The following is a 72,089-nucleotide window of genomic DNA, read 5'->3' on the forward strand; positions in this document are numbered from 1 at the left end:
TTGTTACTGTTTCTTCTACCACAGATTTAACTTGCATGAAGGACAGACTTTCAACCAGCTTCTGCCAGACACTAAAATCCATGAAGAAGTGTTCTGTGCCCTCAGTGAGAGCTCAATGTTGCCTCTCCTGTCCACAAGCACAGAGCATCCACACCCAAAGGCAACAAGAACAGCAGTTACTCCACAAGCACGACACCCTCTAGCTTCAGAAAGAAGGCATCACCAACGACCTCACAGCCTGCTGCCAACGAACATGGTCCAGAAGGTCACATCACTGATATTTCACCTTGCACATTCTAGGTTCAACATTGGGTCATAACAAACAAAAAAGCAATGTGTGTGTCAATGTTCTGCACAGGATGCTTGGGGCTAGCTACTCCCTGATAGGAAGACAATGTATTTGAGAGAATTCTGAAGCAGCCAAGATGAGTTCCTGGGGAAAGTGCCAGGTTAGACAAGTCTGTGAAAAGATGTCTTTTCCCCCCTTTAAAGATAAAAACAGAGAACAGGTTGTTTCCAAACTACCTCAAGAGCATCAAGAAACAGAGCCACACATATGGAGGGAATAGATAATCTTTTAAATTTGTCTTCATGGGTAGATCTTCGTTGGCTGCCTTGGATGGCCACAGTTTCAAAGTCGTGGGGCAATTTTTAGGACCGTCTGTCTACCCAGTAGTCAATAAGGACAGGAAGAAAATGCTAACTGTGGCCCTCAGCTTACCCTGCATCCCTGAAGGACTTCACAACTGGAAACCTAGACTCTTGGGACAAACCATGGAAATTCGAGATTAAGGAAAAGAAAGCATCAAATACAACAGGAAGGGCGTGCCGGGCAGGGGGAGGGGTAAATCAGTGATCTAGAACCCAGGTTTGACTTAAGCTTAGTTTCTGTTAAAAAGTCCTAAAAATGCAAATGAACATCAGCCAACCTCATGTTAGCATAAGAAAGAAAATGTAAGGTTTGTTCTTAGAACTTCCCTAGCTTTGTCAGCTCCTTCCCTGAACAAAGGAGTGTTCCTGTCATGTCCTGTCCTGTCCTGTCCCTATCTGGGTCATGACCTCAGGTCCTCTCCTCATCCCAGTAGAGAAGGGTTATACACAAAAATTATACTCACCCCTTCTTTCTCCTGAGAGAAATGGTAAAGTTACAGGTTCAAAGAATCAGGTAAATTGTATGAAGTCTAGAAATTTAAATCTTTTGCCTCTAGAGATGTAGCCCTTGGGTAGAAGGTCTACTTAACACATGCAAGGTTGTAGGTTTGATCTCTAGCAACTCACATGCATGCACATACATACACATAACACACAGAATCAGACAGAAAAGCTAAGTTACCTTGTGGAGAGCAGGCAAGTCGAGAGTGTCCAGAACCCTGAAACACAAGTTCGAATGCTTCCTACTGAAGTCAGAGGAGGCTGTGATCGCAAACTCAAAGCAAACTTCCAGGTGAACCTATGGACCAAAGCAAGAGGGAAAGGATGGGTATGTGGAGACACACAAGGCCTGGTGAAAAACCTCAGAACCAGCTCTCGACAGGCTAGGAGGCGATGTATGCCTTCCTGTGATGGATCACAGAGTTTTGGGCTTATGCATCAATATACATCATCTTCACTCTGGAGTACAGTACCCCACATCTCCCTGTGGTTACCTATCCATTCATTAGGATGGTGCTATTGAACCTGGTGCTAATACCTACACGATGGCAGAACTAATAGAAACATGAACAAGTAGTCCTGTGAATGGCTAAGTGTCTATGAACGCCCAGATAGACATCTGCTTTGTGTGATGTGGTGTTGCTGGCCAATGCCAGTTTTATTTGCTCTGAGACCATGAACATAACATTATATAGTACGTGATTTTAAACTCTTTCAAGCCACAATATGTATTATTCTGATCGATTCCTGTGGAAAATAAAAAACACTGGGCTTTGCATAAAATTCAAGGTATACCAGAAATAGGAGAAATATTTGCTGAAGCCATGGAAATTGTGTGTAGTTAAGCATACATTCTTGCATTCTGTCTTTACATATAAACATTGCTGGCCAATGACAATCTCTGGTGAAATTGCAATTTTAGAGAAATTCTTACATTATTGTCTTAGTGGCATAAGTGGAGAAATGGAGAACTTGACTTTTTCTGATGAGATATTTTTTAATTAGTAGCATAAGCTTTCAGAGGGATTAATTTAGTAAACCATGTGTAGTCAACTTAACCTGGTACTGTTCTAGCACAGGGTAAAGTGCATCCAAGTCCTGGGTGTGACCAGGCTTTCAAAACTCAGGAACAAACCTGGATTTCTACTGATCAACAAACTAACGTAGGCCAGATTTCCCAATGCAAAAAAAAAAAAAAATAGACCATGCCATTTGGGGCCCATGTGGTGGAGAACATTATAAGCCTGTGAGGAGAGTCTGGCCAGGTGCTCCATTCTATATCTTTCTCCAGTTTCTCAACTATAAGAAATCGACCTCTGGTCATGCACCATGGACATCCCCCTACTCCACCATGGTGAGACTGTCCTGCAGCATATGTCCTTTGTGTTTGCCGTAAGAGTCATCAGTCAGCTGCTTACCTATGGAGTATCAGTGTTTCCACTGAACTTTGACACTTGAGATGCTAATAGATGCTTGAATGATTCTAACAGAAAGAACTGGATAGTGTCTTCACAGGATCAAATATGAAGCCTTGGTTTGTTTCATCCACGAACTCCTTCATTAACACCATGAAGGCGTGCACAAGAAGTTCAGCAAGAGACACTGAATATACACTTACCATGAGCCAGAGAGGTCTGCCATAGGGCTTTGTGCCTAAATACATCATGTTGGGTTTACATTGCTTTTCAAAGTGATAGAATTAGCTCTTCTCCAAAAAGTTATAGGCTATTTGAGAATAATATTCCTTGTAACTTCATAGTGAATCCTTCGTTCAAGTCATGAATCATGTCTTATAACAAAGGGTTGTTTTCCTCTATAGGAATAACTGGTTAGTGATAAGTTTTCCTAAATAAGAACACACACACACACACACACACACACACACACACACACACACACACACACACACACCTCCTTCTGGTCTCCTGAGACAGCCATGTCTTCATTGGCATCCAATACAATGCTTTCAGAGAGTCTGTTTTGAACAACCTCCATCAAGAAGCTGAAACACAGTTTGAGGGATTACATTATTTCATACCCTAACTTCCTGAAGTTCTCTGAAAGCTACTCAGTGATAACCTAGAAGGTACAAGTCTCAGCTTTCTCCTTTCTCACTGCAAGATGAAGCTCTGGGACAGCCTATCTGGTGCTCAATCCATAGCAATCCACTTTCCCAGGGAAATACTACATTCTGAGCTGCCTGGTGCTATAATATCCAATCTATTTAATGCCACTCTTCCTGCTAATTTGAGTATTTTGTAATTCAGGTATTTTTATTTTAAGCTAAAAGTAATGTGGTGGGGGAAATGTATTTCTACCTATCTTTGCCATCCAAGATGGTGGCATGGCACACATGGCTAAGTCATTGTCTCCCTGTCTTTCTTTGCTGCTTCATCAGTTGACTCCCCCACTCTTTGTGTACCTGATGAGTACCTTGATATTAAAATCAAATTATAACCATAGTCTGTCTTTGTATGGCATCAATAAATAGCCAGACTCATTGATGTTTCCTTGTGATTCATTTACTCCTACTGCGAGACGTTCACCACCCACCATAGTGTTATCATGGAGCTTAGCAACTGGAAGGAGTTACTATCAATTTCTTCCTCCTGCACTCCTCCCAGATTCCATGCTCCTCAATACCTAGACAAGTTCATTACCCCATGAATCATTCCCCAGGTGAGTAGAACTTAAGTGTATTCCTACCAATGTGCAATGTCTTAGGGTTTCTATTGTTGTGAAGAGACACCATGAACACAACAACTCTCATAAAAAGAAAACATTTCATTGGGGCTGGCTTACAGTTCAGAGGTTTAGTCCATTATCATCATGGTGGGAAGCATGGCAGCATGCAGGCAGACGTGGTACTGGAGAGGGAGCTGGGAGTTCTGCACCTGGATTGGCAGGTGGCAGGAAGAGAGAGTGATGACACTGGGCCTGGCTTGAGCACATGAAACCTCAAAGTCCACCCCCAGTGACACACTTTCTTCAGTGAGGCCACACCTCCTCCAACAGGGCACACCTCCTAATAGTGCCACTCCCCTAAGGGCCTGTGGAGGCCCTTTTCATTCAAATCACCACCTTCAACAACAGGGGAAAAAAGACATATGATAATCTAAAGTGCTGCTGAAAATATCTTACAATACTGAATCCAGTGTAGTCAGGCCCTCAGTTTACAGTATGATGCTTAAAAGAAAGTAACACACATCTAGAGGAGCTTGCATGAGGAAGCTAACCCTTTCTTAAAGACAGTGCAGGCCTAGATTTAGGCAGCAAAGGTTATAATTGTTCATGTAGAGAAGGATCCACTAATCATATAAGCAAAAGCATTGAAAAGGAGCCAACTTAGCCTGGCATGGTGGCACACACCTTTAATCCCAGCACTCGGAAGGCAGAGGCAGGCAGATCACTGTGAGTTCAAGGCCAGCCTGGTCTACAAAGTGAGTCTAGGACAGCAAAGGCTACACAGAGAAACCCTGTCTCAAAAAATCAAAAACAAAAAAGAAAAAGAAAAAGAAAGAAAAGAAAGAAAGAAAGAAAGAAAGAAAGAAAGAAAGAAAGAAAAGGAGCCAACTGGACCACGTAGGTGACCCCTAGGACTTTTGAGAATGTATTTTCGATGGTAGGAAGTAGGAGTTTGGCCAATGTGGCATCACAGAGGACTATGGACACCTTCCTGCTTGTGTGTTAAAAGCTATTCTTGATCACCAAGAAACTCTTTCTTACCCTTCAAATTTCAGGCCAAATGTCTCTGACCTTAGGAAGTCTACTCTGGCCCTGTTAGGGAGAGTAAGACATGCATCTGCTCCTGCTGTGTCCTGCACAGTTTACATAGTTTGCAGTCATAATCCAGGGAGATTTTCTTCCTCAGGAGACTGTGGCAGTGTCTGGAATGTTTTGCATTTTCACAAGTGCGAGTAGAGGGATGCTACCATCATCAGTGGAGGCTAACAACGCTGCTGGGTGTTCTACAGGATGGCTGCCTCCCTTTTGGTCTGGCTAAAAATACCCAATGTTCTAGAGTTGAAAGAAAAAAACTGCACTAAGACAATCATCACCTGGGAATTAGTAACAGGGCTTGGAGTTAAATAAAAATCAGCTTACTGTAAAATTTAGACTCCAGGAAAGGATTGATAAGATAGATCAAAAAAGACCTCTCAAAACAAACAAAGAAACTGTGTATGGATTCAAAGTACTTTGGATGGATGTGAAGCACATGGGAATTGCAAACTGGAACCAGAGGTTTATGTGCTAAAAATAAATAAATAGGCTAGGAAGTTGGGATAGACAAGAAGTGGGAGGGAGATCTGGAAGGAGGAGTCAGGCACGAATATAATCAAAATACATTGTGCTTATGTTTAAAATTCTCAAAAAAAAAAAGAGTAAAAATCATATTTTTAAAAGAAAAGAACATCTTGACAATGGAAGGGACTTGTAATCATGGGCTAGCCTTGGACCTCATGAGCCAGTCTGGGGAGTGAGCTATCCCAGTTTTAAACTCAGAGCAATAAGCTAAAAGAAAAAAAAGTGGAGCAGTGATATGCTATGGGTCTGAATTAATCATCCTCTCCCAACTGAAGTCTCTAATCAAACAGAAAGTACACGTAATTAGAAAATACCAGCTTCACTAATGGGAACATTGGCCTGAGGAACATGTGTGGGTTACTGGTGGAAAAAGGGTTCCTACCTTTTATATCTCCAGTGTCCACAGGAAGCAGCAGGATAGCTATAGGAAAGGTTTCCCTGTAGAGGCGCTAAGCTGAGGAAGGGGAGGAGGAAAAGTAGGGTGTATCACTCACTGACCTCAGCCAACCAACATAGCTTATATTTCTGAGCCTAGGCTCCTTGATAAAACTGTAGAAGGATGACATTAAGGGAGATAAGATTATAGGTAAAACCAGAACAGAAAGGAAGGATACTGGAGAAAGAGAGGATTAAGCAGGCAATGTTGTGGGAGTATGGGGGAAATTGAAGGAGTGGGAGGGGCTAATGTAAAGGAAGGGTATATAGAAGCAAGATGGAAATCTGCCACTTTACAACTCAATTAAAAGTGTATACTAGAGAGATAGTAGAGTACACAGATATGAAAGAAGTGTGAGGTTGGGGGTGAAGGTATTGAACATGGTCAGGGTAGAGAAGGTTACCCCATCCTTGGCTTAAATGAAACCAAGGATGTATATAAAACTCTTATGGAGACTCTCTAGTTAGTGATCTAATTCCAAAATATAACTTTAAACAAGAGTTCAAACAAAATTACCCTGTGTGGATGGACAAGGTCGCTTCCAGAAGACAAGGATTATTGACTGTAAACATCAGGGAGAGCCTCAGGGTTTCTCCTTATGGGCCTTTGCTGGGGCAGCTCCAGAGAGAGCAAACTGGAGGTGAAAATCTACTCTTGAAGCCCAGTGTCATACTTCCTCCAACAAGTTGGCACCGTCAAAGCCTCCCCAAACAGCACCACCACCTGGGGACTAAGTGTTCAAATGCCCAAGCCTGCCAGAGGACATGTCTGATTCAAAGCACCAAACCAATCAGAATTTCCATCATCAATGAGGAGTTGCTCCCCAGGCCCCTTACTGAGGAGCTGCTGGTAGGTGATAGCTGTGGAGGAAGGGAGAGTCACTCTTTGTTTTTCTTTTCTTTTCTTTTCTTTTCTTTTCTTTTCTTTACTGGTGTATTTCTTGTGCTCTGGTGGATGGCCCTACAACTTGCACATATATAAGAGGCACTAATTGGAACTTGGTGAGTTTTTTTTTTAAAGAAGAAAAGAAAATATGATGTTGAGGCGGGGACATGCTGGAAAGAAATATAGGGAGACTTGGATGAGCAAAGCAGGTTTTTATACTCTCATGTTGTAAATATGCATAAAAATTTCAAGAGTAAAGAAATATTATAATAAAACATGGTAGTTAGATAATTAATACCAACGAAGAAACAGGAAAAGCAGATGACCTTGTTTTAGCAAGTGACAGTATTTTGGAAGCTAAACTTATGAGCTACTCAGACCCAAAACATAGAGCTAAACTCCCATTACAGCTAGCACAATTTGTTGCAGGTTCCAGAAATATCCACACAACCTTCAGGAACCATTATTATTATTTGGGAACCAAATGTCCCAGTAAGATGCCCACTCACACAGGAGCTGTCAGATAAGCCCAAAGAGCTATGTTTCCACTTGGCTAATGTCTGTTACTGATCTTTTTCCTGAGTTCTTTCCTGTGCTTGAAGGAGATGTGCAGTTCTGGGGAAGGGAATGGTCTATCTAGTCTAACCTGGAAGCAGAGAAATGGTCAGTGGCCTCCATTCTACCACAGAAAACTATGGAGTTTGGGCAAATCTACAATAAAGATTTGCTTCTTTGTTTTTAATCCCATGCCTGGCGTGGAGAGGATGCCTAGAGGACAAATGGAGGTAGGATAAGTCTACTCAGCAAGCAAGGCTGCTGGACGAAGGCCAGCTCTGCGGAGCCTGAGGCAGGAAGATCCCCATGAAGTCCAAGCAAGTTTACACTATAGTGTGAGACCCTGGAAGAAGAACGAAGGAGGAGGAGAAGGAAGGGGGGAGGAGGAGCAGGAAAAAGAGGAGGAGGAAGAGGAAGAAAGAGAAGGAGAAGGAGGAGGAAGAGAAGGAGGAGGAGGAGGACAGCTGCATCCAAACCTCTGCATGGCTCATTATAATCAAACACAGAAGTGCCTTCTAGCAGCCTAAGCAAGTATACACCCCATGTACCCCAATTAGGGGTGCTAGGGAACCTACTACTTATTCTAAAGAACAGTTAGCATAGACCCTTTTCTCAGAGTATTTACTGAAAACTTAGAACTATACATTTTTGCCTCTGGGAGTAATATTTACCTTCTATAACCCAGGGGTCTCAAGGACCTGAAAGTCATTTCTTTTCACCTGAGGGTGGGGTTAGGGCCCTCATCCTTCACTGCCACTGAGAGCCCATACCTTGCCAGTCAGCCAGCACACAGCGATTCATCCGGAACACCTCTCCACCTGCTTATTGTAATGTTTCCTCTTTCTTAATTCTTGGAAGTCCACACATATTACACTCGTCCTGTTACCCCTCTTAAAACCCTCTATAAGTTCTACACAAAGCAAAGTTGAATGCCCATCACAGCAGAGCCTCTTACAGTCTTTAATACCTGTTTCTACATTCTTTGTTAGTGACCAGTTTCCCTGGTCTTTGATCATGTTTGACTCTCTGCCAGCTGAAATCATCTGTTGGTCCTTTTACTTACGCCTTCTGGTATCTGAGCTGGGAATGTCAACTAGACCACTTACCTATGGTTTCTATGTGGGGCCTCTTCTGGTTTTTGCTTGATGTGCACTTTCAGCAAATTACCCAGTGCTGCCTGGCTCTATCAAAGTCACAGTCTTGGTTAGGAACTTGGACCTGACTATTCATGGACTGCACCCAGGTGGCCACCTTGAAGAGGAGATAAGCTGTTCTCTTGCAGACCAAAGCTGGCATTTCTCATTTAAAATCAGCATCAGAGCCTCAATAGGAAAAGAAGCCCTTGTGAGAAAGAATTCAAGTGGTGAACAATGGCAGCGCTGAACACCTAATGGGGAGGAGCACCTCTCTCTGGCTTGGTGGGGATAACTGTAAATCAAGTCGAATAGATGGAGCTTGTGTGACCCAGCAGAAAACAAAGGCTGCATCCATCGCAGGGCAATTTGTCCTCAGCTGACTGTCCTGCATATGCTTTGGATTACAGACAATAAATACATGAGCTAATGAATCATGAGATTAAATTAGCTCTCCTTAGCCCATGCGCATTGGAAAACGGATATGGTATGCAGCCTGAGGGATCAGTGGCTCCTTTATTGCAACATTTTGAGGACATTTTGATGAATATAACATTAAGAAAATTGTTCTTACTTTTGTCTGATTGCAGCTTTAATGGGCACTGAACCTCAGAAAAGGTAGGGGGCTGAAATAAGATGACAAGCATCTTAGCATTTTGTGTGTGTGTGTGTGTGTGTGTGTGTGTGTGTGTGTTGTGTTTTGTTAGTACTGAGAATCAAATGTAGAATCTTACACATGCTAAGCACACATGCCAATGCTATGTTCAAATAATGTGCTACATCCATGGTGTCTTCTCCTTCTTAAGGGAGTCCTAACTCTGGAATAAAGAAAACTTTAAAACCATTCAAACTAAATTTTCAGATTCCTGGGAGCAGAAGAATCTGAAACGAAGCTGATATAATTGTATGCCTCCCCTGTGCAGATTTTATTTCCCTAGATGAATATCAAAATTTTTTTAAAAACTGCTACGAATTTGTGCAGTCCAGTCCTATGCTTATGTTTCTGTATTTTCACAGCACAGTTCCAAGGTCATTTCAAGATCGCTTCTTAGGTCATTCCTTGCGGCAGCTGATATCTCAAATAGGAGGAGACTTTAACTGCAGTCAATTAAACAGAGATGGAGGGAGGGGGCTTCATAATGCACTAGGACATGCTAAAGGCAAGGTAAATGTGAGAATGTAAGAGAGCAGCCCATCTGTGACAGAAGATGCGATTGTAGAAATATTAGTAGTGATAGAATGTAAAGAGTGAAGTTTTGGAGCAAAGTACCAGAGCTGTGGACGAGTACGGTTTCAGTGTCCTGCTGCACCCAGCCACCAACACGAGAGACTGAGGATGTGGGAGCTTCACATGGGCACTTCTACCCTGATTTGGCAGTAGTTTGATCCATGCTCTTATCTTGCAGATCCCAGCTTTCTGCAGCCTAAAGAGTCAAGGAAGGAATGTTTCAGCCTTTTCTAAAGCTGCTCACTGTGCCTTCAGGAGATCAATAGGCCCCTGCCTATTCTGAGTCCTGAGCAATGCTTGCTTTGGCATTTGGAGGCAAAAGGTAAGAGGGTATGAATAGGTCCATACATGTTGAGATGTGTAAAAAAAATAAAAAAATAAAAAAAATCATAAAAACAACCTAGGTCCTACACCTAGCCCCTATTCCTGTCCGGCATCCCCTACATCTTCCCCCCATAACATACCCTTGTGATTAATGGGCTAAGCAAGCCAGATCAGTCCACAAGAAGCTAGGGGACAGACTCAGCATGTCTGTGTGGTGACTAGAGCCAGTTGTATGATGAAAGTTTACTTAGCTGGGCTCCCCAGGGAGTTGGCTCCAAACCTCACTTTTCTAATTCATAATTTACTATGGTTCTTAAACTCCTCCAGAATGATATCACATGGTGTGTTAGGTTCTGCAGATGAGTGAAACCAACCCATAGAATTAATATAAACTCAAAAGGAATTAATTAGATTGGCTTATACAGTATGGTCTGAATAGTACAACAATGCTTGCCTTCACTGTGGAGAGGCTGAGGGCCAATAGCAGCTCAGTCCATGAAGCCAGATGCTTCAGCACTTCCATTATGATGCTGAAAGTTTGGAAGAGTCCTACAGAGCCACGGGTCTTCAGTCCATATTGGAAACCTGATGAATCTAGGTTATGATGTTGAAAGATGACAGCAGTAGTAGTGGAGGCAGTAACAGCAGATGCAGTTACACCAGTGAGGTACAAATGCAATCAGGCAAAATGTAAAAGCTTTCCCCCCTTGGCTTCTTCATATTTGAACCACCAGTGCAAGGTGCTGCTCATATTTAGGGTGAAATTTCATACTTCAGTGAACCTAGTCATTGCCCACAGCAAGATGGAGACCTATGTCAAGGTAGGCTCCAGGGAGGATATGATGGGACTGTAGCTGAGACTCCTAGTAGCAGGGGTCATGGAGGCCAAAAACGACACCCTCTAACTAGACACAACTCCTGGTAGAAGGATGAGACTACCACCCCACCCATGGGAACTTTGACCCATGACTTGCCCTGCCTACAAGATGTGCAGGGACTGGGATGGACCAGAGACTGAGGAAATGTCCAGCCAGTTCCTAGCCCAACCTGTGACCTACCCATGGGAGACATTCAATCTCTGGCACTATTGAGGATACTCTGCTATGCTTGCAGATGGGAGCCTAGCATGGCTGCCCTCTGAGTGGCTCCACCCAGCAGCTCATGGAAGCACATGCCAACCATAGGGTGGAGTGCAAGGAGTCTTAGAGAAGAGTGAGGGAAGGATGGAGGACTCAGAGGGGACAGGAGCTCCATGGGAAGATGGACAGAGCCAACTAACCAGGGCCCAAGGGGGCCTAGGGAGACTGGAGCTCCAGCCAGGGACCACACATGGACTGGACCTGGGTCCCCTGCACAGATGTAGTTGATGGGCAACTCGGTCATTATGTGGGTACCCTAGTGAGGGAAGTGAGGGCTAGCTCTGACATGGACTCTGCTGCCTGCTGGGTTTTTGTTTTGGTTTTTGTTTTTTTTGTTGTTGTTGTTGTTGTTTGGTTTTTTTGTTTTTTGTTTTTTGTTTTTTGTTTTTTGGTTTTTTTTTTTGGTCACTTTTCCCTGGCGGGGCTGCCTTCCTGGACCACAGGGGAAGGGGGTTTCCTGAGTCCTGATGCAACTTGATATGCTGGGGTGGATAGGTAAGTGGGGTTCCCTTCTCTAAGGATTAGGGGAGGGGGGAAGGGGAAACAGGGAGGGAGGGAGGAGCCAGTGGAGAGAGGAGGAAAGTGGCTATGACCAGTGAATAATTAAATTAAAGAAAGAAAGAAAGAAAGAAAGAAAGAAAGAAAGAAAGGGGGTTGAGGAAATGGCTCAGTGGTTAAGGGCACCGCCTGCTCTTTCCAGAGGTCCTGAGTTCAATTCCCATCAACCACATGGTGGCTTACAACCATCTACAATGTTATCTGATGCCCTCTTCTGCAGATAAAGCACTCATATACAATAAATAAATCTTTAAAAAAGAAAGAAAGAAAGAAAGGAAAAGAAATTGTTCACAGAACAACTATGTCCAGACATCTATTTCTTAGTCGATTCTGTCTCCAAATAACCAATTGAAATCAGTCATCACATTGAAGCAGAATGGAGGAAGGAAAACAGTTATCCTGGAATCTGGTGTGACAGGCCCCTCAGAGACCTTTAAGGGACACTTTCTCTGGTTTCCTAGGACCCACTTTTCTGCACTGCGCTTACATGCTCTCAACCACACCCTTCACTATCCTGAGGAGCCAAGTGTGCATCCCCCACTCCAGTTATTCTTGCTTAGTCAGTTGACTATGAAGCTCTCACTTGACCACAGGCAGCGCTTGTATTTCCATGTTCCTGACAAGCCAGTCCTTCTAAAATAGATACAGAGCAGAGGCCTCACTTGCCTCCGTTTGTTCTCAGGACGAGCACAGATCATGAGAACTTCCAACCAGGAGCAGATAGTCTTGTAGGAGGGGAAACCTGTAGTCAAGTGGGACCCAGGCTCATCTTAAATGTGAGCTAGATGAACGCCTGGGAAATGGTGCCTCAATAAAAATGGCATGCTTCAGCCGGGGGCTTTCAGAAGGACATCCAGGAAGATAAGTTACAAAGCCATGGGTGGGACAGGCTCTATGAGATCAGCAAAAAAAGACCAATGTATGTTGAACTCAAACACTGACATGTGTTCTCAACCTACCACATGGCCCTCAGCCTCCATTCCCACCTACCAGCTCTGCCTACCGCCAAGAATGTGACTCACAGGAATCCCAGAAGCAAAAGATGTAGGCCAAGATCATATGTGGGAAAGCCTATTTCAAAGCACCAATTATCTCTCCCCTGCCCTCAGACAAAGAAGCTAATTCTCATCCCAATTACAGGTCATCCTGAATCATTTACTCAGAAATAACTTTCACATTTCACTACAGGAAGCCAAACTCAATCGGTAGCTCCTTATCAAGTCATCAAGCATAATGTGCAGAGTTGAGGATTAAAAATCAGTAGAACCGTACCATGTGGGAGTTTGCTGTGTCCTCTTGCCATCTGAAGGGTTACCAAGGATGGGAGGCCAAGGAAGGCACTCAGAAACAGGGCCCATGGGCATCTGTTATCTATGTCTCAATTGGTAAGATGGTGATGAAAATATTTGGCCTCCATGGGAGCCTCTTTATATTTATTTATTTATTTATTTATTTATTTAGGTTTTTCGAGACAGGGTTTCTCTGTGTAGCCTTGGCTGTCCTGGACTCACTTTGTAGACCAGGCTGGCCTCAAACTCAGTGATCCTCCTGCCTCTGCCTCCCGATGGGATTAAAGATATGAGCCACTACCGCCTGGCTATTTCTATACAAACTGATATATTTAAAAAGGTCCTGGGAGCTCCTCTGTGTATATATTATAGCTATTAGCTTAGTATGTTTATGGAACTCCTAAGTGTGAGAACAAATGGGTCTCTAACTCTTATTCCTGCTCTTGGGACTCTTTTCCTCTGGCTGGATTGCTATGTCTAACTTCCAAATGATTAGTTTTGTTTTACTTTTTTTGTCTTAACATATTTTATTTTGTCATGTTTGGTTGTTATCTCTTTAGAAGAGTTAACGACAGACAGAGAGTGGATCCAGAGGGCAGGAGAATTGGGGAGGAACTGAGAAGACTAGAAGGAAGAGTAACTATAATCAGTATATATTGTATGAGAAAAAGAATCTATTTTCAATAAAAAAGAAAAAAAAGGAAAAGGCCTGATGAAGATGCTTGGCACAAAGCATTGTACCTACTACCACAGGAGGCTGGCTCCTCCAGAGCTGTGCTGTCTACCTAAAGTCTCTCATCAACTATCTCAGTCATGTTGAGTAACAAAACTAAAGACACTTTTGTATTCTCCCACTATAATCAACACTTTTAGCTCCTGACCCAGTCTTCATTCTATGGACAAAGTTGAGACCAATTAAATGAAAATAAAAACAAAACAGCCAATTTTCTTTTTAAAACCTTTTTATTCTTTGTGAATTTCACATCATGTACCCCATTCTACTCCTCTCCCCTTCCCCTCACACCTGTCCTGCACCCTACAAGCTCCCCTGCCAACATCTCGTTGTGGAAGCTGTAGAATGTGAGTGTGTCCCACAGTACTCCTTTTTGTCCACATTTCTTTGCTTACAAATGTTCACTTCAATGATTCGTTGGTCTGATAGGAGGCCTCTGGCTTCTGCCACTCTATCAATACTGGAACTTCACTGCACTCCAGAAGTTCATAGAAGGGTAGATGTTGGTATAGGCCAGCCCTGGACCTGGGTCTAGGAGATATCTCTGAGCTAGTTATCCCACTGGCTCTCCCTGTTCTCACACCCTCAGGTCCAGCTCACTGTCAACCCCAGAAACCAGGGCCCACTCCACCCTGCTGCCCAGGCTAGGAAGTGCTGTAGCAGGTGAGAGGCAGGGATGGCTCTCTTGCTCCCACAGCTCAGGACCAGCTCTCCTACCTGTCTTCATCCATGCTGCCACACTGTAGAGAAGAAGGTGAAGAGCCAACTCTCCCATGCTCACAACCTGCCCCTTTCCCCCCAAACTCCTTCAGGGTATGGGGCCATCTCAGGGGTGCTATGTGGGGCTCTTGCATTATGGCACTAGGCAGGAGTCATGGCTGGGTCTACACCCCCACCCACCCACACAGGGCCTGCATGACACCAGACTGGTGGTCTCAAGCTCACTTTTTTTTTTCAGAGAATACTAGGCTACTAATCATTCAGATGTTCATTCATAGGTCAGAACACTGTGTAGACACTCTTTCCTCTCTGCCACCTACTGACGCACACGTAGCACAGCAGCCACACCTGCCATGCCTCTGGGGGACTGACAGTGTATTTATTTTATTTTAACTTTCTGCAATCTTGACCTAATGATTTCATGGAGTGTTTGCTCTAGATAAGGGTTTGGTCTTCTCTTCCAGTTGCCAGAGACTGTGGATCAAAGTCACATTGTGTGCACTGTCCTATTGTGTAGTTAGACTTGGTTTTGTTACTGGTCCTACAGTTTTCCTCAGAGAGGGCTTAATGATGCAAACTTCCAGTCCTAGGCTCCCAAGGGTGAATTTGCATAAGTCACATGGGGAGACTTGTATAAATTGCAGGGTTTTGGTTTGAGGTTTTGTTTTTTCGGTTTTTTTCCCCCCAACCTTCAGGAATATGAATCAGAAGATCTGGAGAACACATCAGACATTGAAGGAAAAATAAAAGCCGCTTCAGCTGTTCTAAGGATCACAGAGACATATTCTCAACCCCCAAACTCTTGACCCAGTAAGTTGATTGATCTGAATCCTCTCAGAAGCCTGAAATAGAACAAGGGTATTTGTCATTTTAGAAAATACTATTATGTTTAAAAGAAAGGAAGGAAGGAAGCTGGGTGCGAATGGGTTCTTGCATTCCTGGCACTGGAGAGGCTAAGCTGGGAGGACATTAAGCCAATTTCAGCTTCAGAGTGAGTTTGAGGTCAGCCTCGTGAAACAGGGCGTCAGGGAAATGGTTCATGGTGTGAGGGTGCCTGCCACCAAGCCCGATGAGTTTGATCCTTGAACCCACAGGGTACAAAAAGAAAACTAATTCCTGCCAGCTGTCCTCTGACCTCCACATGTTTGCCATGGCATGTACATGCACCTTCACACATATGTGTCGATATTAGTTAGTAATAGAGCTATTTATCAATTAATATTGGAATACAAGAACCTGTATGTGATTATGTAGGAAAGTGGGACTATCTGCCAAATTGCTGCCATTGAGGACTTATTGTTATCCGGTAAATTCTGGAAAGACACAGATGTGTTTTGCTGTGTTTCTGACACAGCAAAAACAAACAATCAGACCAACCCGAGGCCTTGGCAAGTTTGACGTCCTGTGCCAGTTGCCATTGACAGTTTGTATGCATGATCGTGGCTCTAGCACCATAGCTGGCAAGTGACATAGACAGAAAAATTAAGATATTAGACACAGCTGCTCTGTGACTTCACCATCACCTGCTCCTGTTTGTGTTGCACTCTCCTAACCAATTATATTGAACTGATAGTTGGCCTGAAGTTAAAGCCACACTCCCATCAGCAGGTGTGTCCCCGATGTCCGTGTAATCAAAAACACAAGGAAAGAAACCATCCAGCATAAACTGTAGGGCAGCAGCAGGGAGCAATTCCAGTGGAGGCACTACTGCAACCCTTAGAGGTGTAAGGGTTCCCAGACTTCTCTGTTCCTAACGCTTAGCTCTCCCTCCACTTCACCCACCTAGGTAACCATCACCAAAGCCCATTTATTGACAAGGGTCCTATACGAGTTCCCTACACACTGTGTGGGAGAGATTCGGTGGCTAAAACTCTTTCAGAAAAGCAAAGGTAAAGATGAGAGCTGGCATGTATCAGATCTTTCCTCTGAGGCACACAGAGGTGCTAGTGTCAAAACCTTTTTTGTTTTTGTTTTGTTGTTGTTGTTGTTTGCTTTTCTGTTTGTTTTGCTGCTTATGCCCTATGAAGTGGCAGCTACTTTTAGAAGTAAAAGAAAATCATGCTTCATATTGATAATTTTGTATGGATGAATCTTATATTCCAGGCACTGAGAAATAGATATCTTATCATGGAAACATCTGCTGAACTGTTTTTCATTACTACTATCAAATACTTGAGGCTGGATAACTGATGACAAGGAAAAGTTTGTTCTGGCTTATGGTTCTAGAGATCCAATGGCTAGGAGCTTCAAGTGATGGCCTTACTCCTGGCAAAGATCAGGTGGCACAGAGCATCACATGACAAGATGCTGAGACCTGTGATGAGTCTAACCATCTTCTTTCTTCCTTTACAGCCACCAGGGGCAGCATATGCCAATGACTATATTCCTAAGAAGTATATATATCTATCTAAACACCAGAGTCAAATTGAATTTCCACCCTCTTCATACAACCTGCAGGGAGGATTTCAACCTACAAAACCCTGGGAGCTATATTTTAAACGTATCCAAACTGTAACCAGAGCTAAGAGACAGAAATGGTCCAAACTCCAAAGGGCACATTCAAATAGTGGCCCTGTTCATAGGCAGCAGGCTAAAAAGTTATGCAAACAGTTCTTGATGATCAATGCATCGTTGCAAGCTCTGCTCCCTCTTCCAGGAAAGATATTTATCCAGGCATGCACATAATGGCTACTCTTGGCTCCTTCTCATTTTTATTCCCTTTGATTTTATTTTACCTTTGCAGTGAGGTGTCTTTCACTACCTTACTGTAAGCTGTACCAATCTCTAAGAATCCTGTAAATCTTTCCTGCTGTATTTTTTTCATAGCATTTATTCTTATCTGCTTATCAATTCTCCCCACTGGAATGAATGGAGACTATGAATGACAATGGGACTGTTTCCTCTCTCTCTCTCTCTCTCTCTCTCTCTCTCTCTCTCTCTCTCTCTCTCTCTCTGTGTGGTGTGTGTGTGTGTGTGTGTGTGGTGTGTGTCTGTCTGTCTGTCTGTCTCTCTCTCTGTCTGTCTGTCTGTCTCTGTCTCTCTCTGTGTGTCTCTCTCTGTCTCTCTCTCTCTCTTTCTCTGTGTCTCTCTGTCTCTCTCTTTCTCTCTGTGTCTCTCTGTCTCCCCCGTCTCTCTCTCTGTCTCTCTCTGTCCTCTGTCTCTCTCTCTGTCTCTCTCTGTCCTCTGTCTCTGTCTCTGTCTCTCTCTCTCTCTCTCTCTCTCTCTCTCTCTCTCTCTCTCTCTCTCTCTCTCATCCTCAGGGCATAGAATGCTTCCCAGCATATATTAAACATCTCTTGAATTAATTAACAAATGAACAGCTTGTAAGAGCCTGATCTCTTCTTCTCGGTTGGTTTTGAGCAGAGAAGTAAATGACAGCAGTGACAGGCTTCTCAGTGACATGATTATTACCATCACTTCAGGTGAACAGAACCAGCCCTGTGTGATCTCCTCCTGACTGCTACAGAGAGCTGTCATCGTTGGGTCTCTAGGAGGAGGGCATAGCTCTCCAGCATCCCTCTGAGAAGGGAAGATGCAGCTGCAGAGAAGTTGGGACCACACAGCTATTTAACAAGAGAAGGGTTTGAGGGGGCGACTGGAACCATGCCGCAGGGAGGGGAGCTCTGTGTTGATTGGTGATTTGGGGAGGCTAGTCTCTGCTGGGACATCAGTGTGGAGGGGATCAAAAACCTTTGCCACTGGTACTCTCTGGGCCCATGTCAAGGCCTCTTTTTGTTGCTGGTGATAAAGGGCAGTGCATGGCCTATTGTCAGAACATATCCTTACTGCTTTCATCTGACCATCTTCCAAACCTGTGCTCAGTTACCACCCGTCCATAGTCAGTCTAGATGATTCATTTCAAGTCAGGGCCCCAGGCCTCATGCCCATGCTGTAAAGTTTGAAAGGAAACCATAGTAAGTAAATGCAAATGGCCGCACCTGCCTGCTAGTGCGCTGAGATATAATGCAGGCATCCTGATGTGAGCCACTTTACAGTTCTAATTAGGAGAACTTCTCATGGTAACTCTCCCACTCTGTACTAGAAAGAAGAGACAACATAATGATTTTGGCATGCAGTCACATGATGGACAAGCTAACAGCTGGTGTCGGAGCTACAAAAAAGAAAGGAAAAGCAAAAAAAAAAATCTTGCTGGCTTTCCTGTTTGAGGTGGTTTTAAATTGCTTCACTGTATTCGTGTGAGCGTGTGTGTGTATGTGTGCATGCGTGTGTGTGTATGTGTGCATGCGTGTGTGTGTGTGTATGTGTGTGCACGTGTGTGTGCGTGTAGGGGGGTGTTGGGCAAAAGACAATTGTTAAGCGTCTTCCTTGATCACGGTTTCCTTCTGATTTCTGAATCAGGGCCTTTCACTTACTCTGGAGTTTGCTGACTCAGCTAGACTGGCCAGAACAGCTGGCGAGTGAGACCCTGAGATGGGCTCAAACTCAGTTTTCATGTGTGCACTTCACTGACTGAGCTACCCCCTAGCTCCTGAGCTGAAATTTTCTATAACAAACTCAGACATGCTGGATGTCACAAAACAGCACATTTGTTTTCTTCTGGTGCTGTAGGTCTTATTAGATTAACACCAATGCCCTAGTGTAGGCCTGTGTTTCTTTCAGAAGCTCTATGTAAATTTCTGCCCCTTCTTACCATTTTTAGAATCTGCCTTGGCTCGGGGTACCCTTTCTCACATCACCATTTTGTTCTGTTTTGCCTTTCTCTGGGGCCTTTAATGTAGCAGCTGTTTTTAATGAGCTCACCCAGATAAGCCAGAGTAATCTTCTCTTGAATTATTGTCAGCCAGTTAACAGCTGGGCACATAACCTAACATATTCAAAGACTGCTTTAAGTAATAGAACATGGATGTATTTAAGTGGCCAACATTCTGGTTAGCATACCAGTGACGTTACAGAGACACCCTTGATATTCTTTTAAAAGAGATTTTACTTCAGCCTAAAGAAAGCTGAGACAAGTGGGTGACATAATCATGCAATGCGTCATGCCAAAGGGCTGTAGCCTTTCTCTCTTTAGCTTGATGCATGAACTCAGTGCTGCCCATGGATATCAGCTCCTGAAGGAACTCCTGTCTAGAAAACAGAGGAGTGGGCGTTGTAGGCGCAACGCCTGAAGCTCAGTTCTCAGAACTCTATTTGTCAAAGTCTAGATGTAGCATTTCAAAAGTCAAAAGTGACAAGGCCATACTGTCAGCCAACTCCCAGTCACCTCTACCTCAGCAGGGAGCCAAGGTGGGTTGGAAGAGTTTGTGAGAAAGTCAGAGAGCTACCTTCCTGGCCTAGTGGGTCTTTCGTTATTGTAACAAATGTCTGAGATAATCAATTTAATAAAGAAAAATGGCCTAGTTTGGCTCACAGTTTTGGAGGTTCCAAATCATTTCAATTAAGCCCATTGCTTTAGCAGCTCTAGCTCAGCAGTACCGCACAGTAGGAGCTCGTGATGGAAGAAGCTGCTTACTTCCCCATGATGTCATCATTTAAAGGCCCTACCATGGAGACAAGCATTCGGCACATAGGCTGGGAGTGATAATTCAGATCCGAGCCATGCTGCATATTATTGCGGGGCTATGCACTCTTACCCAGCATCCCTTCTGCCCCCTTGCTTTTACAGAAACAGCTTTGGTGACTTGCTGCTTCTAAGCCAGGGTCCATTTGCTGAGAAGCTTAAAGAAACCTCCCCATACCTCCACCTCTCTTTACCTGCTTTGTCACCGGCAGTCAATTGTCCAGATCCTTAAGACCTTATTGATTTAAGTCACAAGGATAAGCTAGAGTATTAAAGGAATATGTTATTTCCTTCTCATTGAACACTTCACTTTAAAGGAGGAATTTTCTAGAAATAAAGGCTAACTAGAATCCAAGAGTGTCTTCTAAATGACAAAATCAGGAAGCTGGAGCATTGAAAGCATCTTTGTCCACTGTGTTTTGTTAATTAGCCTCATCGGTTTTGCCAGCTACAGTAGTTAACTATCCACACCACAGATGCTGCTACAGAGTCTTTACAGAACAAATGGCAGTCTTCTGAGTGTTTTCCTTGCATCTCTGGGTTAAATGTTATAAGATTCCTATTCCTATTAACCAAAGTGGAGTTGCAGGTCTCAAGAAGCCACCATCCTTCGTGTATATGCTTGGTTCTTTGTGTTTGCTCAGGTCTTCCATTGGCTCTGAACGGCATCGGCCACCTGTGTTCACCCATATTTGGTCATTATCTACCCCCAGCTCACTCAGCCTGTAGCAGTTTCCATTGCCCAGCGATCATTAACATCCTCCATTTCCACACTGGAATTCCAGGAAAGGATAGAGAACATTGGCTATAACTGGGCCAAAGGTACCCAAAAGTTACGTTCCCAAATTCTGATATCCTTGATTGTTTTCACTAATTGTAAACTAATACCATCATTCTTATTATTTATTTATGTGCACATGTGTATCTGTCTGTATATGCACATGTGCCTGAGGTTAGAGGCATCCCCTGGATCTAGAGTTACAAGCAGTTGTGAGATGCCTGATGTGGGTTCCGGAAATTGAACTTGGGTCCTTTGCAAGAGCTAAAATACATGTTCTTAACCACTGAGCCATTTCTCCAGCCCGATATGTTATAAATGGACCAAAAGTACCCAAAAGCTCCCAACATCTGCTCTTCTTGATTGCTTTCACTAATTGTAGACTAATACCATTTTTGTAGAATTATCAATTTTAAGTTGGCTAACACATGCAAAGCACAGAGAATTGTCCCACCTGTTTGAAGTGCATCTTATGAACCAACACAATCCACAAAAGACAAATGACAGTCTACCATCTACAGACTGACAGTATGATTGTAAGACCACCTTCTCATATCTATGAGCACTTGACTATGAGAGTTGAGGTAAGTCTAGCGCCTCTTCCCAATCCAGCTGAGCAGAGAGAGACTCCACTGCCCTTCTCAGAGCAGCTCAGTTTCTCTCACCTAAGCATTGCCGTCAGCCTGTGAGCATAGATATGTGGTCTAAGCATCTCTATAGAAGAGGTGTAAGTTTCTCCATCCTCACCAGTTATTGGGACACACCTTTCAGGCATTTGTTCTTCCTGACATGTATGACATTTGGCTTTCAGACTAACACACAGCCCCGAAGTACTTAAAAATCTTAAAACATGCTGACTTTTGTCAAGCTTCAGGAGCTAATAGGTGCTTTTGCATTTGTTTGGGTTATAAGAGAAATATGAGCGTTACCAGAATCAATGTGGAGACATCTTCGTCAACTCTCACAAAGAGAAGCCAACAAAGCAGGGTACTGTGTAGAAGGGTTCTTCTGTATTGCTGCCTGATAATACCTATCACAGTGTAAGGGCAAAATTCATGCCATTATCTATGTGTAATGTATATTCTGCAATTAATGATGGTCTGTATGAGAACTTGTCCCCTACGTGACCCTTCTCCCTGCATTCTGGGAATGACACCTGCCAGCAGTCCCCAGAAACTCCACTGGAGTGATGACATACAATCAGCTCCCAATGTCCCTGTGAGATAAAAAGACTTCCCCTCCAGACTCAGCCTCCACCCAACCTGCCTAAAGATCAACATTCCTGGGACCCGCAACCCCTGCTCCCCCCCCCTTTTTTTAAAGATTTATTTATTATTATGTATACAGTGTTGTCTGCATGTACACCTGCAGGCCAGAAGAGGGCATCAGATTACATTACAGATGGTTGTGAGCCACCATGTGGTTACTGGGAATTGAACTCAGGACTTTTAGAAAAGCAGGTGGTGCTCTTAACCACTGAGCCATCTCTCCAGCCCATTGCCCTTGAAGCTGAGCGTCACTCTCATATCCTGCTGCATCAGGAAGGATTGTGATCTAAAACTCTGAGCCCATAATACAGGACCCTGTGTTTGTTGCATTGGTGTCGAGTCCTGGTGGTCTTTTTTGAGGGTCTCACGATCTGGGGGATCTCGGTATTACAAATTCAGAAAATAAGAAAGAATAATCAGACACATCACCAGAGAGTAAGCCATGTGGCTTGAAAAGCTACCGATGTTAGTTCCCTCGGATGTCAATTACGCCAAGAGAGCTTGGGCATGATGCAGGGTGTAGGGCTGGCTCTGAGGTAGCTTGAGATAATGTTTTCTAAGAAAACAATAATTTAGGATTGTAAGTATGAAATGAGACAGCAGGCTGAGGCTGTCGCTCAGCAATGCAGTGCTGTCCTGGCATGAGCAACTCTGTGTTGAAGCCCCACACCTCAAGTGGAAATAAAACAGGAGTGAGTGAGCGAGCTACCAAGATGCCACCAGAGAAACAGCTCTGAAGCATAATGTGTTCTGGCTTCAGCCCATGCACTTGGGTCCATGAAGAACTCTGGTTCTCACCAAAGTCTGCACAGAGCCTCGAAGGCTCCATCAGCCTAGGGACAACCCTCAATAGGCTGCCGGCTCTGGGTCTGCACAGCTCCCAGAGAGCTTTACCTGCCATCTTGGGAGACTTGGTCTTCATGGGGAGCCAACCACAGGGGAGAATAGGCGCTGTTCATTCTATTGGATGGCATGCCCCTTGCATCACCACCTTCTCCATGAAAAGAGGCCAAGTGACCATGATACAGTGGAAGGCAGAGCTCCTGCACTCTGCCTCCTCAGCAGACCAACCTCACTGATCTCCAGTTTCTTTATATGGACCCGCAACACTGCCTTCCTCACACTCTGCCTTCCTCACACTGTTGTCAAGAAGAAGCACAAGCACCAAACTCTAAAGCCTTATATAAATTTTGGTGTGATTTCACTCTCCTTAGCAGGCCCTGTCTGTGAAGGAACAATGACAGCACGTGTGATGGCTACCCTTGGTGGTCAGTTTGACTACACCTGGAATTAACTACAATTCAAAAATGGAGGGCACATCAGAGAGGGATTTTTGCTTGTTATTTTTTCTTTAACTTTTACTGATATGTCTATGATTTACACATCATGCACTAAAATCCCTCTCCTCCCCCAGCCCCAGTAAAATAAAACAAACAAACAGAAAATCTTGTCACAGAAGGTGTAGTGTATCACACAGTACAGCCTTTTGTCCACATATGTTGACTTTCAAATGTTCATTTGGTTGGAGGCCTACCCTATCATTACCGGATCCTCACGGGGACTGCTGTCGGATATCCTGTTGTTGCTGTGTGTCAAGGAGATCCTTAATCTTTGAATCTGCAAGTCCAGCCCCTTCATGTGTTCCAGCAGGTCATACATGGGGTAGATGGTGGGGTGAGGTCCACTCAGAGCCCTGGATCAGTTTTAAGTAGGAAGATCCATTTCTAATCCAGATCCTGAAGCAGGAAGACACAGGACTTTAATCTGGGCCACACCTTTTGCTGGAATCCTATGTAAGTACTTGGAAGAAGGAAGCCTGCTCATTGCCTGCTTGCCAACGCCTTGCTAGCAAGTCCATCAACTCCTGCCCCACCCCATTCCCAGCATTAAAGCCTACATCTTTGGGATTCCAGTGTATACTGAAGACCAGCTGAGGCATTCAGTCTCGTGAACTGAGCAACCACTGGATTCTTGGGCTTTCCAGTCACAGCCACCCATTGTTGGGTTAGCTGGGAGTCATTCTAATAAACCCCCCTTCCATGTGTTTCTGCAGAGGTTTAGCTCTAAGCCTGTTTCTTTAGAGAGCCCTGGCTAATGCAGCGAGCCAGTGGGCATCTGGAAAGAGGAACAGACATTGCATCATCTCCCCAGCTCAGCTGATGCAGCTGTACTTTCTGGATTTCTGTCCATCTGGATGCAACACTCTGATTACCGTGATGAGTCTGCATTCTTTAAGGGCCCGAGACTAATTCATTCCAATCTCTTTTACCAAATTAAATTGTCCTCACCATGATCACAGTGGAAGGATAATCACAACTTGAGGAGCTGGGACAGTCCAGGCAGACAATGAAGGATGCTTCCTGCAGCACCATCCACTGGGGAAGAAAGTGAGATTGAGATATCTAACCCAGACCAGAGCTCTAGATTAGTGGCCTTTGCAAGATCCTGGTATTCAATAAACTTTAAGAAAAGCTGTTTCTAAAGATGTCCTAGTGGGGAAAAGTTGATGGCGAACTTTCCTTGAAGGAGGGGGACTTTTAAATTTCAAGAAAAAAAAGTGCAATAGATAAATGACCCCAAGGTCCCACCCATACTGAAGAGCTGTTGGCAGTAAGTAGTTGTTGGGGAAGAGAGAATCGTTCTTTATTGAGGGCATGGACAGTGTGAGGGTTTTCATACTTTATTGTAGAAGTGTGAGTATTTGTACGCCCCATGTGAAGTAATAGCTTTTTGTTTTGTTTTGTATCTTTGTTTTTTGCTTCATAGGTGGAAGAAGTCATGTAAGGACTTTGTTAAAATATATTTTTCAGAATTCTTTCCCAGATAGTAATTTGAACAAGAATTTGAACAAGAATATATGGTGATTTAGATTTAGAAATGGTGATTTAAAGGGCCAACATTTGAAAAACATTTAAAGAGAGCCTAGGCTAATAGTTTGTGAATTAAACTGTGATAAAACCGTAGAATAGAACTTCATGCAGCTATTTTTGTTAAACCCAGGACTATATCCATTAACCTGAGAGTGCTGCCCTTCTGCTGCCCCATTATGAAAGCAGTGCCTGTAGTGAGCCCGAGTTCAGTTTCAATCAATCACCTACAGCTTCTGGGGATGCTGAGAACAATGATTTTGGAAGTCCAGTGTGATGTGTAAGTATGGCCCCCTGCAACCTGGGAAGAGCCCGAGGCAGGATGATCACAAGTTTAAGACCTGCCTAGGGATAGAATGAGCTCAAGGCCACCTCTGCAAGTTAATACGACTCTACCTCACTGTGGAAAGTAAAGACAGGGCTGGAAAATAGCTCGCTGGTATATGTGTAGTGTGTAAAATGCCCTCGCTTCAAGCCAATCCAACCCCCAAAAGGTGTCAGTGTGTATGTGTGTGTGTGTGTGTGTGTGTGTGTGTGTGTGTGTGTGTGTGTGTGTGTGTGTGTGTGTTGAAGAGTCACTGGGCTGTTTATTCTAGTGGAGATGGAGACATCTGTGTTTGTCATCCAACTGCCTCATTGTGTAGGGTTCTATGTTTCTGCAGCAACCTGCATTGCAAGTGATCTGTTGGACAGGATCCTGGTAATATACTGTTGGTACCCACAGACCTCCGTGCTGGACTATTTTCAAGTTGAAAGAGAAAGCATTCTTCTTGGGATCCTTCCTCTTGATAGGTAGGCTTCACAGTTAACTGTTGCATCTCCGTATTTTGTGACAGCAAAACATGGATTTATTCTGCATAAGTAAGCATTCGCTTCTCTACTTGCAAATGAGCCGTCACTCGCGGTCTCCCTGGACCTCTGCCACACCACTCTCCTTCATCCACAGGGCATCAGAAGTGACAGGGACAGTCCCAATGTGCCTACCTGTCTCTTCGTTGCTCTTTGTGTACTTTCCGCTGTTGGTTATGGTGAGAGGCCACTGAGAATGACCCGGGAAATCTGGGATTCAAGGTATAAACATGATTCAGTGATGCTCCTGGAGTTTATTACTCAACCCCAGTGAGTGGACAGCGCAGTTGAAGTTAGTTCAAGCTAAAGCTAAGGTAATTTTAAACTGACTGCTCCAACCTTGTTTGATGCCTGCATCTGTCTGCATAAAGAAGGCAAGACTGCCCTCTGCTGTCTGAAAGTAAGCTTTACATGGATTTAGTTTTATTTTTCATACCTAGCCATCCTCAGGGTTCAGACTTCACCAGAGTAAATAATTAAAAATTAAAGCTTAGCGTTGCTGTAGATACAAAACGCACTTGGGGAAGTTGAATCTTTCAAAATCATTCCTTAGGAAGCCAGCTTTGGCGAAGCCTCCGGTAAACGACTTCCTGTTTCTAAAATCAGCACGCATTCAGTCCCTTGGGAATCTGATCTAAACTGCAACTTCTCTTTTTCACTAGACCCCATGTCCTTTTGCTCACTCTGGCCTCCCATTAGGCCCACTGTTGCTTCCCTTCCAGGCACAGCTCCTTTGGACACGTCTTCCATCAGTCCACGTCTTCCATCAGTCCACGTCTTCCGCTTTCCGCAGCCGACCCCTCAGAACTCTGCAGCCTCGGTGCTCCCACCAGAGCTTTGAGGACCATAATCCTAGGTACACAAACTGGTTCTAGTTACTTCCTTGCTTCAGACTCAAACCTGGAAACTAGATGAAGCTTTTATGTAGATTTAGTTAATACTCTGTACAACTACTAGTATCATGACAGAAAGTGTATATATACATAATAATATTATAGATTTTAGGATAATATACCTTAAAAATTAGGGAGTAAAATGAAAGCCAAAAGATTATAAAATCAGGGGCAATAGAGAAACCCCTCCTTTTTTGTTCACCTTTGTCCCACACCAGGTGTCTCCTCTAAAAGGAGACGAAGATTTTGTATTTTCCTTTAACAAGCACGCATAGATTAAGAGAGGGAGAGAGCCATGCTCCAACATCAAAGCCAGCTTTAACATAAAGACCATTTGGCACTTATGTCTGTAGCAGGCAGAAAGACAAGACGGAGACGGAAAATACCACTCGGACAATTTACTTTTTCTTGTCACATTTTCTCTTGATAATTTGTCCCTTTTCTTCAGATGTTTCATTTGTCAAGTGGTCTCCGGATTCCTTAATTAGATAGATGTTTTTATTCTCCTGGAAAGATAAAAACAAAACCCTACCCCAAACTCAACTCTGGAGAGGTTTCTTTTTTGGCGGGTTATATCTTTCCTAGGGCAAAATGATTTGGGGGGTTTTGTTTGTTTTTATTTTTGGGGGGGTGGTGGCAATAAAAAAAAAGCATTATCCCTCAGTTGAAGTTTTTTAAAAGTTCTTTTTGAAAAATTGAAATGAAATAAACCCTTAAGTACATTTATTTTTGGATTATAAAGGACATTCATTTTAAATTTCAGCCTGCCTTTACCAAGTGCCGTTTGAAACTAAATCACTGTAATTCCTATGTGCCTCTGTCTGTCAGGTGCTGGGATCAAAGGCGTGAACCACCACACCTGGATCTACGTTTTTCTCTACTTGCAACTTGGTCTGTATCAGGCTGGCCTTGAACCCAGAGATCTGCATGCTTCTGTCTCCAGAGTGTTGGGATTAAAGACATATGGCTCCTAAATGCTAGGATTAAAGTTGTGAACCACCACAATCCTACTCATTTTAACTGTAGGATTTAGAAAGCAGCTAATTTATAGGGATGTGCCTCCTGTGTCTGCTAGGATTAAAGACACGGACATTTTTTTTTTTTTTTTAAATCTTAGTTCCAACTACTCTGAACTTGTAGCGATTTAGAAAACTAGTTTGAACTGTAACAAGCCCTTTAAAGTTACTTAAAACATTTCAAATCTCCCTCCCTGTGTAGCCTTGGCTGTACTGGATTCGGCTGCCTGAGCTCATAGAGATCCTCTTGCCTCTGCCTCTCCAAGTATATTTCAAATCTCTTAACTGTGTTTTTAATAACAAACAATAGAACATCCTTTTTATTTCAAAAAAAAAAAAAAAAGCTTTAGTCTTATATGTTACTTTGAACTGAATGACCAAGCTGTCTGGTGAACTATTACCTCTCTTTAGGAGACCTCTCGTTTGAATCTAATTCTTATGAATTTTGATGTTATCCACAGCTTTTCTCCTCCTGTGGAAACAAAGGCAAAGCCTCTTCCCCAGCATAACACAGATCCTGGTTTCCATTCTGAGGTCAGCACATCTTTACAATATACAGGCTGATTTAATACAGCAGGGTGTCCCCCTTCCCCCCTTATCCAATGTCTCTCTGCAGCTGCTGTTCCTTTCTCATTAGCATTTTAGAAATTTAACATTGTAATCTATCTCTGGGGGTCTCTATTACCCCTTTCTGTTCATTAAGCATATCTCTTAAAGTGTGATTAGATCTTTCTACAACTGTAGGATTGTGTGGTGTACCTGTAATATGCTGTATGTTGTAATTTGAGAAAAAGTTTCATTTTACTAGAGACATTTGCTGGAGCACTGTCAGTCTTAATTTGTACAGGTATCCCCATAATAGTCGTAACTTCTAAACACATGTGTTAATTAGAGAATCAGCCTTTCCAGAACTTAAAGCAATTGCCCACTGAAATCTTGAATAAGTATCTATAGCATGGTGTCCATACACATTGTCTCACTAGAGACACTAAGGTCCACAGAGAAACCCTGAGAGCATAGAGAAATTAAATGTCATCAGTTCTATTAGTAAAAATGTATTCTCTTGACAAGAGTTAAATTGTGCCAACACAGCATACAAAAATAAGAAACGTGATTCATTTTAAAAAGGTCTACACAGGGGCTTTTACTTCCATCCAAGTGGCCGGATCTATCTACTGTGTTCCTCAGGGTATCAGCTTCTTCACTAAAACAGAAGTTGATTGTGTGGGAGCTTCTGACCCACCCGAGTTGTAACTCAAGGTCGGAGCATTAAAAGACCCACAGGTACTAATGACTAGTGAAACTGTGTGTCAGAAGGCCGTCACGGCGTGCAGTGCACACTGGCCTAGGGGTGTGACTCACTGGTAGAGCATGTGCCTAGCATGCTGCGGCCTTGGCATTCAGCCTCATTCCTTCAACTTTTTAATAGATCAAACAAACGACAATAAATGGATCGGAAAATGAAGACATGACAGGATACAAAACCTGTTTTAAATTTTAAGATTTGTCAAGATGTAGCAGTCAATTGCAAGCCTACCAAAGTGTAAGCAACTCTTAAGACACTTGGATGTGTGGCATATCACGTTTCAAAAGCCAAAACCAGGAATAAAGATAGTATACCCCTTATTAGAGGATTAATCTATATTGTATAAAATAGCTCCTCTTTGAGTGAACCACTGCCAACAAACTTGGGGTTACTATAGACCTCACAAGATGCCGACTTCTAAAAATGACTAGAAAAATGACACAAAAAAATCCCTTTATGTCATTCTGCATGAAATGATTTGCTGGTACAAAAATCTGGAAAGTATTCACCACAGTAGATAGTAACACAGAAGTCTTCCCTGCACAGCTACTTATTTAAACGCACAGCCTTAAAAGTGTATGCACCATTGGTTTATTTATTTTTTTGCATTTTATTATAATTTATTCAGATTACATCCCAAACATTATCCCCTCATTTGTATCTTTCCATCCCCACCTTCCCTCCCTGGTTTAAGTTATCTTAATGCTGTCTTCTCCAAAGGAAATAAAAGTGTCACTTCAAAAAAAAAAAAAAAAAAAAAAAAAAAAGAATAGTTGGCCTTCCCACTGACAAGCAGCACCCAGCTCTCCTCCCAGCTGGGGTCAGCACAGGCTATGCCCTCAGATGGATACTGAGGTGCACACTCGCACTCCATGCTTCTGCATAAATGTGAGCTCAGAGAGATCGTGATATCTGCAGCCAGCAAACACTAATTTTTAACACCATGATTCAATTTTGTTTTTTCTTTAGGCACATTTTTAAAATGTTTTATTTTTTAATTGAATCAATTCATACAAAATAACCCTGTTACATTAAAACATCCCCCATGATTTTCCAATGTGGAAGCATTCAATGAACAAAGTAACTGTAATAGTTCATTAACCCCCATCTAAACATATTCTCTAAGACTTGTCCAGATCACGAAAGCTGATTCAGGCAGGCTCTGCATAACTACTCCACACTTGTTATAAAGCACGTACAAGGTCATATGACGGAGCACTGGCCTTCCTCGTGCTGAGCCGGTGCCGGCCACACTGCTGTTAAAACTCCTCCTCTGCCTGCTTGCTGCGCGAGTGCTTGAGCTGCTGCAGCCGCTCCACAGTTGCCTCCACAGTGCGCTCTCCATGGACCTTATTGTCTCTGGTGCGGATGTTCACAGTACCACTGGCTTTCTCTTTTTCACCAACAACTGGAAGAGACAACACAAAGCTCTGTGAGACTTAAACTGACAGACCTTGAAGGACTTCTCCTGAACAGCAAAAATTATCCCAATGGACCCAGACTTCCCTGTAATTTAAGATGCACTGAGATGAACAGGGGACCATCTACACTCAGGCTTACAAAATCTATTTATTTTTTAAAAGGACCTACTTAAAGTAACTAAAACTTTCATCCAGAGTCACATAAGCCAGTGAACTTAATACAAAATTATCATATAAAAGCAATCCCATGTAGGGAGACATCAAACTGCCCTTCAGCATTTTCATTTTTGTTTCTATCCTCGCATTGCCCTGCCATGCAAACCCAGGACACTGAATATTTATAATCATGCTTACAGGAACCCAGCAAGTGCAATCACTGGACCCAATCAGCGGGACTGCAGAAAAGTAAGAAAAACACACGAGGGAGCTGTGTGGTTTGAGTGAGGACAGCACCCATAGGCTCATGTTTAAATGCTTGGTCCCCAGTTAGTGGAACTGTTTAGGAAGGAGAACAAGGCGTGACCTTGTTGGAGGAGGTGTGTCACTTGGGGCCCGCATCAAGCCCAGGCTCAGTGTGTCTGTCTGTCCTCCCTCATGGCAAGGGCTTGTGGGTCAGATGTAAGCTCTCAGCTCCAGCTCCAGTGCCATGCGTGCCTGCCCGCTGTGTGCTGCCCTTGATGGTCATGGACTAACCCTCTGAAACTGTAACCAAGGCCCAGTGAAACGCTTTCTTTTCTAAGTTGCCCTGGTCATGGTGTCTCCTCACAGTAGTGACTACAAACAGGAACTATAACAGGAACTGGGTAGATTCATGACCTACACTAAATGAGCTTAAATCTCAAGATTTCAGCAGCTTTCCTACAAGGCCTGAAACCTTTGCATCTTACCCAGGATGAAGTTGTACTGAGCTAACTGTGCGTTTCTGATCTTCTTATTCAAGGTACAGCCTGGATCCAGGTCAATGTCCGCCATGAAGTGAGCTTCATGGAACTGCTGCCGAACCTAGTAACAGGGCAGCAGGGTTAAAAGAGAATTGCAGATCATTTTGTTACAGAATTTAACACAGTTTATGACTTTAATTATGCAACCGCTAAAAATAAATGCTAACACACATGCCGCAGCTGGTAACACGAAACTGTGACTTGGGTTCACATTGTGAGAGCTAATGACCACATTTTGGGAGCTGAGGTTGTGGTGCCCAACGTGTAAGAGCTTGATGCCCAGCACTTGAACAAAATGGTAGAGTTTTCTCTTGTGAGATATATATTTTAGAAATATTTACAAATTCTTTTTAACCCTTATGGGTTCCAGGGATTGAACTCAGGTCCGGGCTGGGTGGCCGGCATTCTTATCTGTGAGCCTCCTTGCTGGCCACTTCTACAGGATCTCTTGTTTCTGACAGTCTGTGTCCTCCAGACGACAGAGGCCTGTGAGCTTGCAGGCAAGTCTCTTGTCTGAGCCTTTCATCTCGCTATAGGAGCACTGGGGCTGCATGGCCTTTTAATGTGCATTCCAGGGATCACCTTCATATTGTTAGGCTTGCTCAGCAAGTACTTTTAACTCGGTGAGCCATCTTGCCACTGTCTACCCCACCTACCCTTTTTATATGGTTGTCTGTGCTGGCTGCAAACGTGTGCACTCCTCCTATTTGACCCACCCAGCTACTGGGATCAGGCTTGCTGCCGTGCTCAGCCCTCCTCACAACCGACTGCTGAGCATCTGTAATTGTTTATGGAGTAATCACTAAAGCAGACAGATTATTCTCATCTTTAAGGTGCAAAGTTCACACAATTGTTTGCACATTTGCTAGAGGGGCACACACCGCCCCGCCCTGCCACAACAGAAAGATGAAAAGAATTTCCAATAACAAATTACTAAATAAACAACTATCAGGCAGCTCAGTGTGATGTGCAATTCTGATGTAGCAATACAGTTTAGGCTATATTTGCTGATTTATTTTTTTATGACCCCAAACATTAAAATACACAAGTTTATCTGAAGCACTAAGTGTCTACATGGGTCACATTCAGGCCTATTAGACATAGAAAAACCACATGCTTTGATGCAGTGAGCCTTTGATCTGACAACAATATATAGCACATCAATCTAACAGCTTACAAGCAGCCACTGGATGGGTGTGGGTGCATGCTGACAACCGCAGATATTCAGGAGACTAAGACAGGAAGGAGAGTCCAAAGCCATCTGGACTACACAATAAGACTCCCATTGCAAAAAGCTTAAGAGCAGATTTAAACTATAAGCAAACGCCTACTTAAGGGTTACCTTTTGGGCATATTCATCGCATGTTGGTCCCACTGGAACCACCATCACCTGACGAGGAGAGAGCCAGAAAGGCCTAAGAAAGGAATTAACAACAGTGAGCGTGGGCTTGGGCACTGTCTGCTGCTGCTGAAATGTGTAAGTTGCTTTCAGGCCTTGATAACTTAGCTTTTAAAAGAAAAAAATATCAAAGACAAGGGAGGATGGATTGGAAGAAGAAAGCTAGCTGTATGTAAGATCTGTAATAAGTTCTGTGCTGCCTAGCGGATGTAAAGCAAACTGATAGCAATGGGCCTCCCTCCTGAACTCCGGTATCACACAGCTGCAAGCTAGGACAGCTGGAACAGGCAATAAATTCGACATTACATGTGGGTTCTCCCAATTTATCCTGAGTCTGGATTAAAAATGAGCGTGCAGAGAATGTGTGCCAGGGTTCTACTTGATTTTGTTGACAGCTATTTAAACTACAATTATCTGACCAGGGCAAATCAATTACTGAATGACAGTAACCCACAACATTACTTTCCAAAAGTTTCAATCCTGCTAGCTCCTATGGAAGGCTGCACCAAGGATGCCGATAACCGTGGGCTCATTTTAACTGCACAGTAGGTTTAGATGAAACAACTGAGAACTGTCTCTGGCTCAGCACGTTTTCTTTACTTCGTTTTCAAAAAAATATGGCAAAACATTTGCTTATTCTTATCAGCAAAAGTAAGCAGATAATTCAAAAACCTATCCATTCATTCAGGGAAAAAAAACCACAAAGCCAAGAAAGCAAACAAAAGAAATTATGTATGACTCTTACTAAACAGTAATTATTACTGCCAAGTTTTACATACTGTTTTTTTTTTTATTTTTAAAAATTAATTTTATGTGTATGAGTGTTTTGTATATGCGTTCTATGTGTGCCTGGTGCATGTGCAGGTCAGAAGGTGGTATTGACCTCCTCTAACTATAGCTATTTTATTGGGCTAGGAACTGAACCCAGGTCTTCTGCAAGAACAGCCAGTGCTCTTAATTGCTAAGCTGTCTCTATAGCCCCTTATGTAAAATTCAAACAAATCAAGTTTTGAAATAAAAAAAAAATTACTAATAACAAGTGCTGCAGGGTGTGTGTGCTGAGGATTAACATGGGGTCCAACTTGGAGCTACCAGACCCCCCAACCCCAACAAGTAATCTTAATACTGAACGTCAGGCTGCAGTCTGACTTTCTCCTCGTTGATTAGAAGTGACCGAGCAGAACCACCTCCCTTCCCACTCCATAAGCATGTGTTAGGGGGCCATCCCTTCTGGACAACCTAACAGAAGGGAAGACAAACAGAAGGGCCTTACCATTTGCCGCCATAGTTCTCAGTGAGGATGGCGATCATTCTCTCCACTGAGCCCAGGATGGCTCGGTGAACAATCACTGGCCTTTTCTTATCATCACCATCATGGCTACGGAAGAAGAGGAATTTGTTTATCTTATTACACACACTCTCCCGTGTACAGCCTGAGGATGCTCAGCGCAGACAGCAGAAGCTCACCTTACGTAAGTAAGATTAAACCTGATGGGCAACTGGAAGTCCAGCTGGATGGTCGCACACTGGTGGTAGCGGCCAATCGCGTCTTTGATCTGAATGTCAATCTGCAAGGCAAACATGGGGTTCTGATAAGATGCTCTTAACTTTCTCTTACTTTCCAATTTGAAGTAACGTTTTTATATCCACAACAAAATTCACATTACCCAAATAGTCTAGGGTACTGACCTTGGGACCATAGAAGGCTCCATCACCTGGATTTAGTTCCCACTTTTCACCGAATTCATTCAAACTGTTTTCAAGTTGCTACAGACAGAGCAGAAACAATCTGAACTTTTGTTCATCTGCAATGTTCCCGCCTAATCTGGATATAAAGTCTCCTGGTGTTTTCCTGAGCCCTACTGTCTGCTGTGTAAGTCTGTCTGCGGAAGGGCATCCTCCTGACCAACCAAAGCCTGCTTTAGAGGAACTGACCAAGTATGAAAGCGTCCAGTCAACCCTGAGGCACCGAGAGCTTGGGGAAGACAGTGGCCACTCAACACCAGAAACGCCACCCTTGCCTTTTGCCTGGACCACCAGGGAAGACTCCCTGGCACGGTGTGTGTTCTTAAGCACGCTAAAACCTCACTTACTTTCTCCGCGTGGTTCCATATTTCAATATCTCCGAGGAATTTCTCTGGCCGAGTAGAAAGATTCAACTTAAATGAAAATCCAAAGATAGTATATACTGTGCGAAGAAAATCCAAACAACCTTTGATTTCATCCTCAATCTTAAAAGAAAAAAAAAAAAAGGTGGTTACTTTCCCTCACCTTTTAGCCCTCCTGTGAGAGAACTTTGCTCCATGGGCCTTATACCTGCTCCATGGCACAGAATATGTGTGCGTCATCCTGTTGGAATCTGCGGACCCGCGTGAGCCCTGTGAGAGCCCCCGACAGCTCATTCCTATGCAGCACGCCAAAATCAGCTAACCGCAGAGGCAGCTCCCGCCAGGACCTCGGCCGGTGATCGAACATAAGGCTGAAGGAGAAAGCAAGGCAAAACCCACAGGTGTTAGCGTGTCCATGGAGAAGGATGCAGGCAGTGTGGCCTATGGTGACTCCCAAGAGACAACAAAAACAGCATCTACAAACATCACAAAAATGAAACGCTTCCTCAAACAATGCATTTCATGACAAGAAAGGCTCTGAGCCACTGATCCTAGTTAGCCACAAGCGACATCTTCACACAGCCACAGAAACACTTGCATGAATAAAACAGCAAATCAGTTACAATGCACCTAACTGTGGCTAAGAGAGAACAAAGCAACGCATTTCCAAGGTCTAAGCCAAATCCGTGGGCTCAGCAAGCACCATTAATATGAGAACAATTGCTAGAAAGACTTAACGAAAGGCTCATAATGAAGAAATACTTTTAGCTGCACACAAGTTACTTCTAACACTGGAAAGTAGTATCAGATTCACTCTAGTGAGGCCCAGAGTGCTTTGGAACCTCAGTGCTGTGCACGACCCACTACTGGAAAAGCAGTTCCTCTCTCAGCACCCTCTGCCTGCACCACCTGCCACGGAGATGCACACGTGAACACACTTATCTATACCCGGGTCACTCTCGGGCCTCCCAGCAGTCACTTTTCGTCCACCTGTCCTAACTCAAGGCAGAGGCCACAGGGAAGGATGTACCAAGGACACTAGCTCATCAGCAATGGGTTCTGTTCAAATCGCTTTTTTTCCAAGGGAGGAAAAGGGTTTGCTATGGCCCACATCCAGCCCCCTTCAATACACTCTGCCTGTGTGCCGCTGTCACCCAGGGCCATTCCTGAATGTCCAGACCGGGCGGAAGCTACTCGGCGTGGAGGCTGTGACGACAATAACCTCGCATTTAAGTCATATTCTGATCACCGAGCTTGTTGTTGTTAGCATAGGAACTGGGCTTCACTGCGACACATTCAAACTCAGGTAGCATTATGCCTGTTCTTGTCCCATCCCCGCTAACCTCACCTGTCTTCCCCTGAGCACCACTTTCCCCTTCTGCTTTCACAGCATAGAAATTCTACTACCCTTATGTTTGCTCCTGGCTCCCTTCAGACCGCTTCATTCTTAGTCTCCTTTCTATGCTGTTATCATATATGTACGTACATGCACACACATGTGCATGCAAAACACACACACACACACACACACACACACACACACACACACACACACACACACCCCTCTTTCAAAGGGCAAAAGCAATCTAGGATCCCACATTTACAGCACAAGAAAATCTTTACCATCAATGCAAAGCTGCAGGCCTGGAGAGATGGCTCAAGGGTTAAGAGCCTTGCTACACTTTCAGAGGGCCCAGGTTCAGTTCCCCACAACCACGGTAACTCCAGCTCCAACACCCTCACCTGAACTCTGTAGGCATCCACAGGCATGTGGCAATACTTAACACACACACATACAGCTAAGTTTATTAAAAAGGAAGAAAACCACAAAGCTGCTTGATACCAGTGTCCCGGGCAGTTCATGGGCTTAAGGGCAAACTGTTCCTTCTCCACCTCAAAGGAGAACATGTTCTCGCTGTAGTGCTGCCAGTGGCCAGAGGTCATCCAGAGCCGGCTGTTGAAGATGTTGGGCGAGATGACCTCCTGGAATCCTCTTTTCCTGTATTCCCTCTGTGAGAGCAGACACACAGGGACATCAGTGCTCACCGTTGTGGAGAGAATAAAAACTTAGAGAGCAATTTTACACTACGTAGTGAAGTCACAGGCACGACTCCCATCTGTAGTTGGTAGACCAAAACTCACGGAAATAACTACCGTGGCATGGCTACCAGTATAGGAACACAGGACATCGACCACTGAGCATGAATAAGTACATAAGCTACTGTGCTGGGACCAAGCACTCCATAGTGGACATGGAAAAAGACTGTATGCGCCAAGTGGACACAAGCCATTGGGAGTATCTGTTATCTAATATACTACACAGGACCTTACATGTGAAGGGAAGCACACACTAACCCAAAATAAGTACACACACACACACACAGATATAAAGCACACGGGTAAGGAGCCATACCAAATTTACAACAGTTCCAATAGGATCTTTCTTTAAAAAAACAGTATGTGTTCCTTTTTTTCCTTTTACAAAAACTGTGGACAAATATAGACCAATGCAAATATATTAAATCTGGTGCAAATTAACTTAACACTGGTTATACCTTTCCTTTAAACATATGCTTCAAGTAGTTCTTAGTTTAAAATCAAAAAGGCTTAAAAAATACAACACACTTCCCAGGTGAACATTACCAAACCTTCAAGCTTAGCAACTCCCTCTGCACAAGCAAGAACAAAACCAAACATTGGAGTGACTCTAAATAATTTATGAGATCTTTAACATTTACATGCGTATGTGGCGTATCTATGTGAATGTGTGCCACCTGAGTGTGGGTGCCTGTGGGGACCAGGAGAGGGAGCTGGAGTTACACATGGCTGTGAAATGGGTGACTGGATGCTGGGATCAAACTCAGGTCCTCTGGAAGAGCACCGATGACTCTTGACTTGTGAACCTCCTGTCTAGCCCCAACGTTTATGAGCTTACTCTTACTCTATGTGTGTTTACTGAGTAAATGCGATGATGTGCAGGTGCCTGCACAGGCCAGCGAAGGGGATCAGATCCTTTGGAGCTGGAGTTATAGATGGTTGTGAGGCACACTATGTGGCTGCTGGGGACCTGAGCAGAAATCGCTCATAACCAGAGTAACCACCGTGCTACTGTTTAAGCTACAACTTAAAAAAAAAAAAAAAAATTAAATTATTTCTCTTCCCCTCAAATACACACTTATCTTTTCTTTAGCAGACCCGGGTTAACACAATTACTCTATATCCTAACTGGTCAGAAGACAGTAACAAAGAACACTCACCCTGATAAATTCCATAAGTGTATTATAAATGTAGGCTCCTTTTGGCAGGAAGAAGCAACTTCCAGGGCTGAGTTCGTGGAAGAAATAGAGTTCTTGGTCCTAGATGAGGAGCACAAGATTGTTTATAAGTTTATAAGTGATTGGTGAGCCTCAGTTTAGAATTCTAACATTGGTTCCACACTTCAACTGTGCCAATATTCAATAGAACAAAGCACGCCATTGTTTCTTGGGTGCAGTCTAGTATAGAACTGCAGATGACTAACAATTTAGCACAGATCTGTTACCTCCTTGACAGTCTTCAGTCCAGTCGAGTTTAGCAAACAGTGACATGGAATGAAGTCCCTAGAGCTCAGAGATCTGGGTTTTGTCATCCATTGTTTTGCTCTTTGTTTGTATATGAACCGCAGGAAGGAGAAAAGGAAATCATTGTGATGAAGAAAGACAGAGAAGTGGCTAGAAGCCCTCAAGAAGCCCACCAATCACTATCAGCTCTCAAGAAGCCCACCAACCACTATCAGCCCTCAAGAAGCCCACCAATCACTATCAGCCCTCAAGAAGCCCACCAACCACTATCAGCCCTCAAGAAGCCCACCAACCACTATCAGCTCTCAAGAAGCCCACCAACCACTATCAGCCCTCAAGAAGCCCACCAATCACTATCAGCCCTCAAGAAGCCCACCAATCACTATCAGCCCTCAAGAAGCCCACCAACCACTATCAGCCCTCAAGAAGCCCACCAACCACTATCAGCCCTCAAGAAGCCCACCAATCACTATCAGCCCTCAAGAAGCCCACCAATCACTATCAGCCCTCAAGAAGCCCACCAATCACTATCAGCCTTCAAGAAGCCCACCAATCACTATCAGCTCTCAAGAAGCCCACCAACCACTATCAGCCCTCAAGAAGCCCACCAATCACTATCAGCCCTCAAGAAGCCCACCAACCACTATCAGCCCTCAAGAAGCCCACCAATCACTATCAGCCCTCAAGAAGCCCACCAATCACTATCAGCTCTCAAGAAGCCCACCAACCACTATCAGCCCTCAAGAAGCCCACCAATCACTATCAGCCCTCAAGAAGCCCACCAACCACTATCAGCCCTCAAGAAGCCCACCAATCACTATCAGCTCTCAAGAAGCCCACCAATCACTATCAGCTCTCAAGAAGCCCACCAACCACTATCAGCCCTCAAGAAGCCCACCAATCACTATCAGCCCTCAAGAAGCCCACCAATCACTATCAGCTGCCTCACTGTCATTTCCTTCTAGCAGTCAAAGCAGTAGCAGATCTAGCAGCCAAGGCCTGCTAGCAGTAGACTTCATTTTATGGGGAAAAAAAGTTTAAAGAACCAATGTAACTCCAACTAGACAGGACAGTCATAGGCAGCTAGAGACGAAGAAAAGGATGGGGCAGAACCCACTGGTGACCTACGACACCCCCTGAAGAAACTAGCAGACTGAGCTCTCAGGTTCAGACTCTACAGCAACAAAAGGAGCTAGTGAGTGGGTCTCCACAGTCCTGCCGGCTCTGAGGTGCTGCTGATAGGAAGCTGGGTCAGGAGCAACAGTAACCGCGACAGACTCAGAACAGTCCTCTGTGAAGTCCAACTTAGTGCTGAGCAGGCTCGACTCACAGGAGCTGGAGGAAGTTCAGACTGGACACACTGCTGTTCCGTAACGTACCCTCCCAATTTTCCGATGATCTCGGTTTTTGGCTTCCTCTTGGAACTTCTCCCACTCTTTCAGAAGTTTGGGGTCGGGGAATGAAATGCCATAAATCCTCTGGAGGGTTTCCATGTCTGCTTTGCCTTCCCAGTACGTGGAGGAATTCTAAAAGCAAGACCAATGACAGCACAGCGTTTAAATTTGTAAACATCTCACATATGTAGTAGTGTATTATTTCTTACAATCACCTTAAAAAGAAAATCCATGCTAATTCTTTGGCAAGGAAATGACATTCAACACACAGTCCTGGCAAATGTTTCTCGTTTTGAGGTCTCCTCCAAGTGGGGAGACTTAGCCATAGAACAGAATTCTCTTGCTTGCTATTCTCCAGGTTCTTCCCGCAGACCACAATCCCAAGAATATTTCCAACGACATGGCTCCTCTCACAAAATAATTATGCAAAATGGACAAAACTGAAGCCATAAAGACAATGCAAGGCATTTGGCACTGGCTTGACTGTTCTCAGGACTCAGAGAACATGCTCATAAGTACAGCATTTCTAAGCTAGCATAAAACCAACAGGATCATCTTAGGAAAAACCTGAGTAAAGACTAGCTAAATTCCACAGTGAGTCTCAGGCTTCTACAGGCACAATGGCCTGTACTGCTGACTCTGCGACCTCTCCAAACCCCTGTCCCCACATGCTGGCTCTGGTAATGAGGACTGGGATACAAAGGACACGTGCAGTTCCCTAGTCAGTACACAGCATGAAAAACAAAGGCCGTGACCCTTTATACTAACCAGAAAACAAAATGTCAGAAAGGAAAAAACCATGAAGACTGAAGCTCTATGACACAACCCACAGCATGCTTTACCTTATGTATTTTTAGAGTCTTTATCTTGCCAGTGTGTCTGACATGAGGACCCCGGCAGAGATCTATCAAAGGGCCACACCTAGAGATGACATAAAAGGAATTTTAACAAAGCCGGATGAAAATACCAGCTGCACTCAACAGCATTTCATATTCTCACCTATAGACAGTTGTGGTCGGGGTATTTACTTTTTCATTCAATATTCGGCACTTGAACTTGTTGTACTGCAAAAGAAAAATGAGACATCACAGGGGCCTCTCATGCTTATCGTAAATATGCAGTTGGGCTGTGGATCCAAGCACGTTCCCGAGAGCACACCGATATTTCATGTTTTGAAGACATTTAAGTTTTCCCCAGGAAACTCTGATGTACTACTTCAAAGGATGGCCATACTAAATCGAAATGTTTATGGTTCGGCTTACCTTAAACATTTCTAGTAATGTTTCCTTTTTAACTTCCAATCTTTCAAAAGCTTGTTTCTCTTTAATGATTTTCTTACACAAAGTTTCCAGGGAAGAAAAATCATTGCTGGACACACCCCTGAAGAAGAAAAAAAGCATAATTTTTCCATATTCTGAATGAACCAATGCAGGGATAATTTTCCTACTACTTTAAAATACAACCTTGTGTCATATATTAGAACTTAATATTAAATTGTTCATAAATTACATTTGTATTTTCAACAGCTCCAACCTCCGTCATTATGAGTTTTTCTCACAGGCAGTGTCCACCATAACATAAAAAGGAAAGGAGAACCAGTTTTGTTTCCCAGCATGCATTCTCCGGGCACATTTCCCCTCATCCCAAAGACTCCACTACAGATAATTCTCAATACTTCAAATTCTGTCAGTAACTGTCACTAGCAGCTCTTTACTGTGAGCTGTAGATCCTTCTCCTTCAATGAAATTGCTTGAAAAGTACCATGCAGACCCAAAGCCATTCGGATTTTCCCTTCACCCAGTTCCTTAACTTACCCCTCTTCAAGGTACATGTCGTAATAGAACCCATTTTCTATCGGTGGTCCGTAACATAAACATCCACCGTAGACTCTTTCCATGGCCTCGCCCATTATGTGGGCACTAGAGTGCCAATATACCTGAAAACCAAAGAAACATGTGACGGCTTCAGTCTCGGGAGAAACATGATGAGTTAATGTTGAAAGAACAGACGAGAGCACACCTAACGCAGTGTTTCCAGATTTACAACAAAGGCTTCCAAACGATAGTGAAAGGTGTTTCTTAAACACCTGTGGCCTCCAGGTTACCATAGAAACCACCCACCGCATACAACACAATGAGACAAAATAAGTTGTCTCCCTTACTCAGCTTGTGGTCCAGTCGTTGCTGTAAGTCTAAGAAACACCACATGGAAACTTACTGCCTGTGCTTCCTCATCCTCAAACTTGAGAAGCTCCAAAGTGCAGTCCGTCTCCAGAGGGCGGTCCAGGTCCCAAACGACCTTGTTCACCTTGGCAACGACGGTGTTGTCAGCCAGGCCTTGACTTAAAATATGAAAAGAACGAGGTGGTTATTCGGCAAGACTTGATGAAGACTAATTGTTAAGAAGCACTGGTTATAGGAGTAGATGAAACAATGATGTAAAAATGGAGCCATCTCCACACTTAGCACTTGCTTCAAGTGTATCTGGGCAATGTAGGTATTAAAACACAACACAGAACCCCCGAGCCATGGCTCTAGAAATATAAACTATGTGAGTAATATTTCACACATTGTAAGTTACTCTATGTCAAACGGAAAGCAGAGAAGCCTGTGCTGTGAGGGTCACGTGTGCTCTACGTTGTATATTCTTCTTAGTTGTTTTGTTTTACTTCAACCACTTAAATGTAAGGTTTCTGGACAACACCATAGTTTGATGACAACTAGTCTTAGAGGCGTACTCTGTTCAGATAAACTGACCACCTAAGAAACCAATTGAAGCTGGACGTGGTGGCACACACCTTTAATCCCAGCACTCGGGAGGCAGGGGCAGGCGGATCTCTGTGAGTTCGAGGCTAGCCTGGTCTACAAAGTGAGTCCAGGACAGCCAAGGCTACACAGAGAAACCCTGTCTCGAAAAAACAAAAACAAAACAAAAGAATCTGATTGAGAGTAAGAAAGCTTTCCCTCTAACATAGAGGAAGAATCCAAATCTACATTTCTTTCAATCCAATAAGCTGTAAGAATATATACAGTTCTTCATTGAATTTATAAGCACATAGCATCTTTTCCATGCACGTCAGTGTCTTTTCTGACTGTCTTTGTGCGGTGCCCTCCCTTCATAAATCAGCTGAAACCTGAGACGCTGAAGCAACAGCCGGTGAACACTGGCCTGCACGTGCTGCTCTATATGACCCCAGCAGAGCACTAATAAGTTACTTCCTGAGAGAAGGCCAAGGGATGCAAGCGCCTTCAGAAATTAACACTGAGCCTCGACTAGAAAGTTCCACCATCACCTTGATCTCAGTAAAGGTAAGGTAAACCCCTTTAGCAGGAACATAAGACTATTATCAGATGTACCTGGCAAGACAGAGGCTGTATGGCAGCAGCGCAGTACTTACCTAATTCCACACGCAATCTGATAGGGTGTGGTCTTCCAGGACTCCGCGTCCACCTGTTTGCCATCAGGCAGGGTGACTTTAATCGGCTGGCTCTCTGTTGCCGCCTTTTCAGCCAGGATGGAATCATGCTCTGCTTTGAGCTTATTATACATATCAAGGCGCGTGTTGATGTATTCAGGCCAAGGATTCAGCTGTACCAGAACAAAGGAGGCAGTGAGAAATCAGCGAGACTTGGCTTACAAAGAAATAACATGCAAATCCATGATAACTCAGATTGCTTCATAGACCACCATGATCACTGACACTGACCTAGTCCTAAGTAAGGGTAAAAGAAAATGAGTGACTGTAATGTTTACTCAAAAATAAAAAGGCATAAATAATAAATAGCTGCGATGCCGACATCATGGTAATTACCATTTTGTAATTGATGGATTGTTCCTCCTGATGTCTCAAGGTTGGCCTTGCACTCGTGGTCTCTTGTCCTAACACAGAGAGGGCCAGGACTCACAGTACATGCTACCATGCCTGCTTTATGTGTTCCTGGGCTCAAAATCAGTGTCGTACATGCACAACAAGCATGCTACCAGAAGAGCTGCGTGCCTGGCATGGTCCGTTTCAAGAACTTTTCTAACTAAATGAGCTTCTAACTTCAGCTTTGAGCAACAATGCACAAAGGAAAACAATAAACTATCATATGGTTGATCTCTACGTTTCCATCTAAGTCCACCGTGAGGTCACCTTACAACCGTACACGTCTCTTCTCACTGTCATGTACCTGCAAATCATTTTTCCCTCTCAGGCTCTTAACTCTTCTCTCTGGGTTTTCCAAATAGTGCTACCTTTACAGCCTTCAGGGACCACTACACAGGGGCCAGCAGGCCTAACATCTGAGTTCGGTCCAGACCAGAAAAAGAAGGCGTACAAATTGTCCTCTGGCTTCCACGTGTGTGCTATGCTATGGACGGGGAGACACACACACACACACACACACACACACACACACACACACGCCATGCTATGGACGGGGAGACACACAGACACACACACATGTGCCATACTATGGATGGGGAGACACACACACACACCACACCTCTCATGTAGGGCAAGTGTGAGCCTGCCCCCACACCAGCCTTCAAATCCCAAGCCTCTATGACAGCAGCTTGGATTACCTCTGCCCGGCCTCCAACTCCACCTCCATCTCTGTTCTTCTTCTTGCCCCCTTCCTTCCTCTTCTCCTCACTGGCATCCACCTAAAGAGGCAAAACAAGTTCTCATACTAAAGCCCAATTTGATATCAGTCTCCAAAATTGCAGAAAGTTATCATATAAAAAATTGTCTTTTAAAAGAACAATCTCATTTTGAAAGATTGGAAATCCCATCACTTTCAAGCACAGACACTTCCTTCTACAAACTAACTTTACCTTCCTTTGGCATTAAAGGCATGTGCCACCACGCCTGGACCTAAGCTTTTCTTTACCTGATACTTGCTCTATATCAAGCTGGCCTTGAACTCAGATCTGTTTGCCTGTCTAGTAGATTAAAGGCGTGTTTGTATTCCAGCAGGATCACACACACCTAGAAGGTCTTTGGATCCGATCTCTTGCCAGAACAGCCATGTTCTGACTTAACATTCCCCAACAATTCACCCTCTGTACCTGGACAGAGCTGCCTTGCCTGGTTTACCTGACCTCCATTTTCCAAATGCAATACAACAGTCTGACTGCACGAATTCCACGTTCCCTCTCTAACTCAACTGGGCTGATCACAGAACTATGTCTTTCCAGTTGTGCCCACTAGACTCTTTGGGGGCCCTCAAAGTCAGGATTCAATCTTACTCATTTTGTCACCTGCTCTGTCTGGTCAAGTGCCAGGACAGATAAATATGCAGGGCATCTGATGGCTGTAAAAGGGGGATAGGGCAGAAAATATGAGGAAGAGAATACATGATAGTGTAAAAATGATGTCGGGGATGTCCCTAAGCAGTGGATGACAGCCCAAGTCAAAAGTTAAAGAGGATGCGTATGAAGCTATCGAGGACGCTTCCTGCATTCGGCCGACAGAGACTTTAATTGCCAAGCAGCCTGTCGAATGAGGCATCCAACCTTACTTATCTACAGCAACCAATCTTGCGCAAACTGGATCTGATCGCGGGGACTGGCTTTTTTATTCCTCACTAGAGCTTTTTGTTCCACGCAGTTTTAAGATTTAAAAAGTTCTTCAGTGTTCTTACCACCTATTTTAGGGATAAAAACACAAGTGTGGAAGTCCGAGGTTTCCATGGCTACTGAGCAAGACACTCAGGCTCAAGCCACAGATCTCTGGATGGCCCCGGGACCGCTCCTGCTAACAGGGGCTCCTGACTTACTATTAGGGATCCCCAATACTGGCTGGTCCCCCGCTACTTTCCATACCCGCCCGCCGGGCAGAGCGGGCTCCCAGGACACATCCGGCCTCCGGGCCCAACCGCGCCTTCTCACCGGCTTCTCTCCGTCCATCTTCCCCGAAGGGCTTCTAGCCTTCTCCTCCGACATGGAAGGACTGCTGAGAAACAAAACCCGAGAGCTACAAGGTACAGAAGACCCCGAGCCGGCGGCGAGGCCCGGCAATTCGGCACTGCGCGTGCGCCACGTGGCCCAAGCGGAACCAGCTGATGCAACCGGACTCCAGGCCCCGCCCTGCTGCCGCGACGCAAGGCCAATGTACCGAGCAGAGTGGCGGCCTCTTCATTTCGTCAGCCAATAGAATAGCTAGAGGAGTGACGACCCCTTCCAGGAAATCTGATTACTCAGTTCTAGACTTGTGAGTGAGCCGCTCAAGCGCACTCTTGCCCATCTGATTGGCGCTTGGAGGACCTTAGCGGCCACTGTAGTGTATGCAAGCGGCTTGGGTTGTGTTTCAGGGAGTTACTTATTGGGCAAACTGGATATGGTCTCTGGCGCTCCGGCTTATCTCAGACGCACTCCAGCCGGACTGTTGGCTGCCTGACAGTGTGAAGCGACAACAGAAGCCTTCCTTATGGGAACAGGACCGATTTGGTGTTTGTGGAACAAGCGCCATTGCTCAAACATTCCTCAGTGCATCCCAGCATCTATGGGAACATAGAAGGCACACAAATGAAGTTAACTTTGTTTGTTTTTTCGAGACAGGGTCTCCGTGTAGCCTTGGCTGTCCCTGTAGACCAGGCTGGCCTCGAACTCACAGCGATCCGCCTGCCTCTGCCTTCCGAGTGCTGGGATTAAAGGCGTGCGCCACCACGTCCAGCCCTGAAGTTAATTTTAACCTCGGACCCCACTTTCTCAGGGGCTCGAGCTTAGATTGCTCTTACTCAAGCATTTGTGTTCTAGTCGGACCACTTATCCTAATAGCAAGTTTGTCTCACTATGTAGCCAGGGATAGCCTCGAATTTGCAATATAAACATGGCTGATCTGAAGCGCCCTCTGCGATAGCCACCCAAATTATGGGAGTAAACGTGTTTCCCACCATGCCCACCCCTACCCAATCCCCTCCCCTTTCCCACCATATGTTTTTCAGACAGTTTCCTGTAGCCCAGCTGTCCCAGAACTTACTATGTAGATCAAGCTGGCCTCGAACTCAGTGAAATCCACTTGCTTATGACAAAAAAAAAAAAAAAAAAAAAAAAGTCCTGAATAACTTCTCAATATCTTCTTATCTTCAAGGAACATACTTCCCGCATATGTTGTAAATTTGTAAAAATTTGGATTTGTCCCTCTTCTCATTTCTGTCAGGCTACACTTGCCATTTCTGAAGGTGGTTGGATGCCGCTGACTCTCCTCCACCTACCTGTCTCTATGGCAACCACCTTTCAGAAAGCCTCTGAATTTATTTCCACGAAACAAGGGACAACTAGACTTAAATATGTTACTTCACTTAAGTCTCAAAAGCCTATGGTTTCTCAAATTCAGCACTATCAATGTTTAGGCTGAGTAACTATTTGTGCGTGGTGTCGTGTATGCTCTAACCCACTCAAGTCAATAATTTCCTTCTCCCAGTTTCAATAACCTAATATGCCAAAAGCCATTGCCAAAATGTCTCATGGGGCCGAAAATCACTCACAGCTGAGAATATTATTATAAAGGATTAAGTTCCGGATGTGCCATCTTTGGGCCTCATCGAAGCAAATGCACCAGAGGTGCTCCTTAAACTATCAACCACGTGTGATTGCTGATAACGAAGGACCTGGTTTTCTTCGCAGGGTAAGATCATTTTCTCTCCTAGCAAATCTGCAAAGCGCCCCCACCCCTCCACACCCCCACACCCCTGTTTCTGTGCAGTTACTTGTGCACTTAGAGTGACTTGTGGTTATAAATGAAAACATTCACATTGTCCTGTTTCACATAGAAATATATGAGCGATTTGGTGGTTCTCTGTGAGTTCAAGACCAGCCTGGTCCACAAAGTAAGTCCAGGACAGCCAAGAGTACACAGAGAAACCTTTGTCTCAGAAAAAAATTTTTTTTTAATTTTATGTGCATTGGTGGTTTGCCTGCATGTGTGTCTGGGTGAGGGTGTTGGATCCCCTGGAACTAGAGTTACAGACATTTTTGAGCTGCCATGTGGGTGCTGGCATTGAAACCAGGTCCTCTGAAAGAGCAGCCAGTGCTCTTAACTGCTGAGCCATCTCTCCAGCCCCTTAATATAACAGTGATTAGTGTTGACCTAATACAACTATCTTAAGGAAATAAAAAAAAAAATGTTGTCTTTATCACATTCTTACCTTTAGGGTTAAGGAAGGATAATCATCAAAATTATAGATATATTCCAATAATGTTATCTAAAAGTCATAAAGATGTTAGGTCAGATGGAAAAATGGCTACTAAACGGAATTAAATACACCCATGATAACCTATAAAAGTGTAACATCCTACACAGGGAAGATTGTATTAACAGGTAGTCTCTTCAGAGGAGCTCACTTCACACTGCTGTCTGTATTTGAAATTTCTCTGTATTCATGAGAATTTTTTTAATTGAAAATAGTTTTTTCATACAATGTATTCTGATTATGGTTGCCTCTTCCTCAACTCTTCCCAGAGTCTTCCCCGCCCAAATCCACATCCTCTCTTGCTTTCATTAGGAAACAAAGATGCATCTTTTAAAAAAGAAAGAAAAAAGGAAAAAATAATAAAATAAGATAAAAATAAAACAAACAAACTTGAATAGGAAAAAAAACCAAACAAACAGAAAAACAGAGCCAAAGAAAAAGCACAAGACACACGACACAGACACACACACAAGACACAGAGACACATGCATTGGCGTGATACACACAGACAGAAACCCCTTAAAAACCCAAAATTGGGAATCATAAAATAAAAGCAAAAGACCTGTCGGGTAAGAAAAGGAGAGTAGGTTGGGAAATGCCCAGTCAAAGCAATACCATTGAGTCCATTTGTATTGGCCATCTATGCTTGGGCGTGGCACCTGACCTTCAGAGTAGTTTGTATGCCCAGTAACACTTTACTGGAGAAAAGTAACTTTTCATTTGTGAGTGCTTATCAATTGCAGACAGCTCCTGTGTTAGGGATGGGGCTTGTATCCACTTCTCCACTCAGTGCTCTGGAACCACGTCTGGCACTGACCTGTGCTGGCCCTTTACATGTTGTTGCAGTCTCTGTAGGTTCACATGTGCACCAGCCCTGCTGTGTCTAGAAGGCCCTGTTTCCTTGATCTTCTCCATCCCCTCTGGGTTCTTTGCTGCTTCCTCTTGGACAGGGTTCCCTGAGCCGTGAAGGGAGGGGATAGATGAAAGGCATCCCATTTAGGACCGAGGGTCACAAGGTCTCTCATCCCCTGCACCTTGTTCAAGTGTGGATTTCTGTATGTGTTTCCATCTAATACAGGGAAAGGCTCCTTTGATAATGGCTGAGCAAAACACCGATCTATAAGTATAGCAGAATGTTGTTAGGAGACATTTTGTAGCTATCTTACTTTAGCAGAACAATCATATTTAGTTTGCCCCTAGGTCCCTAGGCAAGCTTCACAACAACAACAACAACAACAACAACAACAACAACAACAAATATATATATATATATATAAGATAAGCCTGATCATCAAACAGCCTGGGTCGTTTGGGGTTCCCATGGAGCCCCTTTGGCAAACAACACAATTATATATAATCCATTTCCAGTATTGGAAATGACAAAAGATACCCAGTTGGGGCTCAGTCTCCCTCATTATTTGGATATTCCATGTAGATCACTTTCATATATGTACGTATTTTAGGGAGTGTCTATTGAATTAGGTGGCGATACAACTCACCAACTGGACCTTGGTTTTCGTTGTCTGTCTTCAAATTCCCTCCCTCACCCCTCTTTCTTCCCCTTTCCTGTTAGATGCTCACATTTAGTGTCCCTCCCACCCGTGTCTATTCTGTTTCCCCTTCCTAGGGAGATCCCACCCTCACCCACATTATTCTTAGCCTCTGTTGTTATATGAAATACAACCTGTTTATTGAAGATTTAATAGCTAACATCCTTATATAAGTAAATACTATATTTGTCTTTTGGGGTCAGAGTTATCACTCAGCATGATTTTTTTCTAGCTGTATTCATTTAGGTTGGTATAAACATAAGATCATTTTGTTTGACATTTATTTAATATATTATACATGTTCAACTTATTTGAAAAGGTGAAAAATAGCTGTTATAATTTGTTCAGGTTGCTTAGAAATAGAAATTGGTGGTTGGTCACTTATAAATCTTACTAGATACTAAATTACTTAATTATAGAATAATCTTTATTTAGATTTTTGTGTATGTTTTCCAAGGAATAGGTAGATGATAGACAAATAGATGGTCTTCAAACACTTCAGAGATCTATAGAAAATGGCATTTAATAATAAAGGGCTTTTTTTTTTAAACATTTATTTATTATGTATACAAAGTTCTGCCTGCATGTACACCTGCAGGCCAGAAGAGGGCATCAACATTCATTATAGATGGTCGTGAGCTACCATGCCGTTGCTGGGGATTGAACTAGGGACCCTCGGAAGAGCAGGCGATGCTCTTCACCACTGAGCCATCTCTCCAGCCCTTAAAGGGCTTTTATGACAGAGACATTTGTTCCTGGCAGTGCCTCCAGTCTAATTATATGGGCATCAAGAAATATAGTGGCAGATAGCCACTGCACTGAGGAACTTTGCTTATCTCTACTGCTGATGAGAGAATGACCATCTGATATGATTAAGCCTGATACTGAGAAATTGACTGTCTAGCCTTGCGGAGACCAGGTGGCTAGTCCGTCAGGATTCTTGCTTCAGAGCAGTCTCTGAGATGCTTTGAACTGGCTGGCTGAAGGTACCATGGAGAGAAACTTGTGACAGTCCAGAAACAGTCTGTCAACTGCCTTGGGCCAGCTGGCTGAAGACTGGATGCCCCAACATGGAGAAGGAACTTATCACTGTCCAGACAATCAGCTCTCTGTCCTGTCAATACTTCTGGAAGTCGCTTGCTTACACTTCCTTCATATTAGATAGTTTTTCCTTCTGGGGTCTCTGATGGAGTTGAAGACTAGATAGCCACAGTTTTATTATAGGTTTAGTTAAAAGAATCAGTAGTATAGGATAGTGGAATAATTTCTTAAAAATTGTTGACTACAAATGGACTGGTCCTTATAAATGTTGACTTAATGGGTAATTCTTAGTTTGTTGTATATAGCTTATTTTATTAAATAGAAAGGGGGAGATGAAGGAGAGAAACCTGTTCTTTAGGATCCCAAGTGTGGGATCGAACAGTCTAGTAAGAAAACAGGTGATGTTAATTCCCTAGAAGAGCAACCACCTCCTGCAGGAGCTTAATTGCTAACAGATGAAAAAGATCCTGTGAACAGACTCTGGGAGCCCAGAACTGGCGGCAGCGTGGATTGGAGACTTGGGATAGATTTCGCTGTTCATCGCTGCTCTTCAAGACGCTCCTAGAGAAATCCGCTCGAGGGAAGGCTTCAGAGCTCCAGCTCCTGCTGAGGCTCTGGGGTCTGGTTATCCGAGGTTCCAGTGGAAGAAATCCTGCAGCTCCCAACCGAAGAAGAATCGTTCCTCAGAACTGATATCCTTAAGGTTTTGTTATTGTGTCCATTAATCCTCATTTCCTATGGTTTTGGTTAATTGGGTTATAATTGATGTAGGCTCGGTCACTAAGTTGTCAATAAAATATCCTGGCTAAGAAAATTGAGTCTACACATTGACCTGCAAATATCACAATTTTATTTCTTTAATAGCTGAGTAGTATTCAATTGTGTAAGTGTACCACATTTTCTGTATTAATTCATCTGTTAATGAACATCTTATACTCTTTTCAATATCTGGATATTATGAATAGAGCAGCAATGAACATGGTTGAGCAAGTGTCTCTAGGATGAAGCATCTTTGGGGATATGCCCGAATAGTATAGCTGGATCTTGGCATAGATTTATTCCCAGCTTCCGGAGTAACCACTACACTAATTTTCTTAGTGACTGTACAAGTTTGCAAGTCCCACTAGCAATTGATGAGTGTTCCCCTAACTCCACATCCTCACCAGCATGAACTGTCTTTTTTTTTTTTCTTTTCCATCTTGGGCATTCTGTCTGGTGTAAGGTAAAGTTTCAAAGTAGTTTTGATTTCCATATCTCTGATAACTAAGGATGCTGAAACAGGTTTTAAGTGTTTCTCATCCATTTGTGCTTCCCATTTTGAGAATACGTTGTTTGTACTTGTTCCCCATTTTTAATTGGATCATTTATTTACTTGATGTCCAGTTTTTTTTTTATAGCTCTTCATACATTTTAGATATTAACTCTCTATGATATGTAGTCAATAAAAGTCTTTTTCTATCCTGGAGCCTGACGATTTGTCCAAACAATGGTGACTTTTGTCATACAGAAGCTTTCCGGTTTCACACGGTTCCATTTATTAATTGTTGTTTATAATGCTGTGTTCTGTTTTTAAAAAGTCCTTTGCTGTGCTAATAAGCCCAAGATTAGCTCCGGCTTTCTCTTCTATTAGATTCAGTGCACCTGGTCTTCTGCTGAGGTCTTTGATGTACTTGGAGTTTAGTTTTGTGCATGGTGATAAGTATGTATCTATTTGGATTCTTCTACATGCAACCATCCAATTTGACCAGCACTATTTGTTGAAGTTTTTCTTTTTAAATTCCTTCTCAAGTCTCCGATGGGGTCGAATACCAGATAGTTTAGTCTTATAGTAAAGCTTAGTTGTTTAGGGGTTAGGATGTTTTTAGGTCTAGATAGATGTTCTAAGTTGGTAGCGCTGAGATATGATAGATATTGATTTACATTCAGAATTTTTGACTCACCAAGATAGGAAAAATGTTTTCCTCAAGATTGCCAAATACAAATAGCCAAAACACTATGAATGTAACATTTATATAATCCCTGATTGTTTCATGGTTCTTCTTGCTGTATGTAGTTTATTCATTTATGTGTAATAATCTAAATGTATGTGTAAAAAGAAATATAATTAAAGAAATAAATGTAATGTATTACCAGAAAAAATTCCAGTGTGTATTTCATACACACACACACACACACACACACACACATATCAAGTCCATAGGTGTGTAGATTTATGTCTGAGTAGTTCAATTCCATTTATCAATGTTTCTGTTTTTATGCCAATAACATGCTGTTTTTATTACTGGAGTTCTGTGGTACAATTTGATTTGTTTTTTGTTTTTGTTTTTTAACAGTCTCAAATTTTAGCACAATTGACTCCATGATGGAAGTACCATTTAAGCTGTAAATCTCGGGATGTAGGAAGCACCATCAGGCAACAAATGAAAACAAAGACCTAGTCCATCAAATTCTACAGTTCTGGGTAAGTCTGGGAAAGTACTAACCTTGCTTTTTGGCTACTATAGTTCCACTTCTGGTTAAGTGTTCTTGGTAACTGAAGTATGTCAACCCAGGACCTGGTTTTTTGTGCTTAAATGCTCCCCCGAAGAAAGGCTTGGGGCTACATTGAAATATCAAATACACAGTGTCACCACCAGCCCCTAATAAATGTTTTCTTCTGGCTTAAACCCATGTCTGAATAATCTTCTTTGATGTATACTCGCAACATGGTTGGTGATGGTGAAACCTTCAGCAATCCTTTTATTATTCAGGGTAGTTTCAGCTAGTGTGTGTGTGTGTGTGTGTGTGTGTGTGTGTGTGTGTGTGTGTGTGTGTTTCTATATGAACACGAAAATTGTCCCAAGTTCTGTAAAGAATTGTGTTGGAACTGTGGTGAGGATTGCTTTGAATCTGTAGATTCCTGTGGTAGGATGGCCGTTTTTACTATATTAGTCCTACTTTTCTATGAAGATGGGGCATGGTTCCATCTTCGGATGTCTTCTCAATTTCTTTCTTCAATGTCTTAAAGTTGTTAGTATTCAAGTCTTTCACTTGATTGGTTAGATTTACCTCCAAGGAAGGTTATGTTTTTTGAGTAATGTCAGGCTCATAAAAAGAATTAGGCAGCGTTTCTTCTACTTTCATTATGTAAAATAATTTCAGGAATATTGTTGTTAATACTTCTTTGAAAGTATTCTACGCTAAAACGATTTTGCCCTGGATTCTTTCATTGGAAGAATTCTAATAGCTACTCCTATTTAAGTAGAGGTTGTATGTCTGCTTAAATTACTTATCTGATACTGATTTAACTTTGGTAGGTGGTATGCATCAAGAAAATTATTTCATGCCTTTTAGATTTTCCCATTTGGTGGAGTATTGGTTTTTAAAGTATGTCCTATGATTTTCTGGATTTCTTCATTATCTGTTGGTATGCCTTCCTTTCATCCCTAATCTTATTAATTTGGATCTTCTCTCTCTGTCTTTCAGTTAAGTTGGCTAAGGGTATGGCAATCTTACTGATTTTCTCAAAGAACCAACTTTTTGTTTCATTGATTCTCTGTGTTGTTTTTTTGTTTGTTTCCTTCTATTTTATTGATTTCAGCTCAGAGTTTGATTATTTTTTGCCGTCTATTTTTTGGGTATGATTTCTTCTTTTTGTTCTAGAGCTTTCAGGCATGCTGTTAAGTTGTTAGTATGGGATCTCTCCAAATTCTTAATGTGAAGTTGCTTATTAAAATAGCCTTCATTGTGTCCCATAAGTTTGAATATGCTGTGTTTTCATTTTCATTACATTCTAAAATGTTTTAATTTCTTTCGTAATTTCTGTCTTGACCTATTTTTTTTCATTCAGTAGTGAGTTGTTCAGTATCCATGAATTTTTAAGTTTTCCGTTGTTTCTGTTGTTGTTGACATCAACCTTTAATTCATGGTGGTGAGGCATAGCCATATCCGACAGAAACAGTTCCTACAAAGCTGAGCCGCATAACTGCAATCACTGTTGCTCTATCTCTCACTTTAGGTTTTGCTCTCTGCATGTTGCATTCTTGGGAACTTTCTCATTTTATGTCTTTTCCTAAAAAATATGTCTGAGTCTTTTTAGGCAAGTTCTGAATTTACTATCCCTTCTGCTTTTAGGGAAATAGGTTTATCTGACCCTATTTGGAAGTCTTTCTTATGTCCGGGAGATTGTGATAAATAAGTACAAATAAGGAAAAACTAGGAATTTCTAAATGAGGCCACGTGACTCAAGGAATCTTCTTGGGGTATTCTTCACTCCTAAGCAAAACCAAACAGTATAATTGGTACAGATAAACAGAGATAATTGACAAAGTATGACTGGCCAGTAGAATTGGTAACAGGCTCAAGATCTTTTTATTTATTTATTTATTTATTTTACAATATGCTTAGAGCTTTCTGAAAATGTAGTTTAAGATAGGGGATCATACAGGGTACACCCAAGCAGGAATAGAACTGAGAAAATAAGATAAATTTACTAAAATAATATTTTTCTATTTATAAAGTAGACATTGAAATGATATAGTAAACAGAGTTATGTATTAGTATTTACTATTTATAAAGAAACCAGTTCAGATAGCTTCTGTTTGTCTGGCATGCTTTAAAACAACAAATACTTGAGCCAGGCATGGTGGCACATGCCTTTAGTGCCAGACTCTTTTTTTTTTTTTTTTTTTTTTTTAAGTTTTTCTTTTCCGTTTTTTTTTGAGACAGGGTCTCTCTGTGTAGTCTTGGCTATCCTGGACTCGCTTTGTAGAGTCCAGGCTGGCTTCGAACTCACAGTGATTTCACTGCCTCTGCTGGGATTAAAAGCATGTGCCACATACCAGCAGTCCCAGAACTCCTTTGGGATGCAGATCTCTGTAAATTTGAGGCCAGCCTGATCTACAAAGTGAGTTCGTGACAGCCAGGGCTACACAGAGAAACTCTGTCTCCAAAAACCAAAAATCAAACCTGTGTAAATAAAGAAGCAACATGATTACTAGTCGGCCAGAGCTGTGAAATTCCCCTAGCCACCTTTCCTGACTCACTTGTGCCTCACCAAATCCCTGTCTTCTCCTGGCCACCCTGTCAATGACTGGAGAAGGCCCTCCTGGCAGTGGTCAGATAGAATGCAGGGTGCTATATCAATATTATTGGATCTAGTTAGACTTGTTTTTTAAATCCAAACGTGGTCAATTTTGGAGAAATTTCAAAGAGCTACTGAGTAAAGGATATATTCTTTTGTGTTTGAGTGAAATGTTCTGTAAATGCCTGTTATGTCCATTTGGTTTATTCTGTCATTTAGCTCCATAATTTCTCTATTTAGTCTTTATTTGGATGACCTGTTTATTGGTGGGAGTGGAATACTGAATTCATTATTACTATTACTGTGTGAGGGTCAATATGTGATATGCATTATAATAATGTTCCTTTTATGAACTTGAGTGCCCTTGTGTTTAGTGCACAAATATTTAGAATTGCAATATCCTCTTGGTAGATTTTTCTTTGATGAGTATGTAGCATCCTTTTTTTTTTTTTTTTTTTTTTGTAAAAATCACTTTTATTTCCCCAGATGATGAGACAAGAACCATACCCAAACTGAGCCTAGAGTGTTTTCTTCTCTGTTCTAACTATCCCTAGGCCTAGGAACTTCTAGCCTCATACAGTTGAATCATCTGCAAGCCCAGACCTTGAAGGCTTCAGCTTCCAGCCTCCATCTGCTATCCTAGGCTTAGACTGTTTCAGCCTCAGATACTTCTGCCAAATAAACTCACCCATTTTAGCTCTTTCTGAACTCTGGCTGGCTGGTTCAACTCAGCTGTTCTGGTTCAAATGCCTCTCCAAGCTGACTAATTCAAACTGACTTCTGTTGGCTTCTCACTGAATTGCTTTCCTTGGCCTCATACTAACTTTGGCAATCTGCTCTAATCCTCTGGCTTGTTCTGACTTCACCTATGAACTGTCTCTGTAATACTGTCTCTGTAAAACTGCCCTTTCTCTCTCTGTCTCTGTCTCTCTCTGTGTCTCTGTCTCTGTCTCTCTCTCTGTCTGTCTCTCTCTGTCTGTCTCTCTCTCCCCTCTCTGTGCTGCCCTTAAGTAGCCTCTTTCCTGTGCTGTTCTCCCGAGAGTTAGGCGTATTCTATTTCTGACTCATTCTGTCAAATCTCTCTCTGAGTCATCACTTTTCCTGCCCCTTAGTTAGGCATCACTTTCTAACATGGCTACTTTCTTCGACAAACAAAACAAAAAAACTTACCTATATTGTTAAGGATTAAAGATGTGTACTGAAGACTTGTCTGCATCCCGGCCAGATCATACTATAATCTAGAGTGTGTCTGCATTACAGCTGGATCACATTGACCTAGAAGGCCTTTGGGTGGGATCCCTTGCTAGAGCAGCCATGTTACTGGATTAAAATTTCTCTATGCTTTCCTATATCTTTTAATTAGTTTTGGTTTGAAGTCTATTTTGTCAGACATTAAGATGTGCCTCCTTGCTTCTTACATCCATTTGCCTGCAATATTTTCTTCTATTCATTTACCCTTAGGTGATGTCATTGGGTGCAATAAAAGTTAGCTCCTGGTTTCAAAACCAATCTGCTAATTTGTGTCTTTTTATTGAATAATTAAGACTGTTGATGTTGGGAGTTAATAAGCAGTGGTTTTTATTCTCATTATTTTATTGTTGTAGTATGTGTTTAGATAGATAGATACTGTTTCAGTTTGGTTTTATCATGGAATCTCTTACTTTCTCCGTGTTTTTTGATTGAAAGTTTTGGTAGGTATAGTAATTTGGACTGGCGTCTGCGCGTTCTTAGAATTTGTAGAGCTTCTAGCCAGGCGTGGTGGCGCACACCTTTAATCCCAGCACCGGGAGTCAGGGGCAGGTGGATCGCTGTGAGTTCAAGGCCAGCCTGGTCTACAAAGTAAGTCCAGGACAGCCAAGGCTACACAGAGAAACCCTGTCTTGAAAAACCAAAAATAAATAAATAAATAAAAATGAAAAAATAAGAAAGAAAGAAAGAAAGAAAGAAAGAAAGAAAGAAAGAAGGAAAGAAGGAAAGAAAGAGAAAGAAATTCTTCCAGGCTCTTCTGGCTTTTAGAGTCTCTACCGAGAAGTTAGATGTTACTCTAATAGATGTGGCTTTATACGTTACTTGATCTTTTCCCCTTGAAGCTTCTAATGTTTCTTCTTCATTCTATATGTTTAGTGATTATTATATGTTCTGATTCATTCTGTTTGGTGTTCTGCATCCTTCTTATACCATGATAAGCACCTCCTTACTTAGATTAGGGAAATTTTCTTTTATAATTTTGTTAAAAATATTTTCTATGCCTTTGACCTGGGTTTTCCCTCCTTCTTCTGTTTCTTATTATTGTTAGATTTGGTCTTTTCACAGTGTCCCAGAGTTCCTGGATGTTTTGCGCCTAGATAGCCCAAGATAGCCATTTCTTCTGTCTTCAATGCTGAAGATTAGCTGTGCCATCTCTTGCTTTGTTTATTTGTTTGGTTTTTGTTTCATTGTTGTTGTTTTTGTTTTTGTTTTTTGGTGAGGCTTACCTCTGAGCACCCTATTTGGGTTTCTAAGTTTTTCATTTCCAACTTCATTCGTTTGGATTCTCTTTATAGATTTTATTTCTAGTTTCATGTCTTGAACCATTTACTGTGTTTCATTCCAGTATTTGTTTGTGTCTTCATTAATTGACTTAATCATATGCTTATTAAGGTCATTGATCATATTCACAATAGCTATTTTTGAAGCTCTTATCTTGTGTTTTTGCAGTATTACATTCCTCAGGGCCTGCTGTGGTAGGGTTGCTGGGTTCTAGTGCGGCCATCTTGTCCTGGTTACCATCGATTGTGTTTTTATGCTGATGTCTAGGCATCTCGGTTTGGAATGATTGGGACTCTTGGTGTTGATATCTGGCCTTGTCTTTGTAGGATGAGTTTCCCTCCTTGGTTTCTATGGTCTTGTCTGGACCTTAGGGATATATGGGGGCTGTGGGTTGCCTGGTGAGGAGTGCTTCTGAGTCCCTGCCAGGTGTGGCCACTGGGGATCCTAGGCAGAACTTGTTTCTAGGTATGCGGAGCTGACACTTAAGAATGAGGATGGACTAGAATGGTGGGAGAGGTAGAGGTTCCACTAAAGGGTCTGCCAGGGGGATCTAATTCCCTGGCTAGCATGGCCTGAGGGTTTTCCTGAGAGAGAGGTCTTGAAAGCTATAGGAGAGGCGCTGCTTAGTTTCCTGGGAGTAGGGAAGAGAAGAAGGAGAACAGATGGCCTGCTACTAAGCTGGAGATAACGGAGGGTTCCTCAGAGAAAAATCAACTGTCCCTAGCCCCTAAAAGAGTGACACTGCTGTTAAATATTCCACAAGGCTGAGAGACTGACTCAGGCTTTGGTGATTGTGGGATGCTGGAATGTTGCAGGGCCAGAGTCGAGCTATCTTCTGCTGCCTCTTGACTCTGGATAGCCATTTATTGAGCAATTCTGTTTGTCCTGTGCTTCCTAGTGGCTATCAGGTAAAATCCTCTTTTGCAATGTGCAAACTCATGTATTATATTTGTGTTTTTAAAAACTATATGTATTTTTTGTTTGTGTGTGTCTTTTGTGAGAAGCATATATATCTATCAACATCAAGTGCACTTGATTTGGAGTCATTAAGCCAAGTAACTTCAAGGTGCATATACATGCCACTTCCGGTCTCAGTTTTACCAAGTTTAAAAAAAATGAGCAAATGTGCTGGCTGTTGTTTTGTTTTTAATCAAATGGGAAGAACCTGGGAGTCTTCCTGGAGAACATGCCTCCTTCAGATTGGCCTGTAAATATGTCCTGGGACATCTGACTAACGATTGATGTGGGAGGGCTCAGGTCACCATGGGCAGCGCCAACCCTAGGCGGGTGGTCCTAGGAGAGTCAGCACATTGTGGAGAGGAGGCCAGTGCGCAGTGTTCATTCTTCCACGGTTCCTGCTTCGGCTTCAGTTTCTGCCTGAGTGATGCGCCCTGATTGTAAGCCAGAGAAAACCCTCCTTCCACAAGCTGTTTTTGATCAGTGTTTACCACAGAAACAAGAAGAAAGCTAGTACGGAAGTTTAGACTAGATACTCCAGATACATGTTAGTTTAAAATCCTAAATATTTGTTGGTAGCAGTAACTGTGGAGTGGATCACAGTGGTCATTATTAAGCAGGCCACTAGATGGCAGCCTTGTCATAGATTATTTTGCTGTCCAGCCAGTATTTTAAATGTCAAAATAACCGGACTAGTTGAACAAGAACATGCTTTTTTCCAGTGATATGAATTGATTGTTAGAACTGTGCTACTTTAATTAGGGAGGGCAAATGGCTTTCAGTTCCCAGGGCCACTTAGCATCGCCACATGCTTGACTTGTGTTTCCACTAACACGTCTCTCTTTATCTTTAAAGGAATGATGCTCAGAAGTGAGTTTCTGTGCTATCGAATTTGGTAATTTTACTCTCTTCCCCTCAGTAACTTGAAAAGGGATTGTCCAAAATATCTGTGATTTAAGGGACTGTCCAGCTGGGCATAGTGGCACATGCTTATAATCCCAGGGTCCCAGGATGATAAAGGCTAAGGTGAGGAGAGGATTGCCAATTTGACCAGTTTGGGGCACATAACAAAATCTTGTCTTGGACAATAAAACCATCATTCAAGTGAATAAAGAAAAAGAAATAATGAAATAAAAATAAAGCAGTATTGATTCTGGACACAAAAGTAATGTTATTCAGGAATTCCTATTCTTCCTTGAACCCTGTTAGAAGGTAATTCACTTTTTCAAGTTAGAAACTGCATGGATGAACAAAGGATGCAGAAATTCACAAACACCCAGTCAATCCCTGGTCCAGATTTTGACACCTTCCTGTTTTCCTATGAGGCCATGGATAAAAACTTGGAAAGGATTTTCTTTGAGAAAGGAAACAACGCTTATAGTATTTCTGCATCAGACTATTTAACAGTTTTTATTCCACCCCATTAGCCTTAATTAACAGCTATTTTTTTTTCAAATAAATACTAGTATCTAATTTTGGTTCACAGGAATTCAATGATACAAGGGAATCTGTGACAGTAGCAGGACCAAGAGACGACAGTGACCGTGGATAAGAACGAGGGAATAAAACTTTGTTATATCATTTAAAGATAATAAATGCAATCATTACAGCCTTGATACTGCAGGCACGTTTAAGAATGTATACATCTACCCTCTCCATCTTCTGTGATATGTGAGTTTTTATTCATAATGATTTTATACAAACTGGTTCAGATGAAGCTTTGGTGTCAAAAGTAGAAAGTTTTGCTTACATGAGAGAGTCATTTAGAAAATGCATGCATGTGAAAATTGAGACTGAACAGTGGGATCATGCGATATAAAGGATGAGTGTTAACACTGGTTTATTATCTTAGTAAACTGAGGAAAAGAATACAAACATATGCAAGTGCTATATGATGAGTGAGCTGCAGCAAATGCAAAGTGCTGGATAGTTAGTATGCCCTCAGGCCTTGGCATAACGGACTCCATGGTAGAAGTAGCTCTCATGCTATAAAACTCAGCATGTAGACAGCCTCACCAGCCAAACAAAGTCCATAGTTCTGGGAAAGTCTCTAGATATGCTAACCTTGCTCTTTTGGCTTCTGTGTCTTCACTTATGGCTAATTGTTGTTGTTAACTGAAGTATGTCAACCCAGGACATGGTTTTTGTGCTTTAAAAGCTCACCCCGAGAAAGGCTTGGGGTTATACTGGGACCCCAAACACCCAGTGTCATGGTTGCCAGGCAGCTAGTGAAGACTTTCTATTGGTTTAAACCGATGTCTGCGTAGTCTTCTGTGGTGGACAACAGAAATCAGATATTTACCCATGGGTGAGAAAATAGGGACAGTCTCGGAGGAAATGCTGAGATCCAGCCATGACTGAGAACACGGCGTTCCAGCTGCATGGGGCCTACCTTTGTCTTGCTTTTCCTGTTCTGTTTGCAACGTGAAGGAGGCCAGGACCTGAATAGAGACTTCACCAAGGAACAGTTTTATTGTCAGCTCGTTCCTGAGGGGGAAACAGAGATTTTTTTTTCCTATTTTATGCCATCTGCCATTCAGACTTTCTCCCTCTTTTTTAATGCTCTTGATTAACTTATTCTTTGGACAGTGTAATTTGCTTGTTGCATGCCATTTCCAGGTGGTTTCAGAGAAGGAGCCAGGCAACGTCTCCATCATCTGTGTCCGCATGTGTATGCTGCTTGATTTTCTATATCCACTCCAGCCAATCTTAGGCTTTACAAGATTGTTAACGGATTTAGAGTCAATAAATAACCAGAAAATGTTTGTTATTTCAGTGTGGGAACTTCATGTTTATTTGTCCATTAGTGGGGAAGACAATTCTTACTTTGATTACATTGTAGGATCATTGGTCCTGTTACTGTGTTTAGGCGTTGTGAGTGTTCCCATTGTAAACCCTGTGACGCTTTTCTAAGTCAGTTGTAAAACTGTGTCTCAGATTTTATATTTCCCCTCAAGCTCAGGCATCCAGGCAAGAAAATTAACCTTTGTTAAATGAAATAAAATGTTAAAGGCTCAAAACAAGGAAGTGCCCTAGTGCTTCAAACCTGATTGCTGTTTCCAACCCTTAACCTACAACTCAACAGTCCAGCTCTGAAACTCAACAACCGGGTGAGAAAGTTGGACATTCTGGAAAGCTTACTGTTCTCACAACATAATTCCTAAGGTTGCTCAGTCATGGGAAGAAAGAACAGTGAGGGCTCCAGAGGAAATGTCAGGGTTTTATTCCAATGTTGTTTGTTTCATCCACACAAGTAAACAGCCAGGTGTTTGTGTATTTTACTTCCATTTTTGTATTTGTTTTGTTGTTTTGTTTTGTTTTCTTTTGTTTTGTTTTGTTTTTCGAGACAGGGTTTCTCTGTGTAACAGTCCTGACTGTCCTGGACTCAACTTTGTAGACCAGGCTGACCTTGAAGTCACAGAGATCCACCTGCTTCTGCCTCGGGTGAGCTAGGATTAAAAGTGTGTGCCACCACGCCCAGCGTTTCACTTCCGGTTTTTAATTTTAACGTAAAGTGTGTTCTGGAGGTAGAAGCCAACAGAACACAGCTGCACCTTGAAGTCAGATCATACTGTTTCTACCTTTTCAGTAAGCAAGCCAGGGTGTGGCGGAAGTGAAAGGCTCTCTTGTGTTGAATGCCTTCCTGGAAAACCGTAACTTTCAGACGCCAGTTGCCTGCACTCTTCCACTTTCATCAGATTCCTTCAGAGATAACGTGGGTGAACCTGGAGCCTGTTGGTGAGCTTTGAGTCAGCGACAAAACCTCTAGGGAGATTTTTCTCTTCTCACTGACTTCAGAGAAAACCGAGCTCAGACACATGAGGCATGCTGAGGATAATTGGGCCAAGGTTTGTTTCCGTTTTTTGTTTGTTGTTGTTGTTTTGTTTTGTTTGAAATATTTTTAAGAAAGAATTATTGAGATGAGCCAATGATAATGTATGATTTTTAGTAAATTTATTTTGAATTTAAAGACAATCATGTGGGGATGATATTTGGGAATCCACCTACCTCGACAAACATACTGCCTGAAAGTTGATGCTACTTATTGCTCTACTTGTATAGTTAAGGAATTAAGAATAAATTTGAGGAGAATAAAAGTCCCTCCTCCCTACCCGCCAGCAACCACCTTACTTGGTGATTTTAAGTTGCTTTGCATAAACAAGTGAGTAATCATAACATTAACACTTAAAAAAAAAAACTTTGATGCAGGAATTGTCAAACTTTCTTGATTCTTTGTTTTTTGAGTCATGGTTTTACTGTATAGCCCAAGGTGGTCTGGAACCCACCGCCCTCCTAGTTCAGCCTGTCTAGTGTGGGATATAGCTATGTGTCATTGTACCAGGCTCTCACAGAACTTTTTCTGGAAAGGAAAAGATAACAAACACGCAGGCTTGTAGACTATGGAATCTGTTCCACAGTAGTCAGCTCTACTCCTGAGGCACAAAAACAGCCATGTGAAATACATAAATGACTGAAAGTGAATGTCATTCAAAACAACGCTATCTACAAAAATATCAGTGTCCAGGCCACTGCTCACTCTTTCCTGGTTTATTACATGCTTGCATTCTTAACCTGTCCCAGGTCCCCACAGCAACTGCTTAATGAATACTAACAAACTTAAAATTCTCCGTAGGGTCCTCCTTGTTACTTAGTTTCTTTTAGATTTGTATATTGTAGTCTGGTTATCCTGTATTATGTGACGAATACTAACAAACTTAGTGAGGTAGACTCAGTTGCCTTTATGCACTAATGAGTGAGGAAGACAAAGCTCAGAGAGTTGAATTAGCCTGCTTAAAGCTACACAGTAGTAAACACATAGCTGAGCTTTGCCATCCAATCCATCTGCCTTGGGCCGTGTTACTCTATGCTTTCAACTTGCCTTTCTATTGAAAGACTTCCACAAGAACCCTAGCAAATGTGGTGGAATCTTACCCTCTCCAGCTGGTGAGTGCTATAAATTAAAAGTCAGACTATTTTTCCAAAGAACAGGCTTTCCAAAGGGTTCTTGGATCCATCTTGATAATATGAATCAAACTATCTTTGAAAATAACTCACTCATATTTCTATTCATATTTTATCTTAAAGGTAGGATTTGGATTTCCTAATTTACAAATGTATTTAGTAAACTTTTTGTTTTATTTAGTCCTTTTGAAAGCAAAAGAAAAACTGTTCGGGGGCATAGTGTACTTACACCTGAGTCTCTGTCTCTGTCACTGCTGTCTCTCTGTGCCTTTCTCTCTCTCTCTCTCTCTCTCTCTCTCTCTCTCTCTCTCTCTCTCTCTCTCTCTCTCTCTCTCTCTCTCTCTCTGGCATTATGCACGTACACCCGAGTGTTTTTCTGCTGTCTTTGTCTCCCTCTTTCTCCCTCTCAACATGTCTTTCTTAGAAAGAAAAAAAAATCCTCAAAGCATAACTTTCTCTTCCTACTATCTTTCCAAGCCATGAAATTAAAGAGTAGACTTTTGCACATGGAACCAGTGAGAAAGCTTTGGAAAGTAGCCTTGAAGGAGAATTATAATGCATCACGAATTCATTCCCGTTCTCTTTCGAGATTTGACAAGCTCTGAAGCACTTCGTCTTTGGGTGGATGGTGTGGATAATGGGGAAAGTGTATGCAGTTTCACCACATGGTTGCCAGATCGGTATTCAGGCAGAACCCTGCCTGAATTCATTTGGTGAGACAAGTATATTGACAAATCTCAGTTGGTGTTTCTCTACCAAGAAATGGACACTCACTGTTTTGTTCCCCGTTTTCCAGCTAGCTCCGCCTGATTCCTGGGGAGACTGAGGTTGAATGGAAAAGTAATTGGTCAGAGAGTTGCCCACATTTTCAATGTCAGGCTTTTTTATGATATAGGGCTCTTATGAAACTCCTCAGATTGTCCAGGTCATCTCGACAGAAGGCTTCTGAAAGAGAACACAGACCTAAAGCAAGGGTGTAGTTAATGTTCTTAAATGTCAGGGACCCCTGATGAACTCTTCTTCAGTTCAGAGGTTACCTCTCAAGCAATCAGATCTGAACGGTACAAGCCTGTATGTGAACTTCTAGGATGGAGACTCGTGTGGCATTTTCACGATGTAGCCGTTTGACTTCTAGAGCTTGACCCGGTTTTTAGACTAGGGTCACTTTTTTGGGGGGGGGATGGAAAAAAACCTCTTTAAAACTCTGAGTGCCTTTTGGATGAACTGTTGTTCTGATTCAATGAAGACACTATATGTAATTTATTTTGTGGGCGTGCTGACACAAAGCATGGTGTGACTAACATTAACATCACACTCATCAAGGTGTATTTAGCTTAGTAGTGCACTGGGGCAGCAGTGTCCTACGTATCCATCTCTGTTCTAGGAGATCCCACACTCCGTCATCCTCTAGCATGCTTTTCTTTCTTTCTTTCTTTCTTTCTTTCTTTCTTTCTTTCTTTCTTTCTTTCTTTCTTTTAACCTATCTTTCAAGCCTGGCCTCTCGGAGTTTGTCTCCATGCCTTATTTGCTCATCTAACCATGAGGTGCACATGTCACTTGTGTTTGAATATTTTCTTACTGTATTGTTTTAAGAAAAATGAGCCCCTCTCTCTCTCTCTCTCTCTCTCTCTCTCTCTCTCTCTCTCTCTGTGTGTGTGTGTGTGCGCGCGCGCGTGCGTGTGCACACACATGCAATTAGGTCCAACTGGGAGAAAATAGATTCTATTTCAGATACTATGTTAAATTATAGTTCTGTAGGACAATCAATTAAATATATGATATTAAGGTACATGATTGCATGGGGATTAAATTAAATTTTGAAAGCCAGATGTTTTAAGGGGAATTCTTTGCAAATGAAGCAGAAAATACACGAATGACAACAGTATATACAGCATGCTACACGTGTAAACCATTTTATCTCTCCTTAGAGACACAAAAGCAGAAATATGTGATATTTGAGTCCCCAAATTGTCTGAAGAGTTGATCAATTATTCACTTATGGAATTAGAATTGATATTCTAGGAAACCAGAGCACTAATTTTAATGATTATTCCCAGAGAGATATAATTATGCTCTTCTTTGTTATTTCTGGCAAAACAGACTTTATCAGAAAGACCAAAAAACAAAAAAATGTAATTTTATATTAGCAGTAGAGAAATGGGTCAACTCGCCTCACGTTCTGTTTTTCAAACTCATTTTATTATATATTTATTTAGTTATGTGCATGAGTGTGCACATGTATGTATGTATGGTTATATGCCCACACACCCACATGAGCATGCATGAGTGGTTGGGTGGCACAGTGAAGAGCAGAGATCAGACAAGTTGGTGACAGTACAGTCCCAAGGGATTAAACGCTGGTCCTCAGGCTTGGGGACCAGAACCTTTATTTGCTAACTAGAAACAGATTTCATTCCTGGCCATCATTCTGGTCTGCTGCTCAAGTGCGCTTCTAGATACAGCACAAAGCCAGCATTTCCACAGAGGGTTCGTGCTGTCCAGAGCAAATCGATGACAGCGTGACTATGACTTCCTTGTCTCTCCAAAAAGAAAAACAGAGTTTTCACATTTCCAAATGTCATTATGTATTCAGTCTAGAAAACTTGGAAAAAAAATAATATTCCATGAAATTACATAAAACATGGTTCATCATATTGCCATAAATAATCTCTGTTATAGTTTTGGTGTTTTCCTTCCAGTCCTAGTCCATATATGTTACGTCACTGTGTAAGGTCACCTTTGAGGTCACAGTAAGAATACTAACAAAATAAATCTCTCCTCTTTGTCTGAGATTCTGTTGTGCAACAGAGGGTGCACCTGCCTTGTGATCTTTCCAATGTTCTCACTGTAATGGAGGGATGGTTCACACAGAGGGGAGAGATGCCCTCCTCTCACCCCCCCCACCCCTGCCCCCCGCTTTGTGCCATCTTTTCTCACTCAAGCCATTTGTCACTCTTTCTTTTGGAGTCCCTGTGTAGTTCTCTCTCCTCTTGACTCAGATATGAGTCCCTAGGGTTAGGAAGTGGGTATCGTCTCCTTCAGGCTTGCAACCTCACTCCCTTTCCCTCTAAATGTTTTCATACAAGTAAAATTTGGCTGCAGCGGAGGCCGTTACATGGACATATTCGGCAAGTATCCTTAGAATACATTAACAGTAGCTATACCATTGTAGTGTCTGAGAAAGGCCTGAGAGAGTGGGACAAGGTGCATCATTATCTCCCCTGTGTTGGAAATAATGGTGCAGTCAGTGAGAGTAACTGACGGGTTCAATCTGACCATGGATTTGGGAGAATTTTTAAAGACCTTGTCCAGAGCATCTAGCAGCTTTTTCATTTTTCTTTCTTTCTTTTTTTTCCTACTAGGATCTATGTTGATCCACCCCCCCCCCCCCCCCGATCCTAGAACACCCCCCTCCTAGGCACATTCATGTATATACAGACCAGGTCATCGCCACGCCCTGCAGGCAATCTCTCTGAGAAGCCGATAACATCTTCCTCCTCTCTGCTCCTTTCTGAGGAAGGCTGTTAACAGATTTCTTGCAGATTTTTGAAGAAATTTGAGTGCTTTAGGTTTATTTGCTTGTTAGTTTCATATGACATTTAGACACAAATATATCACTTGCCTTAAACTTATCTTTGATAGAAAGAGAATACTGAGATGACCAGATAAAAGGAGCCAGGTCCATTTTGATATTTAAGGTCCAAGGCAAGGGAGAGATTGTGGTTAAAACCTGAGTTCCGCCCATTTGCCAATCATGGCTGTTGTTCCCAGGGCTGGTCTTTGGGAGCTCATGATTACAGCTTCATGGAGGCTGTGGGCTTGGGCATGCCTCCCCAGCAATGCCTCTCTAGGGGTCCTCTCTGCACCGGTGGGGGATACTGTAGTTGGAGAATGAGGAGCAAAGTAGGAACCCAGGGATGCAACCTGGAACTCCTCAGGATGATTCTGAAAATGATCTCAGGTCCTACCTGTATTCTTTCCACTTGGGAACTTCGCTACTGGTTTGCATCAGGCACTTCTCTGGCACTGGCCTCTTCTAATGTCATTGCCAGATGGGTTCTAGGACAGATACAAGAAAGGCCCTCCAGGCCCTCCCGAGGCCCAGTGTGTTCTTCATGGCTTCAGTCGCTCCTTTTTCATGTTTTCTCTTAACTATTCTAGTGATTTCTCTTTCCTCTGAATACATCACAGTATTTGGAAGCTGATTAATATTTCGTATACAACAGAGCCATTGACTGAGGGTGAAGATGCATGTTTTAGCTCAGACTTGATTTAAAAGGTAGATGTCTTTGGTTCTATCACTTGTCTGGCTTTTCTAGGTCTTCTTTTTTAAATATGAAAAATAAATGGAACTAGGTATGGTGCACCTATCTGTAATATCAGCCCTTCAGGAGGGAGGGTATAAGGACCTTTGAGTTTCAGGCCAGCTTGGGCTACATAGTGAGTTCCAGGCTAGCCTGGACTGTTGAGAGAAAGCGTTGTAAAACTGGAGAAGTAGGCAGAACAAAGGTAGCTTTAAACATTATTATTCTACTTCTACTGCTAACTATATTTGTAATTTACATAAGCTTCCACCTGCCATTTTCTCTTCTTCAGGCCCAGGAGTTAGATGGAAAGAAGAGAACAATGCATGAATATTTACTGGTTGACTCAAAGTCTCACTGATAACAAAAATCTTCAATTATCCCTTCTTCTATGCCCAGAGGACTTAATATTCTATGTTGATTGTTATGCTTTGGACTAACTTCAAAATAAGCAAGGGCTTCCTGTATTTCCCGTGTTTAGTCGAACCGTAAAACAATGGTCTGACACTATACAATTTTAGTGTCTCTTTTTTCTTTTCTACAAAGGAAATATTTGCAACTGGATAATCTTTCTTCTTTATGAGTTATATATGGCAATGACTTAACCAGATCAGAGGTTCTCAACCTGTGGGTAATAGCCCCTATGGGGGTCAGATAGCCTGTATATCAGATATGTACATTACAACTCATAACAGAAGCAAAATTACAGTTATGAAGTAGTAATGAAATAGTTTTATGGTTGGAGGGAGGTCACTCCAACATGAGGGCATATCTTAAAGGGTTGGCTCATTAGGAAGGTTGAGAACCACTGGCCTGGACCATGTCCATGCTCAGAACTGGAAAGGTGAAAGTTGAACGTAGAACATATAAGTGTCTACCTGACTGCCAGTCAGGGACTACCTTTCCGCTTTCCCCCTGGCCTGTGCACACATGCAACCACCTATACTTTCAGAGTCCTCAGAGGTCCCTACTACAGGGACACTCCAATGGTCACACCTGACTACAGTACTCAGTTCTAAGAAGCTGGGTAGGTTGGCACAGCAGTTCCCTAAATGAAAATTAGAATTCTCTCTCCAGCAGGGAGTGATGAGGACAGGAAAACAGCATTGGGCATCTTGGGGACTGCTGGAAGCAATGTGTCAGAGATCGAAGGTCCAGAAATGCCCTTGGCTCTCTAGCCAGGAATGCCAGAAGGGAGCTGTGGTTTAAACCGACACCGTACCTCTAGGCTGTGTGTGTTGTATCTGCTCTGGGTGCAGACCTACTATTCCAGTTCATCAGACCAGCTGCTCAGGAAGGCTGGCCCATCTTTATGACACTCAGAAGAAATAGGAGAACCAATTATCCCTTTAATGAGGTAATGTACGTTTCTTTCCCTCCCAGAATTCCTGCCTTCTGTGTAGTCACTACTGGCTACAGCCACTTAGCTCCATAAGTTGGCCTGATTTTATGGATTAGAAATTTGTAACTTTTTTGTTTTGTTTTTGTTTTTTGAGATATAATTCCTCTGTGTAGCCCTGGCTGTCCTGGGCTTGCTTTGTAGACGAGGCTGGCCTCACAGAGCTGCCTCTGCCTCCCGAGTGCTCGGATTAAAGGCGTTTGCTACCATGCCTGGCTTCCGAACTTTGTAACTTTTATTTTTTCTCTTTTCTAAATATATTTTCTCTAACAGCTTGGATTTCATGTTTTCTCTAAAGCCCCCCTCCCCTTGCTCATCATGTGCCTGATCGTCTTGCCAGCATAAGTCAAATATTATGATTCTCATCTCCATCTTCCTCCTCCAAGATTTGCAACTGGTTGCTCATTCTTTTTTTCACATACAAATTTGTCCTTGAGTTTAAAAATAAGTAACCTGGGGCTGGAGAGATGGCTCAGAGGTTAAGAGCACTGGCTGTTCTTCCAAAGGTCCTGAGTTCAATTCCCAGCAACCACCTGGTAGCTCATAATCATCTATAATAAGATCTGGTGCCCTCTTTTGGCATGCAGGTGTTACAGGCAGACAGAACACTGTATACATAATAAATAAATATTGAAAAAAAAAGTAACCTAGAAAGAGGGTAGGATATCTTGCTTAACACCTTCCAGTGTACAGTACAGCCTCCTCCAATGGAATCATACGGCTCCAAATGTGCATGGTGTAAGGTGGGGATGCCACTCTACCCTTACAGAAGGTAGAAATTATGACTTGCTAATTTTTTTTTTCTGGTGATCAATACTTGTTTGTCGCACCTTCCAAAACCAGACTTAATTCCTTCCAGCACCCTAGTGTTAATATTAGTTATATTTAATTTTTTTATTGTTTTAAGAATTTTATGTGAGTACTGTATTCACATTATTTCTACCTCTGTCTACCCCCCCAAATAATTCTATGTTCCCCTCAAATAAATGACCTCTTCTATAATCACACACACACACACCACACACAGACACACAGACACTCATATCTCACCTACTGAGCCCATTTAGTATTGCTAATATGTGCTTATGTTTAGGGGTGACCATGTTGGATTGAATAACCTATCTGGGAACATGTTGGTGGAGAAAATGATATTAGTTGCATTTATGGGCTTAAAATACGTCAGAAAGTAATCATCTGTATACAATTTTTATTTTGTAGAACTTAAAACATAGAATATTCAATGAACAGAGCAGTCATTTTAACCAATAAATTTTAGCGTCACATCCTATAAGCACCACGTTGGGCCTGCGAATGTTTTCCATAAAGTCATATGATCACACTGTAAGAACTTCCTTGAAATTGATACTTTCCAATGGAGTCAGGTTTAATTACAGTAAATGAGTCGCATGAATGTCTGAAACACAGTTCCAGATGTGAAGATGAAAGGGTGATGTGTGCAGCTTCTCAGGAATTGTCTAGTTAGCGAAGACAAAAGCAGAGACAAATCGGGTGGCCACGTTTGCTATTTTTATTTTCTAAACTCTAGCTTTGAACATTGGACCTAAAAGACAAATGACTTAAAATTCTGCTGTTTTTGCAAATGACAGTACAGACGTTTATAAAACTGCTAGTTCCTGAGCCAATTGACCTATTTGTTCATACACCAAACACCTATTGGGTGCTCTCATGAACAGCTCTCCTATGGGAGAGGAAGATTGAGGAATCAGGATTCCATTCAGGAGCAGTATACAGAAAATTAAAACAGACAAGACCCAAACAAGCAACAACATTAAAAGGGAATAGGAAATATTTATAAGCAAATTCAAATAAAGAGCTATTGTGGTTCAGAGGAGGAGAAATGCTGGTTAACCGCTGATTGTGATGCAAGATTTAAAAACCAAGGAGCTATTTTTTTTTTTAGACATCAACCTAGGAGTATAGTGGAATATCATTATTAAAAAATCATTTCATTGACTTTTTTTTTTTTGCCAGTCCTTTTTGGTTCCATCCTAGGTCTCTGGGCTATCCAGCCCCTGGCTCCTGGCCCTCCATGCAGCGTCCAGAGTGTGCTCCCTCTCATGGCAAGAGATTCAAGCTGGACCAGCTTGTTGGCCACTCCCACAATTTCTGCACCGCCTTTATCCCAGGACAAATTGTAGGTGGAAGGTTTTATGGCTAGGCTGGTGTTCTGACTCCTCCATTGGAAGTCTTGCCTACTTATAGGACATGGACAGCTCAGGCTCTGCATCCCTATTGCTACCCTAGTTGTCATCAGAGAGGCTTCATCCAGCAACTGAGGGAAACAGATGCGGAGGCCCATAGCCAAACTT

The 72,089-nt window shown here is 42.6% G+C and overlaps 1 protein-coding gene and 1 non-coding gene across 2 annotated transcripts; both read right to left on the reverse strand.

Annotated features, from left to right (window-relative positions):
- Positions 1-14,697: 14,697 nt before the first annotated feature.
- On the reverse strand, positions 14,698-14,828 carry LOC127194106 (small nucleolar RNA SNORA17). The gene has a single exon (XR_007831237.1). It is a non-coding gene; the product is annotated as a small nucleolar RNA SNORA17 (small nucleolar RNA).
- A 15,328-nt stretch (positions 14,829-30,156) lies between these two features.
- Tars1 (threonyl-tRNA synthetase 1) lies at positions 30,157-45,822 on the reverse strand. The gene is made up of 19 exons (XM_051150970.1): positions 45,653-45,822; positions 44,345-44,425; positions 43,176-43,366; positions 41,996-42,119; positions 41,593-41,714; positions 41,041-41,158; positions 40,778-40,842; positions 40,621-40,699; positions 39,764-39,910; positions 38,082-38,180; positions 36,668-36,834; positions 35,033-35,195; positions 34,810-34,947; positions 34,406-34,483; positions 34,184-34,284; positions 33,990-34,094; positions 32,660-32,732; positions 31,264-31,378; positions 30,157-30,363 (listed from the first exon to the last, which is right to left on the reverse strand). Exons 1-19 carry the CDS (start codon positions 45,704-45,706, stop codon positions 30,215-30,217), a joined length of 2,169 nt encoding a protein of 722 aa, XP_051006927.1. The 5' UTR covers positions 45,707-45,822; the 3' UTR covers positions 30,157-30,214.
- Between the last annotated feature and the right edge of the window lie 26,267 nt (positions 45,823-72,089).

Source organism: Acomys russatus, chromosome 9 (assembly GCF_903995435.1).
Source record: "Acomys russatus chromosome 9, mAcoRus1.1, whole genome shotgun sequence".
Taxonomy (NCBI): Eukaryota; Metazoa; Chordata; class Mammalia; order Rodentia; family Muridae; genus Acomys; species Acomys russatus.

Bases quoted from the DNA above. Each gene is read 5' to 3' on its own strand.
- Tars1 (XM_051150970.1), bottom strand. From the start codon at position 45,706: ATGTCGGAGGAGAAGGCTAGAAGCCCTTCGGGGAAGATGGACGGAGAG. The intron at 44,426-45,652 runs GTGAGAAGGCGC...TTGCCTCTTTAG, and splicing joins AGATGGACGGAGAGAAGCCG to GTGGATGCCAGTGAGGAGAA. The intron at 40,843-41,040 runs GTAAGCCGAACC...TTTCTTTTGCAG, and splicing joins CATTACTAGAAATGTTTAAG to TACAACAAGTTCAAGTGCCG.